This window comes from Helobdella robusta (assembly GCF_000326865.2).
Source record: "Helobdella robusta unplaced genomic scaffold HELROscaffold_2, whole genome shotgun sequence".
In the NCBI taxonomy this organism is placed as follows: domain Eukaryota; kingdom Metazoa; phylum Annelida; class Clitellata; order Rhynchobdellida; family Glossiphoniidae; genus Helobdella; species Helobdella robusta.
The window spans coordinates 9,495,948-9,560,572 of NW_008704083.1; the positions used below are offsets into that span (position 1 = coordinate 9,495,948).

The window sequence follows — 64,625 nt, forward strand, 5'->3', positions numbered from 1 at the left end:
GCTGCATTGAAAGAGGAACTCGTAGAAGCTAAGATGAATCATACGCCGGTTTGTCTTATTCTGTTTATTTCTTAATTTTTCAGTTTCGAGTCACCTTTGATTTTAATTTATTCTGGTTTACCTTTTTCTTCAGTCAAAGAAGCAGTATGAACAATTAAAAGCAAGAGTGAATGAACTGAGTCAGCGATTAACAAGCAGAGAACAACTTCTTGAAACAATTCTCAAAACGACAAACACAGCCCAACAACAGCCAACATCCAACAACTACAGCAACGCGGTAGATGCCGCTAACCTGATAAGTCAGATAGAGGAAACAAACAAATGGAAGGTGGTGGTGCTTGAAAAGTCAAGAGAAATTGATTACTTTCGTCAGCAGTTGGACGTCATATTGGAGTTTTTGAGAAGTCTGAAAATGCAGGGCATCAAACTTCCTGACAATATCGGGGGTACTTTTCCGTTACACAACTTCTCAACCAATCAATCAATCGCAAAACAATTTAGCGAACCAAACGCAAAAGTTTTCAGTCAGCTGCCTTATCAGTTTTCAATGAACCAACCAATCACATAGTAAGGTGACAGACCAACTTTTCCACTGAGCGAGTCAGAAAACTTTAATCGTGGTTATGATACCCACTTGAATGGCTGCTTCGACGCAACCTTTAGGACTAATCAAAAAAATTTTTACTATTTAGTCTGTAAACATTTTATTTCGTCGTTTGCATGGTGGGCTTCATGAATACATTATTATTAGTCTAAAAAGGTTAAATGTTGACACTCCTGAAGCTAGCACAACAAGAGAGGATGATCTTTAACCTATTTATTTAATGACCTTCAACCTATTTTTATTGTTTTTATTATTATGATTTATGCTGCTTTTAGTATTATTTTTATTATTTTCACGAATACAGTTCATAAATTATTTGTACAAAACTCAATCGACGAGATATTGCTATCAATGTCCATAATGAATGAATGAATGAATGAGTGTTTGTTCACAAAAGTTTTTTTTACGAGTAAACATGTTAAATTTTTTTCACAATCATTCGGAAAATTTAGCTGCTGCTGCTGCTGCTGCTGCTACTACAACTGCTACTACTATTGACATTTATTATCTTTTAATATTATAATAATTATGTAAATAATATATTATATATAATAGTGATTCAACAGAGATTTATTATGGATGCATGACTGATGCTTAAGATGGCAGTGTTTACAGACCAAACAATTGCGTCATCGACAATCAAATTACACAAACACACACACACACATACCTACATACACATACCTAGCACCTGCAAGCACACATATACGCATTAAATCGTAATAATAGACGGCATAAGCAAAATTCAACCATACATTAGCTTTTCTACTTAGAGGTTCATTTTAGAGCACAAATGATAAACATTAAACTAAGTTCACCTCTGTGAAAAAATTTTGCTAGTATTACACCAATACAATACATACATAAGTAATATATAATCAATAGAAGCAAAATATTCAACCTATGCTACTGCTACTTCTACTCTACTTTTACTACCACTACTGTTGCTCTGCTGCTGCTGCTGCCACAATAATTACTAAAAGTAGATCAGAGGTATGAACAAATGAATAAGCAAATGAACATAGCTTATCACCAAACCTAGAAGCATATTTACTATGGTAAATTTAAAGTAATTTTTCCTTATAAGTATGTTTAATGCGCACCTCAATAATAAGAATAATAATAAAAGAATTAATAATAAAAGAATAATAGCAATAAAAATACACGTGTAATTTTAAGTATATCTTTTGGTACTGGTATTGATAAAACTTATTAAATTTTGAATGTCTGTTGGCGACATCATTATGAAAACTTAACAAACTACATTACAGCAATAATAATAAATCATCCTTCATAAAAAAAATCAATAAGAAGCAGTCCTTTTTTTCTTAAAAGAAAATTTTTTTCAATTTCAAAAGCTATATAACAGTATCGTGCGGCTTGTAGTTTGTATTGTAAAGCGTGATGATTCATCAATTGCATTATGATACAAATTACTGACGTTTATGAATGTTTAACTTATATATTTTTTTATATGTATGTAGGTTTCAATTGTATGTGTGTCTGTGTATGTATATACATAATATATATAGTATATACTTTTCGCTCATTCTAGGACTCACCGATGACCCAATTCGTCGATGTACTCCATACATAATATATATATATATATATGTGTGTGTGTGTGTGTACTACAATTTTACAAACATTTATAACTCTTATAAATATAAGATGTAAAGACTTTTAATTCTATTAGAATTGTGGTGTACCATTCCATTAAAATTATCTAAAACGTTAGAAAATTATCCATAAATAAAATACGTGAAAAAACTGCCACCAACCACCAGGTACCTAAAACATATCCACAAATGAACAAACCTAAGTGATACAAACTAACTTGAGAAATTTGGCCTACTTTTAAAAAAATCATCACATGATTATGCACTATATAAATGTGTCTAATGTGTATGTTGTGTGCGTTTGTGTGTGTATACACATGTGCATATATATATACAAATATATATATATATATATATATATATATATATATATAAACTCAAAATGACAATTTGTATAATAACCTAATAAACAAAGTTTTTGATGAAAATATGTGAAAATATAAAATTTCAGCTAAGTGTACAGGAAGAAATTGTTCTCAAAATTGCTTATTAGTTGAAAGAAAATTGAGACTAATTAAATGATAATTACAGTGAACATATGAACATGTATATGATATGTGTGTGTATGTGTGCGTGCGTTGTGTGTGTAAGCTTGCAATAATTTTATTTTATTTTAAATTTGATGAAGAGTTTATGTGAATGAGAATTAGAACATTAAAATTCATTAGAAACTGGTACAAATGTGATGCGATAATTAGTTTATGGAAAGTTTAACTATCGATTGAACACCAATGAACAGACCAATTGTTGTTTCACACCATCAAAGTCAGACATGTTTATTATTAAAATTATTTTAATTTCATTTAATATGGAAATGAAACTATTTAATAATCCGCCATATTGAATATGAAAGTGCAGATACAGAAACTACAGCATACAAAAAACTGGGAATTCCCGATTTTCTCACAATGACAATTGGCGAAGAAGATCGTAAGTTAGACACCGGGAGACATTGTAATTTGGATTGATCTCTTTCAACTTTGTAACGACTGCATGGGTCTAACTGCCATGAAACTGCATAGACGGCCCCAGAAATGAAGCTGAAAACCCCCAGTGGTGCATAGAATATAGGCCTGTCAGGTATTACGAGACCAACTGAGAGACATGTGACCCCCGATGCTAATGATGAAAATTTTATCCAATTCCCCAATGAAATCCACGATGAGGTTTCTTTCCCTAATTTAGTCGGTTCTATTATTATTGTTTCTATATTAGAATATATGGCACAGTCTAACTGGCTTTCAAAGTTTTCCAGGGCAGACCCATTTTCGTAGACTTCTTTTATTACGTAACACTTTTGAGATCTGTGGTTTAATAAAAAATAAAATAATTATCAGAAATTTAATTGATATATCTTTGTTACGTATTTTAACATACTTGTAACAATGAATTACAACATCAATTTCACTCTTAAGAAAAAAAGCGAAATAGTAGAATAAAAATAAACCTGTTGTTGCTGCTGTTGTTGTTGGAGTTGTTAGAAGAGTTAGATGCTCGTCCATTAGCTTGGCCGTTGTTCGAATGCATGTCAAGTTCAGACATTGCAAAATTGAAAAAACCAAAAAATTATGAGATTGCTTAACAAAAAATATCAATAACAACTTTTTCAAAATTAAACATAAATTTGACTGTCATATGATTGATTGATTAATTAAATTTTCTTATTTTGTTCTTATTGTTCTTATAATAATAATAGTTAAAAAAAATTAGCGCTAGCTTGACCTAATAAAGTAACTAACGGGCAACGCTGCTTAATTTAAAAATAAATAATAAAATTATTAATTGTTTTAAACATTAATTAAAGATTAACAACCTCTCTAAAACTAAAAAACGAGCAACTTGAATTAAATACAATTTGATGGCATAAAATAATTTCGTTTCGTAAAACGTTTTTCAACTTCAAACACTAATCTGAAGTTTCCTAATCTTAATTAAATCAACTTTTAAACCAACTCTTGCATGATCTGATCAACGAACGAAGCGAAGCACCCAACCCAACTTGTTTATTTACCATCATTATGAATGGAAATTTATTTTTAAAAGAAAAAGTACAACTGCAAAATAATATTTAAAGCGCTTTATTTTATTTAAGTTAAGTAACGTATAAAATTTAAAAAAACTTTTTTACGAATTATTTGCTTAAAAAGTTTACATTGATATTTAAAAAGTAAATTTGTTTATAAAATATATTTTTAAACATGTTGTTGCATTTTTTAAAACTTTAAACAATTTTTCAAACCTTTTCTTGTTTGTGTGTGTATGTGTGTGTGTGTTTGTGTGTGTGTGTGTGTGCGTGCGTGTGTGTGTGTGTTTGTCTGTTAGTAATTTTATATTAAATATATTTATTCCACATATTTGCATAAATAATATATATCATACTACATTATAAGTAATTGCCATGCACATACAAAAGTGCACATATAAGCTTAAAAACAAATATACTAATGCAGGCTTAAGGCTTTTACCAAACGCATAACCTTTGATGTACTAAAACAAATATATTGCTATGCTTTGACTCATGTGATTATAAAAAATGTATATATATACAAACACACACAAACATATATATATTATATTATTTATATATGTGTATTCTACAATACACATATATGACATACATTCATAAATCTATCTGTAAGCACGTCTAAAAATATGCCTGCATATGCATATATACATGGCTGCCTGCACGCTTGCTCTATACACACACACACACACATGCTGTTCGTTTCCTCACTATGCGTCTGCTCATTGAAACTGCTAAATGTTAAGATCAATGTAGTGTTTAAATGTTAGAATTTGCATTTTAAAGTTAAAGTTTTGGACTTTTGCTGCTACTTTTACTAGATAAAAATATTTTCTACTTTTAGGATAAATTTTATTTCATTCGAGATGCGTGTAGCTTTTGTATTGTCTACGTATTTGTTATCTGCAGTCGTTTCAGTTGGGAACAATGAATCATCAACGTTAACAACAGCTGTGTTGAAAACAACGACAAATAGTGTTGTTAACAACGAATCAAATAGTTCAACTAAGAAACAATTTGATGCAAGTCAACGACCAAGTTGTCAACTGTCATTACATGAGCACCAACTCTCCAAACAAGTCGAATATTTGCTGAAGAAAGAAAAAGTCGTTCTCATAGAATACATCATCAGTTTTGTCAACTACACAAAATCGCCACTGAAACTGAAAAACGAATTTCAAAACGAAAAATGGTACCGAGTAACGTCGGAACACGGCCAAATTTTGTTAAATTTAGCATTCAACTACGGCGTACTTTCAATGGCTACGTTAACGTTGGGAACGACCAAACTCATCTTAGAACTAGTTGACAGTCCAGCTAACTGTATGGCTGAATCAGACCCGGACGACCAGCTGTACAGTTTGCAGTATTTTTTGATGAGAGATCTTAAACCGGACAAAAAAGTTGAACTATCTTGGAAAGAGAGCATATGCCGTAAAGTCGTTCTTAACGATAATTCCGGGTACGCAAAATTTACTCACGAATGTGTCACCGTTGATTCAGAAACATCACAGTTAGTAGTCGCGATAGGGTTGGATAGACTTTGGATTACAATTTTGGATATAATGTTGATAATAATAAGAATAGCGGCTCTAGTTTGCTTACCGTATTTCCTCGTCAGCATTTTTAAAGGAGTAATTAAAGAAAAAGTTCCTTACGTTGTTAGATTGAAAGATGACAGTCCTTTGTTGAAGACGTTGATGATTGTGGACGATGATGACATTAAAAATGATTACATCAAGCAAGGTAAAGAAGTTTTAGATTTGAATGTTGAAAAAGAATTTCCTAAACTTCGACATGTTCTTCACTACGGCACATACCCGATGAATGTACCTTTTAAGGCCAACATTAAACAATACGACATTTTAGTAGACTATCACAGAACTCAACCCGAAGATCGAGTTCATGTTGGATTTATAAAAACTCTCGCTGGTGTGATATTTAGATGCAAAATAAAAGAAGTTGGACCTTTCGAGTTATGTTGTCAGTCTGAAATGCTGAAACTGGTTGCTTCCAACAAATGTTACTTGCTCTGGATAACATTCTGGAGAAAATTTTCAGCTGTCCTTCTCGTTTTCACGATACCTGTCTTTTTTTACGTGCGCGTTCTACTGTACTACATTTACGAACACGAAGAAGTTACATTGAGAAAATCGGTTACAGAAAGTATGTCTATGAAAGAAATAGTTTCAAACAGTTTTTTGCAGTATTTAACCCCAATTCATCCAGTTTTAATAACAATTTACGTTCTGTATTTCTTGGCTGGTTTTATCGTCGCACTTGCTCCGCGGAAAAATGAAGATGCTGACAAAAATCACGTGCTCAAAAGAATCGTTAATTCATTTCGAGATCTTGATGAATTTTCATTTACGCGAGTCATAAATTTTGTTTTCACCAATTTCACATGGCCTTTTTATAAATTTGGAATATTAGGCTGCTTCATTTGGCTCGTTTATTGGATTTTCGCTCTGCCTGTTTCATTTTTCGTCATTGCAATTTACAGCGTGCCATCGCTCTATCTCATGTTCCGCATGATTTATTACTGCAAGAGAGCTGTTTACGTTCAGCTGCACAAACTGCCTCCCTTCCCGATGATGTATCAAGTTACAAAAAGAAAGAGTCAGAAAAAACTGTTAAACAAACTGAAGGCAGAGAATGTGGCAGTAAAATATGCTTTGAAAAACATCGAACAATGTCGATCTGATCAAAATTACTCTCCAACTAAAGAAATTGAAATGAAAAAAATGGAAGAGCAACAGAAATTGAATCAAATTGTCTATGATTACTACAACAAGGATGAGGAATACATCTATAAAAGAGCCGATTGCTGGCACTGCGTCACCTACATCTTCACCACAGTTTTATGCCTTTTGGCATACATCGGATGTATGTTCCTCTTGGCTGAAATAGTCGTATTTGGGGTAGAAATAATAGTTTTTACCATCATGGGTATTATAGTCAATGCCAATTATATTTTGAGGCACGTTATGGTAGTCGCTATAGTTCTTTTATATTGCTTTGATAGTTTTTTTAACATGGAGAAGAAGTATTTGAAACTGAACAAAGTAATATTTGCAGAAGTAACCAGGCGAATACGAGATCTTGAATCAGTTACGTGCCTGCCGTCATTTTTACAGGAAAATCGAGGATTCAAATCTCAGGAACTGAACGAACAGGCTGATTACGAGAATCCTGATTCGATAGTTCCCAAAAAACACTGGATGATAAACGATCTCGTTTTATTTATGGATAGTTGTGATACTCCGAGAATCCCAAGAAAATTATTCAAAGAGGTGTGCAACATTCGAGTTTCTGGAGTTCCAGGACCTGTTTACAGAGGCCAACTTGATGCTCTACAGCAATTGGCCAAAGTTATGTTTTTTGTATGGCTTGTCGTTATCGCTGTGATGGTTTTTGGCGAAGTTTACACCATATCGTCGACAAACCAACTAATCGCGACGGTCGCCGGTAGCTTTCTACCTCTAATACTTCGCAGCTGCTTCTTCCAGCAATCATCAGACATTGAAGTGAACACTGTGACATTTAAAAGTCACATGGATGAACTTATAAAATCATTCCATCAAAACTGGCCAATTTACGATTTAGTTTTAAGTTTCATATACGATGACAAACTAGAAGAAAAATTGAAAGACGAGAAGCCTCGTTTCACTGACGATGAACCCGAATTCATCATTTGTTTGCCAAAAGATGGCAGTTTTCATAAGGAAAATAGGCTTTATAGTGTAATCGCTGATTAATCAATGTAACGTGTATACAATTTTTATTAATCAAAAGCTTGACTTTTTTAATGAATTTTCATTATTTAGCGATTTTTTTATTGTGAGAGATCTCCGTTTAGCATCTGAAATTTAAAAAATCTGATTATGTGCTTATTAGGTGTATTTATTTGTTTAAAGAAACGTCTATTGTGTTAAATTTATTCAGTTATATTCGATGTGTATTTTATCTACTTTTCAAAAACATTTTGAAAGCTTGGCCCATGTTGACCAGTTGAAACTTATTTCCAATTTATATTTATATATGAAGCTCTGCTTTTTTTCAAATAATTGTATGAAATTTAACAAATTCGTTTAAAGACAATGTTAAATTGATATTAGGTGTTTATTTATAATGTAGCAATGTTTATTTATTAGGATAGTATTTTTTTGTTTAATTACCTGTTATATTTTTTGTGTTAACTTTAAAATATTTTGGTGAAATCAGGTTATTATTTGATTGTAATTATTAAAAAGTTTGATATAGATCTTTTTTAATAAATCTTTTGTTAAATTAAAATGAGTTGTCTCATATTAAGTTTAAAAAGATTGTAAAGTTTAATGAAATGTTTAAAAGGCAAGATGTTTTCGACAAGTGTGTGTCAGTTTCGTCGTACAAATTAGCGCTTGTCTGTTATTTGCTTACATGCAAGTTTGAATTTTCGTACGTGCGTTCAAGTAATTTTTTAAAAATTTGATTGTGATTTGAAAAATAAAAACCATAAAAAGTGCCCCGGGTGAGGATCGAACTCACAACCTCCGCATAACTCGCCATATCTGCTTATAAGTACGGCGCGCTAACCGATTGCGCCACCGGGGCGCAACAACTGCATTGGCTTATAATAGTTTTTGAAATAAATTCTTTTAAAAACTGATTTTTGAATTAAAATTTATAATTTACCTATGCATTGAATGTAATATATACATATATATATATATGAGAACTCGTATACCAAAAAATTTTAACTCGATCGTCTACCTATAGGTTAAAATTTTCAACTTAAAAATAAATTTAAGTTTAAATAGTGGGCAGTTTTGTAGTTTTATATAAAGGCAACACGGTAATATTATTATCGCGATAATGAGATGAATTTGAATTTTGGATTAAAAAAGTTTTCAGCTTTTGCTAAATAAAATTGTTCTGTTATAATTTAATTTATTTAAGGTTTTAAATTAAATCGATTTTCAACATGAGTGACAGCAAACTAGCAGAAGCTCGTGAACATTTGAAAGAGGCTGAAAAATGGTAAGAAAAATATTTTTTAAATTTAAAAGTAAACTTAATTAAAATTAAATTTGAGTAAATTTTAAATAATTATAAGATTATTTCCTTATGATAAAAAATGTAAAATTAAAAAATTTACTTTAAAATTTAAAAATTAGTATTAGTAGTAACGACCTGTTAGTGCTAACTGTTAATATGTTAATAAATCAGGTTTTACTTTAATTTAATATTTAATTTGATCTTTTAAAATAAAAATAAATGATTAATAATTTTTTAATACTATAATTTAAAATTTAATTATTAAGTAACCTTTCTTTTACTAACCAAATCTGTTCAAAATACTAAACTAAATAAATAAAAATTTATATTTCCTAGCCTGAAGACTGGTTTGCTGAAATGGAAGCCAGATTATGAAGGTGCTTGTATTGAATATGGCAAAGCAGGTGGTGGTGGTCTTTATTTTAAAGTTTAATTTTTCATTTAAAAATCAATCACAACAAAACTTCAAGCTTATCTTTTATGTAACATTATAATATAATGATTATATTAATTTAACTATTAATTAATTTATTTTTTGTTTTTTGATGATAATATTAAATTAAATATAAATCAAAAGATTAATTAATTGATGTAATAATCATTTTTTTTACTGTCACAAAAAGCTATTGCATTTAAAAACGCCAAGTCGTATAATGAAGCCATAGATTGCTACCTCAAGCAGTTAGAAGCTGAAAAGGCCCATGGATCATATCTTTTTTTATTTTTGTTCATCCAGTTGGATCCAACTTCATAACACACGAAATTCATTAGAAAAATTTCGCTTCCCTAGCTACATTTTTTCATATTTATATAAGCATGGGTGTGTGTGTGTGTTTGTTTGTTTATGTGTGTTTTTGTGTGTTTGGTGTGTATGTGTATACATATGTAGTATGACTAAAATAGTCATCTCATATTACACGTATGTGTGTAAACTGTACCTCTAACCAATGAGATATAATAGATAGGCCAAGAAAATGATATTTTGTCACATTATTCTACAATTCTTATAGAATGTTTAATAAATTTGCCTTCCATATTGAAATTTTCCTTGACCGCTGTTTTCAATCTAATACATTGTATCAAGCCGCAAAGTAAGAAAAACTTGATAATTTATATTAATTAATTAATTAATTAATTAATTTCAATCTATTTATTACTTTTTAATGTATTTATACATATTGTAATATTATCACATATTAATATTGTTAATATTGGTAAGACGAAGGTAATGGTGAGTGGGGAAGGTGGGGACCGAGTGATAAGTAAAATAGACCCCTGTGTGGTATGTGACAGGAAAGTGAAGGCTAATTTGGTATTGTGTATAGGAAGTCAGAAGTGGGTGCATAAGAGATGTAGTGGTGGGAGAGGGGCACTGAAAAAGGTGGAAGGCACGTTCAAATGTAGGAAATGTGTTCATGGTGTGATTAATAGGACGGACGCAAGGGCGGGGTTGAGTGGTGGTATTGAAAGAGTGGAAAGCTTTGTTTATTTAGGGGTTAAGCTGACTGCGAATGGAGGATGTTTGAGCGCTGTTACGGCAAGAGTTCGTGTGGGATGGATGAAATTTAGGGAACTGGGTGGGGTATTGTGTGGAAAGGAATGGTCAGTGAAGATGAAAGGGAGGTATATAAAGCATGTGTGAGAGCAGCGATAGTATATGGTGGTGAAACTTGGGTGTTGAGGAGAGAGGAGAAAAGTGTACTGCAGAGGGCTGAAAGAGCTATGGTGAGGATGATGTGTGGGGTTAAAGTGAAGGATAGAAGGAGTAGTACAGAGCTGATGTCAATGATGGACTGAATGAGGACGTTGTGACATTGATAAAGAGATCGAGATTGCGGTGGTATGGACATGTGTTGAGAAAGGATGAAAGGGTCGGGATTAGGCGAGCGTTGGAGTTCGAGGTTGAAGGAGTGGTAGGAAGGGGTCGTCCGCGATTGGGATGGAGAGAGCAGGTGGAGAAGGACAGAGTGAAAGCGGGGTTGCGTGATACTAGCAACTATTTAAATTAATTTGTAAATCAATTTCTGCATAAAATCCACACACACTCGCACGCACGCACACGCACGTCCAGTTTTACGGACTAATTTACATTTTGAAGTTAATGTGTTTATCTACGTTTATATGTATTACACAGATAAATACACAGACATACGTAGGCATATATAAAAATATTCGTATATATATATATATATATATATATATATATATATATGTGTGTGTGTGTGTGTGTGTGTATTATATATAGATATATTTGTGCGAGTATGTGTGCCTGTATGTGTGTGTGGTGTGTGTGTGTGGTGTGTATATGTGTGTATGTGTGACGCTTAATTTTATAAATTTTTATGACTTTTTTTAGGTTAGTTTTTCAATGTTTAATAAAATTTAGAGCGGCAGAGTCGGCAGCCATGCTCTGCAAGGAGAAGGGAGATTTCATAAGAGCAGGTGATCTCGTGGAGCAGGCGTCCGAACTCTACCTGGAACATGGAGTCGGAGACACAGCCGCCATCATGCTTTCCAGGGGTGCCAAGTAATTTCGCTGCTTTTGTTGTGTTTGTCAATTTTTTTTTTGGTTACTTTTGTTTGTTTGATTTTAATTTGCAACATATTGAAAGGTTATGTTTGAGTTTATTTTCAGTAGTTGGGAATGTTTTGCAAAGTATTTGCTTTATTTTTTTTTATCAAATTTATTGATTTATTTGTTAAAATAATAATAATTATTATTATTATTTATTAATTGTTGTTGAAATTTAAAAATTAATAAGATGAATTCGTTAGTTGAATTAATTTTAATCAGAATGCTGGAGCAAGCAACACCTGAAAAATCCATTCAGCTTTATAAGAAAGCCTGCGATGTAGCTGAGGTTGTTCCTGATGATGATGATGATGATGATAATGACGACGACGATTTTGCCTTTTCTTGATGATCCTACTCTTCTCCTTCTTGTTACTTCGTTAGTCTTATCTAGGATTGATTATTGTAACTCGCTCTACTATGGTCTTCCTGACTCTATACTCTATCCTTTAAGTAAAGCTTTTAACTCTGCTGCTCGTCTAGTTGCTCGTGCTCCTTTCTTTTCTCATATATCTCCATATCTTGTTCTCTTGCACTGGCTACCTATAAAATATAGAATAATTTTTAAAATTTGCACGTTCATGTATAAGTCTCAATCTAAATTATTTCCTAAGTATTTATCAGATATATTAATTGAACCTAAACGCCCCGGTTTACGATCGTCTTCTTCTTCTCGCTTTTTCTTAACTCGTGTTAAACACTCTTTTGCCAAATCTGTTTTAGCTTTTTCTGGTCCTTTTCTCAGGAACTCTCTACCTACTTCTCTGACTACTTCTCCATCACTTGCGAAGTTCAGAGCGGATCTCAAGACCCATCTGTTTTCAAAACTCATTGAGGAGCGCTGTTGAACATCGCGGAAATAGCGCTTTATAAGCTAATTGATTGATTGATTGATTGATGATGATGATGATGATAATGATGATGGTAGTGATAATATTGATGATGATACCGTATCCAGGCGCAAGATAGAATGAAGGAATGCACGGAGAATATAGGCAGGGCTGCAAGGGTATGCATTAAAATCAAAAAGTAAAAAAACAAGTTTACTTTTATTATTACTATTATTATTATTATTATTATTATTATTATTATTATTATTATATTTTTATTATTATTACTTTCAATTATTACTATTATTATTATTAGTATTGTTATTATTGTTATTTTATTGTTATTATTATTACTTTCAATTATTGCAGGCTTTAAATTTTCGTTAACTTACTCCATCTACCGACTCAACTACTAGTTTACCACAATTCAAAAAACAACACAACAACACACATACAACACCACACTCAACAATAACACAGCAACAACAACACCACACACAACAACGATGCAACAGATTTGACGATGCAGCCAAATACATAGGTCAAGAACTGGACTTCATGTCCCGAACGAACCACGGGGGAGTCCTCAACAAGCTGGTCATGGGGTTGGTCCTTGTCCATCTTCACAGAGAGGACTACGTGGCTGCTGATCAGTCATTCCAGAAAGCTCTCAGGTTAATATATATCTGTTTACTTTTGTGTGTACGTCGGTGTCGATGTGTGTGTCTGTGTGTGCGTGCGTGCATGTGTGTGTGTGTAGTGTGTGTGCGTGTGTGTGTGTCATTCAGGGACAGTTTTGAAGATACAAGCATGAGAAATGCGTCAATGGATACATAAAGTGACATGATTTTTACAAAAGTTGCATTTATTTTGATGCCAACAAGTTTTCTTACCGTATCTCTGAACCACCTAATGAATTTACATTTATCTATAATGCTGTATAAACAAATTACAGGTGCATGCATGAACACACATACAAACACACATACACACGCACAAACACACATACACTCGCACGCACGCTGACATACAAATCACATGCAGGCAGTACACGGGTTTCAGAGATAGTGATGAGGCAGGCCCGATAGAAACATTCCTTGAGGCGTACAATGATGGGAACGGTGAGAAGGCTGAAAGTATTGCAAGGGGTTCACTCTTTGCTTATATGGAGAATGAGGTGATTGATTGGTTGGTCGGTTGGTTGGTTGATTGATTGATTGATTGATTGATTGATTGATTGATTGATTGATTGATTGATTGATTGATTGATTGATTGATTGATTGATTGATTGATTGATTGATTGATTGATTGATTGATTGATTGATTGATTGATTGATTGATTGATTGAGTGGCTGGTTGGTTAGTTGACTGGCTGGTTGGTTGGTTGGTTGGCTGGCTGGTTGGTTGGTTGGCTGGTTGGTTGGTAGGTTGGTTGGTTGATTATTGGTTGACTTGTTAATAGGCCTAATATGTGGTAATTGATAGAAATTTTTGTATTTCCTATTTTATATTTCAACGAAATTTAAACACTCGTTGACTCAACTCCACAGAGACATGGATAAATTTATAAACACACACGCGCGCGCGCACACACACACCACGAACACACACGCACGCACCACGAACACACCCGCACACACATTAGCACAGCATAAGTACATTACAAATAACAATTGGTTTAAACTCATTAATTTACCTCCAACCAACAAAATCAAGTTCACGAAATTAGCCAGAGATCTCAAATATCCTAAATCATCAACTACACCAGCTACAACTTCTGCTAAGGATTCTAGTGCAGCAGCTGGTGGTGGAGGTGAAGAGGAAGATAAGGATGAGTATGATGGTGGATTATGCTAAGCTATTACTGAACTTTTCGTTGGTGAATAATTAATTGAATTGATTGAATTGTCATAATTTTGAAATATATATTTAATCAATTAACCTATTTACTGGCTAATTAGATTAATAATTTTTTTGTATATATTAATATGTATTATTATTATTAATATTTCTGTCAATGTTATTATATCGATCAATTGTTAATGAACGTATTGAATTGTTATTGAATATATATATATATATATATATATATATATATAGATATATATATATATATATATATATCAAATTCTTTTTATTCAATAATTTCAAATAATTTATGCAACAAATAATGACATAAATAGAATTTGTATTCGGAGCATTTTTAGGTTTTTTTATTATCTCATTTAAGATCTTCCAAGTTTCCTGGCTATTGCTTTTAGATATTAACAGCCTATCATGGTAATATTCTTATTTTAACTTTACTTTACATTTATTAAACAGTTTATTGTATATTTTAAAAGTTTCTAAATTGGCGGCAGTTGGTTTTTTTTTCAAAAATTTAATGTAGAGACGTTTTTGAAGAGTTTTTGAGTGCGGTAGTCATTCATGGTTGTTGTTTATTCACTGTGGCAAGTTTTTTCTTACTCACTATATGGCAACATGATTTAAATGCTTGATTATAATGTTAACAAATAATTCAAATGCCCGATTAGGATCATCACAGTTAAACAGGTCTGTCCAATCGGTCGTGTTCAAGTAACTATTGAGTTTATTTATTCTACTTGTTGAGTAAGATATTTTAAAATTAATCGGATAGACGATCAGATCATTCATTGTAAACTGTACCACAACGTTTAATTTTATTTGGGTTGGTAGTTATCAAGAGGTTTAAAAGAGATAATTTATCACAGGAGAGAAAATTTAATATAGTTTCGTTGAATGATATATATTGGAAAGTGGTTAGATGGTAATTGAGAACGTGTCGACCTTACATCATAAGGGATGGTTACTGAATATGTAACAATTACAACGACCATCAAAATGACCCAGACGTCTTTGTCTTACCACTTCAAACGTGTTTATTTATAAATTTATTGGGAATTTTACAGAATTTCTAATTCGTGGGTGGTTTTTACTGAAAAATGTTAACTGGGATTTGAAGCCCGCCCACGTGTAGTGGTGGTTTTACGCTTAATTTGAATTTGAATTCCAATTTGAAAGTTGTTCGTTCAATGCTAAATTGTGTGTGTTACTACTCGTGTTCGGAAACGTAAATGTCTTGAGTGTTTATGCTGTAACTGTGTGATGTGTGTACTGTACATTTGTATGTATATGTGTGTGTGTGCGTGGTGTGTGTGTGCGTGGTGTGTGTGTGTACTTGTTTAGTACTTTCTTATGAGTTTTTACCTAGTCTTATACCTTTACACCTTTAGGTTTTACACCTTAATCACTCGTCGGTTATTTTTATCTTTTCAGAAATGTTCGGTCACAAATCATCTGCTTTTACTCACTCTTACGTATATTATATCTATCTATACCTACATTGTTGCATGTCTTTCCATTATATGGTCATAATTGTTATCATCACCTTACTTCATTGAAAAGTTTGCAATTAAAATTACAATGCAATGGAATGTAAATGTAATGCATTACCATTTATCTTAGGTTGTCATCTTATTCGTTGCCATTGGTGTTAGTCTAAGTCTTAGTGGCAGTAGTAAGTCGATATTAATTTTTAATTGTTCTCCAAAATAGAATAGAACATTCTTTTAAATTTTAAAAGTTTTTTTTATATGACCTTCTTTGTGTTTCAATGTTACGACGCACCTTTATACTGCAAACAAAGCCAAAGAAGCACTTGAAATAGAGTGATAACAGCATATGAAAGTGTTTAATTATTAATTAATTAATTAATTAATTTTACTAGTAAATTTTAACGGTAGCGTTTTGTAATATTTATTTAAAATAATAAAAATTATTATTTAATGATTGAAAAAAATTTTTAATCTACATTAGAAGGGAGTCGTCTGATTTTATGTAAATGTGCGTATCAGTGTTAAATTTTTATTCTATAAATGTGCCTTTTAAGAAGTTCCTTTGCCTAATGACTTGACAAGTGGTTGATCGGATTTTTAAGGTCATTAAATCAACAAGTGTCGAATGTTTGTCTGAAAATCGTTAAAAATACTTCAAAAAATATCCAAGGGAAACTAGACGAGACGTTAGAATGTCTCAGTTTTCGTAGAAAGAAAATGTATAGAGACAGTTGGTTAATTGGACTCCTAAATAACGTGTATGTATTCAAGTTTCTAAAGCCAGTTCAAACAATAACCGAAGTCGCATATAACAAAATTTAAATCATATATCGGCAATATTGAAATTTATAAAGTTAAGCAAATTAATTTAGAAAAACGTAATTATATCCTACAGAAATAGAAATAATAGAAATAGAAATATAAGCACGCGAATAATGCAAGTTATATGCTGATGAATTAGTTTATTTTAATGCTCAAAAGCAAATTTGGAATAATTTCAGCTGTGGTAGTGGGTAAATTTCAAGTATAGGCTACTTTTGTTTAAAAATTTGGAAATGCCGAATAAGAAACAAGCTGGCAATTATTACTACACGTTTAGATCATATTTCTAGAAAACTAAAAATGAGTAAAGCCAAACGACGAATGAGAATTACATGAAGAATGCATGCTGCTACAAATGTTACTTAACTATTACAAACTCCTCCTATCTGACTATTGCCGTCGCTATTTGCAATCACGATGAATTATTGATAATATATGATTTACAAATATATTATAATATATTACCGATAAACTAATTCACATTTCCGAATCTCACAAATCTTAGTAGAAACGTTGCTTTCTAATGTATGAGTATAAAGAAAATTGTAATAACTTTGCTCACACCCACAACAAACATATGTATGTTAATAATTATACATTTACGTATTATAAATTGTATACATATATATGTATGTGCGTGTGTGTGTTTGAGAGAGTGATCACACATCCGTACACATCTATATCCAACACACACTTCACACACACTACACACACACACACACACACACTAAACACAACACACTACACAAACACACGCATACACATGTCAACTAAATCAGCGTTTCTGCACCTATCAAAATTTAAGTATTAAACATTTCAAATGTTTATCAATTCTTCAAAATTGATGATGACCGAGTTTTTATATAACGAAAATGTTAATAAATTAAGACATTTGTCTGGTGGTCCGCGAGCAAAGTGTGAAGTGCAAGTTTTTTTTAAATAAAAAAATGAATAAGATGAACTCTTTTGAGTCTTTCGAGCATTAAGCCTCGTTTGGATAAGCTCAAGGCTCTAACAAAAATTAAATTTAGCATTATTTCTAATGCTAAATTTGAAACTTGGCACGTTTAAAAACCACCCGTTTATTATTATTGTTAGCAGTTGACATTTGTTCATTGTAAAAAAAGATGCATTTACAATTTGTTTCATATTTGACATAAAAATTGATGATACACCACTAGGCCACTGAACTACTAGGCCCACAAAAGAACTTTAGTCTGAAATTGCATATATACACAGCACGTATTTGTGGAAAATGTCTTAGTATTTTAGTATTAGTAGTAGTAGTAGTAGTAGTAGTAGTAGTAGTAGTAGTAGTAGTAGTAGTAGTAGTAGTTGTTGTTGTTGTTGTTGTTGTAGTATTGTTTTTATTGATGTATTCTTTTGTAATTAATGTCAAAATTATGATTAGTATTATGATTATTATTATTATTATTCTGTTTTGTTGTAATTATTGTTGTAATTATAGTTGTTATTATTATGTTTTGTTATTATTACTAATATCAATGTTTATTTACGCTCCTATTGTTGAGAAGATTAAGAACGTTCTATTAAAGTCTAACTTGAAAATTTGTGAACTCGTTAAAACGTGAAGGATGTTTTAAGATTAGTGAAGAACCAGTCTGCGTAGTAAAGAACCAGTCTGAGTAGCTAGTTATACACAGCATGTGTGGATATTTGTCGAAATGTGGAAAGTATCATTTGATTGAGGGAAACTTCTTATTATTTAATCGTCTTTGTATGTTCTTGAAAGGATTTTGTTAACGAAATCGTGACCCTTATAACTTCTTAATGTAAAAACACTTTTCACGGTTTAGGTAATTTGAATTGTTGAATAGTCCCAAAATATACGTATGTGTGTTTGTTAGGTTTGTGTGGGTTTATTTAGTTGTCTGTGTGTTTATCTCTTTGTTTGTGTATTTGTGGCTATAATTTATCATATGATTTATTATGATTGTTATTATTATTATAGCTAATTATAATTATTATTAATACTATTATTTGCTTTGTTACTATTTATATACATGTCCTAATGAAATATGAGAGAGTTGAAAGAACGAATGAAATAACTGAGTCCTCCAAACTAAACACTAACAGGAACAAGCTATAACACCTTGCCATTCAAAACACTACTTACATTCATTTCTCTCATTCTCTTTCTCTTTTTCTCTTCTCTCTTTCTCTCTCTCTCTCTCTCTCTTTGTTTATTTATATATACATACACACGTGGATCTGTATTTTAACGTTTACAAACATGTAAATCAAAGGAAAGTTTAGGGAAATAAATATATGTTGGTAGAAATCGTAACAATGAAGCGTTATTTTTAACTGTAATTTTCAGCCTTCCTGTAGTGTGTGTGTGTGTGGTTGTGTGTGTGTGTATATATATATATATATGTGTGTGTGTGTGTGTGTGTGTCTGTGTGTGTGTGTGTCTAGGGATGTTGATATGTACATGTCCATGTTTGAATGTGTGTATATAATACACGTATGGTAGAATAAAATATCTTCTTAATCTTAATCGTATTATATGTATTGGTTAAAACATTGGTTAAAACACACACCCACACACACACACACCCACACACATACATACACACACACACACATATATACATATATATATATATATAATTATCATATGATTTTATTATTATGAGAAAAAACATGGGCGAAGACAAAATGTCCCTATGCCCGCGACAAAAAATTAATTATAAAATTTTAACACATAAACAATGTACATGAATATATGTTTGGGCGGCGCGATGGTGTAATGGCTAAGGTGCCTGGCATTGGTGATGCAGTGTCCGGGTTCGAATACAAAAAGATCCTCGCCTATCACATGCAAAAGTAGATTCACGTGCATTTATGCACCGTGTGTTTGTTGCATTAATGATAATAATGCGCCTCAGTCGATTTCCATGGCGCTATATAATATGACATTATTATTATTATTATTATTATTATTATTATTATTATTATTATTATTATATGTTCTGTTCGTACATAAAGATCAAACAAAAAAAATATACAAACAAAAATATATAACTTTTATTATTAATTCAACCATTTGTAAAAATTTCAACCATTCATAGATATCGTCCTCTCTTAAAGATAATCATGTCAAAACAAACATTTATACCGTCATCCAAAATCTATATACAGCATTCACGAATAGTCATCCTTCAACTCCGCTCTCCAATCGTATTTAAATTTAGCATTCAGAAGAAAACCATCCATTAATCCAAATTATAATGATTATTATTATAGCTAATTATAATTATTATTTACTATTATTTGCTTTGTTACTATTTATATACATGTTCTTATGAAATATGAGAGAATGAAAGAACGAAGGAAATAACTGAGTCCTCAAAATAATCGCATTGTTCAACTTTTCGAGTCGTTTTCTAATGTTTATGCGGTCTGGTAATCTGATAACTATTCTCACATCAATTTCTAATTTTAAATTATAATTATATTATTATATAATAATAATAATAGTAATAGTAATATATATATACAATTATTTATAGTAATAATATATATATATATATAATCAGTGCATCATCAATTAATAATTATAAGTAATTGTATTTATGATAGTCTAAACCCAATATATATATAACACACTTTTTCATGAGATTTTAAGTGGTCCTTGAATCTCAAAAGGCTCTTATACGTGTGTGTGGTGTGTGTGTGTCTGTGTGTGGGTGGTTTTTCACAACAGAATCCTTGGTTAATACTTAGCTTTTTCCTAGCTTTTTAAAATGTTTAAAACAAAAAACGAGCAAATAAAAACCCAAGAAATTTACACGTACGAACTGTAAATACATCAAGGAATAAATGACTGAACTGTAAAAATTAAATAAAAAATATGAAGATTGAATGAAGGAAAGAATGAAAAGATAAATGACTGAATGAATGACTGAATGACTGAATGAATGAATGAATGAATGAATGAATGAATGAATGAATGAATGAATGAATGAATGAATGAATGAATGAATGAATAAATGAATGAATGAATGAATGAATGAATGAATGAATGAATGAATGAATGAATGAATGAATGAATGAATGAATGAATGAATGAATGAATGAATGAATGACTGAATGAATGAATGAATACACCATACACCACACACAAATGTACACACACATATTAAACTGGCGTGTTTTTACTTAGTGAGTTAGATTTTAGACAGTAGTTAGGTGTCATGTTCCGCTTAGAAGTAATTGCACGTACGCATAAACACATACAAACTAGACGATCATAGATGATCATAGGCGATCATACACCACAGCCGCACACACCTCTATGATGTGGCTTACAAAACGTGTATGTACGTCGTGTGTATGCTACAGTATTTACGTCACAATAAAATTTCAACTGTATGTAACTAAGTAGGTACTGATTGATTTGTAATCTGTTCCGGTTTTGTAATGAATCTGGATAAAAGAAATTTTGCTTTCTTGGATAATGTATCCCTTATGATGTGAAGAATCTTTGTATATGTGTATGTTTGTATGCGCGCGCGCGTGTGTGTGTGTGTGTGTATGTGTACGTCTCTCTCTGTCTTCTCTCTCTCTCTCTCTCTCTCTTTCTCTCTCTGAGTGTGTGTGTGTGGTGTATGTGTGGTGTATGTGTGTGTGTGTGTAACTCAATGAATGATTCCTAAGAATGCACACATAGCCATGCCATAAAACTAAATAATAAGTTCGTTGTGTTATGTATGTGTGTATATATGTATTTATAATACACACAAACAAACACACACACACAAACACACACATACACACACACTCGTTTTTCACCTTGATGACTTGATAAGACCACGAAACAAAAAAAGCAGCTTAATTTACCTTTTTTTTCTTTACTCTGATTTGCGCTAGCTAGCATTTGTTAAATATTTAATTACAAACTTATAATTATTAATTAAATAGTTATTAATTAGTAAATAAGTAAATTAGTAAATTATAAATAATAATAAAGTTTCAGTGAAATTTTAATGAATCATTCATGTATGTATGTATATATGTATGTATACTCTACACAAACATACACAGACACACACCACACACACACACACACACACACACACACAACAAACACAAACACACACATATACATATTATTTATTTATTTATTCAATTAGCCATCTTTTTATGATTAGATGTGTGTGTTATTGAAACAGAAAGAGATTGAATGATTAACAATGAATGATTTGTGATGAAATGATCATTGTCATCATCATCTTTTTTCTCTACTTCTTCTTCTTCTTCGTCATCATCATTCTGATCACTACTACTACTACTACTATCGCCATTCACGTGATTATCATTATGAGTAACGTACTTAGAAAACTGTATTTTACTACCGTATATTCTAACTGTATATTAATTTGGGACTGTAGTTCGATTGTTTTGTTACAGTAAGGGGAACTTCTTTTTTTTGACCGAAAAGATAAAATCCAAATGAAATCAATCAATCTTCTATTTATACTCTATACTTCTGAACTACCTTGTATTATTATTAACTTTTCTTTCTCTAGTCAACTATATGCTGATGATTCTTACATTTATACTTCTTTTCCTCCATCTAATCTCAATAGTGTTCCTCATAATTTATCTCTATGTCTTTCTTCAATTATCGCTTGGTCTGACTCTATGTGTCTTAAACATAATCCTTCTAAGTTTGAATTAATTTGTTTTAATAAATCTAAACACTCTATTACTATTCCTCCTATTATCTTACCTGATTCTAAAACTCTTGATGTCTCTCATAAGTTTCGTAGTCTAGGTTTTATCTTTGATTCTACTATGTCTCTCTCTTCTCAGATTAATAGTGTTGCTAGAAGCTCTTACTTTCATCTACGTAGAATAAAAAAACTTTTGCCTTTTCATGATGATCCTACTCTTCTCCTTCTTGTTTCTTCGTTAGTCTTATCTAGGATTGATTATTGTAACTCGCTCTACTATGGTCTTCCTGACTCTATACTCTATCCTTTAAGTAAAGCTTTTAACTCTGCTGCTCGTCTAGTTGCTCGTGCCCCTTTCTTTTCTCATATATCTCCATATCTTGTTCTCTTGCACTGGCTACCTATAAAATATAGAATAATTTTTAAAATTTGCACGTTCATGTATAAGTCTCAATCTAAATTATTTCCTAAGTATTTATCAGATATATTAATTGAACCTAAACGCCCCGGTTTACGATCGTCTTCTTCTTCTCGCTTTTTCTTAACTCGTGTTAAACACTCTTTTGCCAAATCTGCTTTTGCTTTTTCTGGTCCTTTTCTCTGGAACTCTCTACCTACTTCTCTGACTACTTCTCCATCACTTGCGAAGTTCAGAGCGGATCTCAAGACCCATCTGTTTTCAAAATTCATTGAGGAGCGCTGTTGAACATCGCGGAAATAGCGCTTTATAAGCTAATTGATTGATTGATTGAATCTAAAATTATTAATTATATATCAGAGTGTAAATAAGTTAGATGTAAAATATAATGAACGATCCTCTCATGCCCTTTGATCAACAAATGTTTGAGAGTAAAAAAAAACAATAAAAATAATGATGATGATGATAGTAGGCGTTTTCACTTTCTTGGTATGTGACACAGTTGATCAATCCTCGTTTTTAGTCTCCATACGTTATGGGTCTGACTTTTTTATTCTATTCATCAGTTTCTGTCTCCAAGCCGATCTCTCCATTGTGTCTGTCTTCTTGAGACCAAGTGCCTTCAAGTCCTCCTGTATAGTCTGCGTCCTGGACTATTTGGGCAACTTCTTGTTTGAAAGCTGCTTTCTTATTTCGCACCGTCTTGTTCCACCGCCAAATTTCGCGGTTGTGCTGGCGTTTTGGTCCAGATTTTCCACATACATTTCGTTGCAACGTTTACTAGGGTGTCCTGAAAAGATTTACAGGTTATGTCTGCCTTCTCCAGGCGATCCAGCTGTGCCGATACCCTAATTTCTCCCTGAACAACAATCTCACAGTTGATGATAATGAAAACTCATGCTACAATTACTATTTTTCACTATTCTTATTATTAATTTATTTAATTAGTTTGATATATATCATTTTTATGTTGAATTCTGAGTTAATTTCGACAATTTTACCTTCGTTTTTGTGTGTGTGTGTTGTGTGTGTGTTGTGTGTATGTGCGTTAAATGAGTGTTTTTTGTGTGTAGTTGTTTTTAGGCGTCGTTGTAATTAATTAGTAATAAAACAATTCAAGAGCATCAAAGCGTTAAACGTCACTCAATTTTCAAGTGAATGATAAAGACTATGTAAACCTGATAAAAAAAAGATTAAAAGGTTCAAGGTTCAAAAATCCAAGATTAAAAGATTTGGTTTGGATGGTAACAAATAATTATAATTGATATTGAAAACTATAAAAATAAATTATATAATAATAACAATAAATTTATAATAGTAATAATAATGGTAATAATAATAATAATAATAAAGAAATGAACTCTTAAACAAATATTTATAAAACTAAACAACGAAAAAGGCAAGTTAGCATAATGCAAGTTAAGTTAGTATATATCTATCAATATGATGCAATTTTTCAAAATTTTAAACCAGTGATGCGTTTTCAGCGGTTCAAATTACTAATAACAGCGACAACAACTGAGATTATTTTTTCTAAATTTAGATGATAGAATTATAAAGGAAAAAAACACATTGAAATGATATGAAATACACGCAGGAACTGTGTACCAAGATTCAAATACGCTTTTAATATGAAATATAAGTATTAAATAAATCTCAATATATAAATTAATTTATTCTTGAAAAAGTGAATAAACACACACACACATACAAACACACACACACACACGCCACACAAAAACACACAAACATATACACACACACACGCCACACACAGCAAATACACACACAAACACGCACATACATACTCGTACACAAACATACAAATGCCTACACTACACATACTCACGCACATATAAATCTTTAAATTCATTCATTCATACGCACACACGTTTTTCAAAGGAACGCCTTCACGAAATCTCATCGAAATTCCCGCTCATGCTAAATTTATAAACTGAAAAGTTTTTGATATCCTTACCAAAGGTTTTTATGACGAAACAATTGAAAAGATTTTTATTTAAACCATGGTTTTTTTAAGTTTGAAAGTTGAGTGGGCGTTAGTATAAACTGATACATATTGAATTTAAGATTTTGTTTCATTACACTGGTAATGAATGAATGAGTGAGTGAGTGAAGGAATGAATGAATGAATGAATGAATGAATGAATGAATGAATGAATGAATGAATGAATGAATGAATGAATGAATGAATGAATGAATGAATGAATGAATGAATGAATGAATGAATGAATGAATGAATGAATGAATGAATGAATGAATGAATGAATGAATGAATGAATGAATGAATGAATGAATGAATGAATGAATGAATGAATGAATGAATGAATGAATGAATGAATGAATGAATGAATGAATGAATGAATGAATGAATGACTGAATGAATGAATGAATGACTGAATGAATGAATGAATGAATGAATGAATGAATGAATGAATGAATGAATGAATGAATGAATGAATGAATGAATGAATGAATGAATGAATGAATGAATGAATGAATGAATGAATGAATGAATGAATGAATGAATGAATGAATGAATGAATGAATGAATGAATGAATGAATGAATGAATGAATGAATGAACAAACGAACGAATGTATATATCAATAAGTGAATGAATGAAGAGATAACTATTATATTGATTAGATGTAGAGATAACTATTATATATGTGTGTTATATATATTTGACATTTGACATTTTTTATTTCATCAAATCAAAACAAAGAAATCAAAGAAATGATATCAATGAAAAGAAATGATCTGGAAATCGAAAAGAAAATATGGTTTTCTTGTAATGATTACCAGTGACAATTGTAAAAATGAGAGTACATTTTAAATGTTTTGGTGCATGTTAACTCACATTCATATTACAAATTCTAAAAAAATGGAATCATAATTATTAAGTAATCAACTCTTTTACATTTTTATCAGAATGTCGTTTGTAATTATTGAAACACACACACACACACACACACACACACACACACACACACACACACACACATATATATATATATATAGACCCACGTAAAACATACTTATTCACACACACACACATATATATATATAAGCACACACATACACACGTACACACACACACACGTGCATATATATATACGTATATATATATATATATATATACATGTATGTATGTATAAGAATTTGTGTATGTATATATGTTTATGTGTGTATAATTCATGTATGTATATATGTATATGTGTGTATAATCTTGAAGAATTGTGTTAACGTATTAGTAATCCCGATTTAGAAATAACAGAATAAAGCCCCTCTAGTCTAAACACTACGCATGCACAGGCACACGTATTGCATTGTTCATACTGCTCATTTGTATTTGTGTGGAATTTTTAATATGTTTGTATGATGTTTGTATATATGTATGTATGTGCGTATAGGGCGTTCATAAGTGTATGTACGTGCGTATACTGCTTATGCACGGGAGTCAGCGTTATTACTCATTCGACTTTCCAATGGAAGAATAGTATAAAAGGAACGGCTTTAGTCAAAATTTATCAAACACTCTGAAGAAAAGTAATATAGATAGAAAATTAATTTGAAAGAAATTGTATTTGAAAATAATTTAGTATTAAATAATATTAGTAGTTTTATATAAAAAAATTATATTCATTTATATTTTTGTTAATTTAAACGTTGAGATGAAATTTTCAAATTGTCTTCTCAGTGCCATCGTCGGGGTCATCGTGGTGGCTTCCTGTGGTCAGTGCAGTGTCCTGCCTTTCAAGAAAAACTTGATAGCAAGGTATTTATTATTCGTTCGCTATGGTATATTAGATTTTCTAATAATTTATTTTATTTATAATAAATTCGTTTAGTATTAACTAATTATTAAAAATAATATGTATGATCAAAATACGTTATTATTGAAATGCATGGAGCCTATCTATATTTTAATTGGCAACGTATATCTAACCATGTCGCTAAGTTGAACGCTCATTGTTAAGTTTCTTCTATTGACGATAAGGTTGTTGTTAATATGGGATTTATTAAATATTTTGCTGGATATTTGTTTAATTTTAATATTAAAATGAATTAATACACGACAATGATTACATAATAATGTTGAAATGTTAAATTTTAGTGGAATTTAAATTAATCGTTTCAAATTGTACTAATAAATTGAATTTAGAAAGTGTTTAACGTAAAATTGAAAGCGATAAAAGTTATTGTTATTGAACTTTCAAGAAGTGTAGGTACTTTGAAGATATTAATTTTAAAGTAATTAGAAAAATAATTTAAAAATTACAATTTAATAATCTTTTAATTTTATAAGTTCAAATTCATTTTTGATCAAATTATTAGACGGTTGAATTTTAAACCATTTTTGAATCAAAGTAGAAATATTAGTTTTGAAAAAATATAGCAGTAAGCGTAATTTGTCGTTTCAACAATTAATTTGTATTTTCATTCATTCTTATTTTTTTAACTTTCCTCCATTAATAAATTGAATATATCAACAAAACTAATAAATAATTGATCCAATTAATTAGCGTCACAACTAACCAACCATCTACAGACATTTTTTCAACCTGTTCAATGATGATTCATCATCATCAGCAGCAGAACCAACCACAGTAGGCCTACCAGCTGTATCTTTCTCTCCCTCATCACCATCAGCAGCGGAAGCAACGTCGTTATCTTTCGACGACATGAATGATGTCATGCAGACAGCAGTTGACGTTAGTAAGATGAACGAACAAATTTCAATGTTCGGTAAGCACGAGAGAAACAAAAGAGCTGACAGCGACTTCAGTGGCCACAGCCAGGACAACGACGATGTTACGAGCAATGACAACACCAATCATGTTATCGCTTCAAATATAAACTCAAAAGCACTTTCGTCGTCTCCACTCAATCCATCTCCCAGCGGCCAAACGAGAAGACAGAAACGTTTGGACAACACTTTGAACAAACGGAGCTTGTGCCCATGGACCATCATTCAAGACTTCCAGGCCAACAGAAATCCTCAGACAATCTACAAAGCTCAGTGTGACATCAGCGTGAAAGGTGCCTACTCCTGCGAGCACGTGTACATGAAGGTTCTAACGATGGTCTACACCAATGGGGGCTGGGTCTCTAACATGGTTGACGTTCCGGTCGGCTGCATAACTGCAGTTCCGGTCACTGCATCGGCCAGCTATGTTTCCGGTACTCTTTCGTGATGGGGCCTCTTTCGTTTAGGGTTGATTTTGATTGAGGAATGAGTTTTTTAGTAGTTTGTTTAATTTTTTTGATGTAACGTTTTTTTTATGAAACTTGTAGTTTTAAGATGTAATAAGAAAATATATTATAGCCTTCATATAAACTTCACGACAGCAGCTGAAATGCTACTTAATTAACGTAATTACGTACATGTTTGGTGAGAGTAGCGATGGTTCAATTTGGACAGTAATGTGTCACTGAAAATTATGGTTGTCGGTTATAAATTTTTTTGTGTTTGTTCACCCTTTAGTAACTTTTTCAAACATTCATTTCGTTAAATTTTGTCGGTAAGTAGGTACAATGTTAATTTTCTAAACAATTTTATATTTAGGAAATAATATTGTTTGTAACACTGCATCTAAACAGTGCTGAAATGTGCAAACCAATTCAGTATAGAAGAGAGCATTATGACGCTGCATTATAACATCATATCATTATATTACGTTCTCTACACGCATAACTTATCGATAAATAGATTGATTGATTGATTGATTGATTGATTGATTGATTGATTGACTGATTGATTGATTGATTGATTGATTGATTGATTGATTGATTGATTGATTGATTGATTGATTGATTGATTGATTGATTGATTGATTGATTGATTGATTGATTGATTGATTGATTGATTGATTGATTGATTGATTGATTGATTGATTGATTGATTGATTGATTGATTGATTGATTGATGATTGATTAGTAATTTATTTATTCATTTATCTTTTGTTTCCTTTCACATTCCACTGAGACATTCCTATATATATTTATATATATATATATATATATATATATATATATATATATATATGTATATATATATATATTGGTTATATTATATATATATATTGGTTTTGTATATATATATAAATATATATAACCTATTTTTTACATGGTCTGTTTTTCATGTAGAGCCAGGTTATATATATATAGATCAAGCAAGTCTTGATCAATATTTATTTTATACCAAACTTATTTAATTTTTTAATTTTTAAATTATTTTATGTAATTCTTTGCAAATATTTTATATAATCTTATTCACTTTATATTATTAGTTGATTCATCATCTAACTATATTTTCTAATTCATTTTTCCATTCATTCGTTTATTCGCTCATTCATTCATTCGTTCATTTATTCATTCATTACCACGTTCATTTATTCTTCTTTTCAAATATATAAAAAGAACCTTTTTAAATATTAGGAGATGCTTTTAGTAAATGACAACAACATCAACAACAACATCAACAACAACAACATCAACAACAACATCAACAACAACAACACCACCACCAACAACAACACGCGAACAATAAAATAACATAAAAAAACCCTATTTTCCTAAAGATGTAGAATATTTTTTCACGTTATTGCCTTATTTTTTCCTCCATCCATCCAAAATTTTTACAAATTTTTTGTAATATTCTATTTCAGTTTTCTATCTAGTTATTTATTGCTCTTAACTGTCCTTTTTTATGTTTTTAAATGTATCCATCTTTTCGTTTTTATTAAAAGTAGAATTCATTCCATTCAAAATTAAAAATGAAGGGGCTGAATTTCTTTCTGTGCGAGCTTTCACGCTTCACCATTTGGTTTTCCTTTGAAATGTCATGGATTTTTTATTCATTTTGAAAAATAAATCATTTAAATAATAAAAAGTTTTGTATTTTCAATATCATAATCATTATTATTATTATTGTTGTTATTTCGTAAATTCCTATTTATAATTTAATTAAAATTCACGAATATTCCCAACTCATTTTTACGCGCGCGGTGGATTATTATTATTATTATTATTATTATTGTTATTGTTATTATTGTTATTGTTATTATAATTGTTAATGTCATTCTTATTTATGCTCGCAATTACTGTGCTAAGAAACAACGGTGCTTTCGTGACTTATGCACTGATATTTATGAATGCATATCATATTTGTCATTAGTCATGAATATACATGGTACTTGCATGTCTGATTAATATGCACATGAATTTGCATAAATTATCATACATTTCCATACATGTTCATGGTTTAGCTCAACTTCAAGATTTTTTCTCAAAGCTTTTTATTTTATTTTCTATGTTTCTCTATAGAGAATATTAAAAATAAATTTATAAAAAAAATCAGTGTATTCCAACTCAATGTGTCTTTGTGCGTGTGTGTGAGTCTGCCTATGTTTGTGTGTATGTCTACGCTTTGTGTATATTTCCCAAAAACGCACGACGTTTATGTGTTGTATGTGTTTCTTTCTATGTGTGTGTGTTTGTTTGTTTGTATGTATGTATGTATGTATTTTTTTTTTGACATTTGACATTTTATTTCATCAAATCAAACAATGAAATCAGAAAAATGAAATCAATGAAAGGAAATGATCTGGAAATCGAAAAAGAAATCTGGACTTCTTGTACTGATCACCAGTGTCAATTTGTAATAATGATAAATGAGTAGCTTTAAACAAATAAAAGAATTCAAGGTACCCAAACATATTATAAAGAGTAATTCTAATATTTCAAAACTGTTCCGAAATATTAAACATAATTTAAAAAAAAAAAAAGTTCAATATACCTAAACACAATATAATGTAGGTTATAGATATTTCAATACTTCAAAATTGTTTCGAAGTTTAAAATTTAATAACACTTTGACTAACTTTTGAATCTTATCTTATAGAAATTTCACGCCAGAAGCACATACACTCACTCACGCGCACAAAAACACTCACGTAAACACACACCTGTTCATCCACACACACTCACACAAGCACAGCACTCATTCACACACACTCACACAAGCACAGCACTCATTAACACACACTCACACAAGCACAGCACTCATTCACACACACTCACATAAGCACAGCACTCATTCACACAAACTCACACAAGCACAGCACTCATTCACACACACTCACACAAGCAACCACATTCGCACACACTTAGACACACACAATGCTTACATAAACATGCTTTCCCAGATAACTAGATGGTGGTGTCGGGATCTAAGTTTGTTAAAAAGTTACGTAGCTTCCTTTTAAAGAGTTGTATACTTTTGATTTCATGTAACTGAGGAGGAAGCAGTTCAGCCCAAATTTTTGGTCCAGTAAGTTTAATACTTGATGAAAATAATTTAATACGGGTTCTTTGTGTGTAAAAGAATTGGGTGTGTCTTGTATGAGCAGATAGAATAGAATTGCTTGTCGTGTAAAGGTGGTCTAGAGGAGTAGGAAGAAGTTTATTAATAAATTTGAAAACAAGTATGGCTGTGAAATAGTAATATATAAACCTTAATGGTCGAATATTGTTATTTGCAAAAAAGGGTTTAATATGGGCAAAAGGATTAGTATTAAAGATAAGACGTATTGAACGTTTTTGAGAGAGCGTAATGTTTTATAAGTGACTTTTAGGACTGTATGTATGTATGTATGTATGTATGTATGTATGTATGTATGTATGTATGTATGTATGTATGTATGTATGTATGTATGTATGTATGTATGTATGTATGTATGTATGTATGTATGTATGTATGTATGTATGTATGTATGTATGTATGTATGTATGTATGTATGTATGTATGTATGTATGTATGTATGTATGTATGTATGTATGTATGTATGTATGTATGTATGTATGTATGTATGTATGTATGTATGTATGTATGTATGTATGTATGTATGTATGTATGTATGTATGTATGTATGTATGTATGTATGTATGTATGTATGTATGTATGTATGTATGTATGTATGTATGTATGTATGTATGTATGTATGTATGTATGTATGTATGTATGTATGTATGTATGTATGTATGTATGTATGTATGTATGTATGCCGTTGTTAAATCATTTTATGAACCAACAGCCAAACGACCGCTCGTACGTTAAACTAGTGCCAATCACATATGAGATGTGTTAACACGATATGAATAACATTCATCGTAACAACATTAACAACAACAATGTAATGGTAACAATAACAATAATAATAACAACAACCGTAATTGATATTGCCTAAAAATCAGGTGTCCTGTGTAAATTTTGTATCTTTTTTCCCCTTTTTGATACGTAGGTATGTATGTGAAGGTGTGTGTGTGTGTGTGTTTGCGTGCGTGTTTGTGTGAGTGTTTATGTATTAGTGTGTGTGTGTGTGACTGCTTGCGCATATGTAGGAATGTGAATCCAAGTTTATGTATGTGTGTATACGTATGCTTCTGTATTAATTTAATATGTGTGTGTTCACGTGTGTACCTGTGAGTAACCTAGCCACTTATAACGCTTATGAATATTTATCTTTATCGTTTGAATTTAGTTTGCCATACACGTGTATTTTTACGTGGGTATGCAATGTGCATGTGTGTGTGTGTGTGTGTGTAAGACTGGGGTGTGAGACTGAGGTGTGTGTGTGAGGTGTGTGTGTGAGGTGTGCATGTTAACTAGCTGAGATAACCACAGCCAGACGTTAATGACGTAACGTTTTTACGAGCTGAATTTTCCTGAGTCACTGTTACCTTTACGCCATTGTCACTAGTCTTAGTGTAAGACTTCATACACACAAAACCATAAACATATAGATAGATATAGAAATTTCAAAATCTATGTTTAGAATCTTTACAACCGGCCAAATTACGTTTGCATTTAGATTGATTGATTGATTCGTCACAATCTAACTGATGTGTTCATCAGTTGCACTAATTTAATGTTGTGACATGACGTAAAAAGCTATTTATGTCGTTACATGTGCACGATTCGCCGTAATGAAAAGTGAATTTAGAAATTATTTTTTCAAAACGCGCCTCTAACGAGTGGCGTTTAGTGGAAAGCTCTCTCACCGAGTCAAGGTAGCTACTCGTTAAGGGGGGTATGTCGGCAGATGACGACAGGGCTATCACCCTCACACCCATCAAAGAATGAATGATTGAGTGAGCGAGCGAATCAAGGATTGTGGGTGAGCGAACGATTGGACATATAATAAATAAATAAGATTGTTAACCGCGCAAATTAAAAATAAATAACTTAACTAACGAAAATCTAGTGATAAAAATGTAGGAAAATGCATATTGGCCCGCGTGCATGTATGTATGCATGTTTGAATTTGGTTGCATTTGTTTGCGTATGTTTGAATTTGATTGTATTTGTTTGTGTATGTTTGTATCACGTTTGATTTTTGTTTAGTACGTTAAAAATTGATTTTAATTGTCGAATTTTGCCCTTGCAATAAATTTATAAGCAAAGAAGCGGCCAAACAAATCAATTATTTTTTTGCTCGTGGCACAATTTAATTAAAGGTGTTGTTAAAGAATTAACTACATCGTAACGAAGATATTATATTTTTTTGCGATCAAAATCATAATTTTAACGTTATTTCTACAATAAAAACATTGTTGTATAATTTATTGAACTATTATTTAAATGATATTTTATTATAAATACACCCAAAGCATTGTAAAATCTTAAAAATGAAATCTCCCAAAAATCTTTAATTTGAGGTCTATGTTTACAACCCACGGCTTACCATATAAATAAAATAAATTATTTATGTTTGATGTAATATTTATTTTTGGCTACTTCCGTCGGTGATTAGCGTAGAAAAGAATTGTTGGTCGTGAAGTCTCGTGGAAATTTTTATTTTTGAAACAATTTGAAACAAATTCGGCAAAATTTTTACAAACTATAGAATAAAATGTCCTCCTACTACAACAACAACGACAGAACTTACGACTCGAGCAGTCGCTATCAAGGTTTCAGGCAGGAAAGCAGCAATAGCAGTACCAGTGGCAACTACCAGCATAGAGATAGAGACAGGAGGTTTGTTTTTAATTTATTTTATTTTTTTAACAATTTTTAAAATGATATTTAACGAATTATCAAAATTTTCCATTTTGTTTTAGTTATGGTTCTTCGCGTGGCGGAGGCGGCTTCAGTGCTGGCAGTATCGGTGGTGGCTTCAATAGGCCAAATTTTGACCGTTCTGGCAGGTCAGATAAGAGGGATTACAGCTTCTCAACGTTGGAACCTGTCGTCCAGTGGGACTTGTCTAAGCTGCCCAAGTTTGAGAAGCACTTTTACCAAGAGAATCCAATCACAGCTCACAGATCAATTGTAATTTTTTAATTCAAACTTTTATTAATTATTTTAAATTTAATTAAAATCTTAACTTTTTATTATACTATAAATATAGAAGTTTATTTATATATCAAGTTATTTATATATTTTGTTGAAGTTCAAGTTGCTTTTTATCAATTTTTTTAGTTTATGTTTCACGTTTATTTTTGAAAGTATTTTATAATAGGTGTAATATCTGAGAAATATAATTTTTTTTATAGATTTTTATATAAAACTAGGATAATAATGTTTTCAAAATTTACACTCAGACCAATGTCATATTAGTTTTATTTTTATCTCTTAAAATGGCTTTTTCGTAGGACGATGTGCAGTTCTTTTACAACGAGAATCAAATAACTATCTCCGGTACACAGTGTTCAAAGCCTATATTGACGTTTCAGGAGGCCATGTTTCCAGGTTGGTTTTAATAAATTTTTCAGAGGGCACTTGTTAATATTTTATTTGTAGTTGCTTCTAATATTAGATTTATCAATTAATTGATTTATTGTAATTGTTCATCGAAGATTACGTAATGAGGGTACTGATGCAACAGAACTGGACCAAACCGACACCAATCCAATCACAGGGTTGGCCTTTAGCTCTTAGTGGCAGGGATTTGGTGGGCATCGCTCAAACAGGATCTGGGAAGACATTATCAGTTAGTATTTTATAATACAATTCACATAGCTTTCAATTTTGTGGGTGTACGAAGTGTTATTCGAACAAATGTTGTACATGAAACAAAATTATGTAAAATTATTTTTTTAATTTAGAAACCTTTTAAATTTTTTATGAAATGTGGCATTAAAAATTGATAACATTACTTACTCATGTAATATATTCTCCTACTCACAGTACATATTGCCAGCAGTTGTGCACATCAATCATCAACCACATCTGGCCAGAGGGGATGGACCAATTGTTAGCTAACTTCTTTGCTATATTAAAAATTTATTTACCATTGTTAAAGTTCTAGCTTCTACTTTGTCTTTATGATGATTCATTTAGGATCTATCAGTAAACCAACATTAACACAAACATTCAATACATTTACTTGTACATATTTGGGATTCCTTGCTACTTGCTTGTTCCGTACTTATATATAAGATATTTATTACTCCCTGTCGTACAGTGCTTGGTCCTGGTGCCAACAAGAGAACTGGCGCAGCAAGTAGCCCAGGTTGCTCAGATGTTCGGATCATCATCCAGAGTTAGAAATGCTTGCATCTATGGGGGCGCTCCAAAGGGCCCACAGATTAGAGATATTGAAAATGGTTTGTATCCATTCAAATTGTGAAATCAATCATTTTAATAAATCTAGTTATCTGTTAATCTGATGATATTTTGTTGATAATATTTATTAATTTCTAAACAAAAGGTGCTGAGATCTGTATAGCAACACCTGGTCGCTTGATCGACATTCTCGAGATGAGAAAGGTGAATTTGAAGAGGTGCACCTACCTGGTCCTCGATGAAGCGGATCGTATGCTTGACATGGGCTTTGAACCTCAGATCAAAAAAATCATCTCCCAAGTTCGAGTAAGTTAGAAGTTTCAAACAAATTTTTTTTCATTTTTATTTTTTATTATGTTACAAAAATAATTAAAATTTAACACTTGAATATGACAACCTTTTATAAGTAAACATATCTCTAACATTTTATTAATTTATGCCTTGCTTGACAAACGTTACAGCCGGACAGACAGACTCTGATGTGGAGTGCCACCTGGCCAAAAGAAGTCGAGAGGCTTGCAGAAAGTTTCTTGAACAAGTATGTGCAGATCAACATAGGGGCCACTCAACTGCATGCAAATCATAATATTCTTCAAATTGTTCAAGTCTGTCAGGAGGATGAGAAAGATAGGAAGTTAGTTTATTTACAGATTGATACTTTTTTAGCAGTCTTTTTTATACATTTTATCATCACTGTTGTTGTTCTTTGGTGTTAACATTTAAAACTGTTGACTCTATTTAGATTGGATCGACTGTTGAATGAGATAATGAGGGAGAAAGAAAATAAGACTATCATATTTGTTGAGACCAAGAAAAGAGCCGACGAACTAACAAGGAAAATGAAGCGTGTCGGGTGAGTTAGAAAATAAAGTTTACTCAATTTTACCACCCATCAAATAATTACAATAATGTTCTCTATTTTTTTATATCCTTTGATTTCAATAGGTGGATTTCTGCTTGTATCCACGGTGACAAATCACAGCCAGAGAGAGATTGGGTGCTGAAAGGTATGTGCATTGCATTCATTATGCGATGGATGGTTGTAATACTTTGCGGGATTATATTAAAAATATTAATTTATTTTTTTAGAGTTCAGAGAGAACAAAAACCCAATTCTTGTTGCTACGGACGTTGCTGCTCGTGGACTAGGTTTGTGTTTAAATCTTTTCTACCAATATCCATTTTCTGTTTGGAATTAGTGATAGTTAGTTGACTGCATTCCATTTTTCGTTTTTGAAATATGCATCAATTGATTAACAGAATTATTTTAATGTAAATAAATTCTAATTTCTTACTGATTTAGTCGGGTGATTAATAATATCAATTTTTCATCTCGATTAAGCAGGTTTGAAATAGAAAGAAAAAGTTGACAGGCGCATGTGAGCTTTTAAAAAACATGCACACATCATTTGAATAAATTCACATGGTGCATATGTACAAATATCTAAACAAATACACGGTGTACAAGCACACACACACACACAAACTTAAATTGGCGCCTGTCAAACTAGTCCTGGACCGTCTGTCTAACAATATTCATTCGGTCCTCGGTGAGCAATGTTGGTCAGTTGTAAGCGGCCAGTTTGTCAGCATGCTTCAAAAGTTGTTTCGGACGTCATTGGAAGGAAAGGAAAATAAATTAAGAGTTGGTTTAAATACCAATAAATTTATAGCACGTGACGTCCGTACATCAATTGATGCTGAAACTGGCTGTGCACTAGGTCATTGGTTCGTACCACATTGTCTCATCGTTGTTTCACATTAGCGATATGTGTCATTTATTTGTCTCTGCAGTTTATCCTTTTTAAATAAATTCAAAGTTTTTGCCACATCGTGTGGTTAATTTATGTTTTTTATGCTTTTCCTTATGTTTATACGCAAAATTTTTCTTGCCAAATTTAGATGTTGACGATATAAAGTACGTGATCAACTACGACTTTCCCAACTCATCTGAGGACTACGTGCATAGGATTGGCAGAACTGGTCGGGCTTCAAAGGTCGGAACGGCTTTCACATTTTTCACCGCCAAAAATGCTCCTAAAGCTAAAGGATTAATCTCAGTACTGCAAGAAGCCAATCAGCAGGTTGATCCAGCACTGTTTGCCATGCAGGCTGTTGGAAGAGCTAGAGACGGTAAGTTATTTGCTCATCTTTATTTTATTTTTCAACTGTTTGGTGATTATTTAACTAAAGGCTAACTTCAAATCAAAAATTAACCTTCCAGATCGTAAGAATTTTTTCAAGTCCAGTTACGGTGGACCAACCAAGAGAGGTGGACCGCCAAGCAGAAGAGGTGGACCACCTATCAAAAGAGGAAGACCGTTTTAATGTTTTGTGTGCGCGCATGTACTTATAATGTAATTTCTTCTATATCGTTCTTATGTATATACATTGTTTATAGATATGTTTAGTGAAACTTAATGTTATTTCAATTGTTGTTGACATTCTTATTGTTGTTTCCTATTAGGTTTAATTATTAACTATGGTAACAAACGTGATTCATTTAAAAATAAAATTCTTATCAACTTTCGCGTCACTGTAAACAATAACACTCGCGAACAAAATTAAAATTTCGCGTAAGAAGTATTTTGTCGAATTTTTGGTGTCGGAAAAGATTGTGGTGGATTAGGCGAACTGAATCGCCGATTATGTGGTCAAATGTCTATTAACTTGGATAATATGAAACACAACAAAAAGGACTTGAAGTCTGCATCTGATCTCAGCGATGAGCGAGTTAAACTGGTAATATTATTTAATGTTATCCATCTGCGTTGTTTCAGAGTCGCTCACTTATATAAATAGTAGTGGCGAAGAGTGAATGCGTTGCTGTTAGGTTTCATGTCCATGGAAAAAGTGCTGCCAAAGATTGCATGCCTGAATATAGTTAAATAAAATATGGTTGAATGCCACGATTCGCGTGGAACGTACATTGCAATGCAATAGAGATTAGATGGTTTTTGTGTATTGGTTGCATTAAAATGAAGTGGTTGGTGTTAATTTATTGATTAAAATATTGAAAAGATTAAATTAGAGTTCCAAGACCAAATAATAAAGATAAGAAGGGCAACGGAGGATCTTAAAATTATGATGAACGATTTGCAGCATAAATTTGAGGATATAGTTGAAATGCATCAACTGGAAATGAACGAACTTAAAAAAGTGGGAAAAATTATAACTGGTCGTATGTGTTGTTTAATACAGGTTTTTTTTAAATATTTCCGCTTAACTAGGAATTTATATACTTAGAAGAAAGAATTTCATACTTCGTAACTAACAAATTGCAAGATATGGATGAAAAAATGCAACAGATGAATACAAATGTTTGTATAATTTGTGTATGCATACCTAATTTTTCTATACAAATCTAACGGTTTTGAAATATTTACTTTATAACAAAGAAGAAACTTTTGATTTTAATTAACCATTTTCGTTAATTTTTTAGATTGCTGCTTTAGACAGACAAGTATTCATCTGGTCCAACATCGAGCAATACGACAGTCACAGGATAGCCACAAGGCTGGTCAATTTTCTGCTTGCCTTTGCGTCAATAATCATGGTCTTTATAGCAACGGCTCTTACAATTTTAAATCCTGTGTTTTTAATGAAGTTGGTTTATATTCCTCAAGTAAAATAACGCATATGCATTTACATACAAAGGCGCTGACTCGAGATAAGAAATTCAAATAATTTTAAAAGGGTACAAACACAAAACAATTTTAATAGGGTATAACATACCGGTTGGACGGTCACTAACGTTTCAAAGATTTTACAAATCCGCAATTTTCACCTCGTGTTTCAATCTAATGTTGAGTTTAAAGGAGCAAAGCATGATCTTGCGCTTTTTACATTTTGAAGATTTGGTTACTTCTGTCGCAAACTGAAACCCATAATCATATTTTATCGAACAGTGATTCTTTTACGTTTTCTTCACTCTGCGGAATATTGTGCCAAGCTTGAGTCGGCACCTTTACTATATTATACACGTACATGTTGACACGTTTATAAATATGAACCGAATAAATATGGAAATTTTATAACGTTACAGACGCCGCTACAAAATAACAATCGCCCTAGCAGCACTGATTTACCTGGTTTATTACCTGTGGTTCACGCCACCACAGACAACGATAAGCAAGCTTAAATAAAAGGATCTTGTATCTAGTCGGATTAACTTGACTCGAGATCACTCGATCTTTTAATTAATATCGTGAAAATTCGCTAAAACTACATAGTAAATTTGTAATACCTAAAAATTTATTTGGGAGTCTAATGCATAATCTGATTAAAAACCTAACAAGTAGCGTAGCAATGGATAGGATATTATTGCAGATTAAGTTGAAAATTTTAATAAAAACACGAAAAAACGAAATTATTTATCACATATAATAAAAAAAACTAGCACAATAATAATAATACAACTATGAATTATTTATTTATAATTGTACTTAGTGACAAAGAAACAGTAAATGAAAGTAACAAATGTAAACAGAACAAGCTTCAAAAAATTATTTTATCATCGAGATTACACTAATGAACAAATTTTCACCTAAACAAACAAATATATTATAAAATTGAAGCAAAATAATGAAACAATAAGGTAAAAAATCTTCAAATTACTCATTAAACATCGTAACCACATTTAACAAAAAAGATTAACTCTATCATCTTCATTGACACATCTCTTGATGTAATTAATCAATTAAAAACAAACCCTAAAAATATTTTAGCATTTAATCAATTAATTTACGTTACAAAAATGTAGTTTTGTTATCTTATCTAAATGTTTCGTAGCTAGCTAGAATAAGTATTCAGTGATACTCATAAGCCATTTTTAGTTTAATAACTTAAATAGAAAAACAAAATAATAAAGTATCATGGAAAACCTTCAACAGAACTGAAGAGAAAAAAATTTAAAATTATAAAACAACACGCACAACAAATGATCCGTAGCTGTTATTAATATTTTCCTTCTCCTCGTATAATATTGTATCTACCTATATCTTTGTATGTATAAATTTATAATTAGTTTACCAGTATCCTAACTGAAGAAAACCAACCTACTTATATGAATTAATTACTTGATTGATCAATTAACAATCAATTAATTAATTGAATGATTGTTTAGTAGGAACGGATTTTCGGCGGTATGGTCTGAACTTTGCTGCTGTCGAGGACTTTATCATTGACAGCACGATAATCAATCGACACCTGTAACCAAAAAAAATCAACAATAATAATAACAACTTATATTATCAACCATGAAACAAATCAATTAACTTAACTGTAAGATTATGCCTACAGTTATGTCTCAGCAAATTAAAAATTGTTGTTGTTAAAATATAATTTCTGAAGCAGAAACAAACAAATTTATGGAGGGTAATAAAAAAATAATGAACGATGATGAAGAAAGAAGAATGAACGAATGGTGCATGATCAACCTACCTTCCCAGTAGCAACATCCACATGAGCAAGCGAGTGCTTGCGCCAGTGCTCAGCAAATGTTTTCTTCTTTTGACCTTCCAGCGGTTTTGAATAATCAAGCTCGTCGATTCTTGTCTGTTTGGCAAAAGATAAATAATTAGTACATTATAATTACAGCCAGGAGTGTTTGTTGCCCGGACGATACTTCCCATGTCGTTCCGAGAACAATGTATCCAGGTCATGAACGTCAACAAAAATGCTTAACAATAATAGTTTTACTAAAAGTAAAAAAAATAAACACTTGATAAGAAATTTTAAAATTATTGAAAAATTAAGACTACATAGAAACAAACAGACTAGCAAATAAATAATTATATAAATGAAGTAAGTAAAGGGAATCAAATCAAAACATTGGAAAAAAGCAAAACAGCAACGACAAACAACAACAACGAAAAAGACATCAGCATATAAAACGCATCACAAAAACTACAAAATGTAGTCCAACAAACAGGGAAGTCTTCTCTGGCATGTGCCCCTCTGCTCTCTTTACGATTCTCTGCAGTGAATGCAGACAGCATGGAGTTGATCATGAGATTCTGAAGTTCCAGGCTTTCTACCAGATCAGAGTTCCAGATCATTCCACGATCTGTTGTCTGTGTTTATGTGCATGTGTAGAGGATTTTATGCTGTGTGCATATGCATGGTTGTATGTAATAGTTTGGCAAAATGATTGGTTTAAGGATTCAAAGCATGATGATACTATTTATTATCAATTATACAATTGTGTGCTGTTGTTTGTTGTACATGTGTAATTTGCATATATATATATATATATATATATATATATATATATATATATATATATATATATATATATAAGAATGCTTGTGTGTGCACACGAGTGCACGTATGTATATGTGTATGCATGAATGTACTAGAGAACGAACCTTGAGATTAGGTAGCTCCTTGTAGAGTGCAGACAACTTCTCACATCCAGTCTTCAGTGTTGGCCCATCACGGAAAACTGCTGCATACTCTTGCATCACCTGTGAATGCAAGGTTCTTAAAATAATTATAATTATCGTTGTAAGTAAATATCAAATCACCAAAAAAAACATTGATTAATAATTTGATAAACACATGGCAAAAATAGTATAATAAACTAGAGAAAACGAAAAAAAACTATATGATAAAAAAATAAACTTCTAAACATAATAACAATGTTAAATAGTGAGAAAGAGCACATTTGAAAAAAAATTAAGACAGGTGTACCTTCTGCATTTTCAGCCTGAGATCTGCAGTTGATATTGTTCCCTTTGCATGTCTGATGGCATCCAGGTTGGCAACTGTCGCCTCACCAGCATTCTGTCGGATAATCATTGTAAGATTAACCAAAGTTTATACAAAATTATCAATCATCTAAAACATAGTCATAGTAGAGCTCTCCTCCGGTTTATCCTACCGAAGCTAGTTATAAATTTAACTAAATAATATAATTCTGACAATCACTGTAATGATAACTTAGCTGGATTATTGTATACAATGAGCAGTATAACTCAGATTCACAATTGCAATGACCTAAAGTATGATACAAACTGTTAAAAACAAACAAACAAATGTTTGAGATTAACCTGGTCAATACGTGGAGCAGGATCTCCTGGCTTATTGAGTGTCTCAATAGTATTAGCACATGCACGACCAAAGACAACGAGATCCAATAAGGAGTTGGCTCCCAACCTGTTAGCACCGTGAACGGATGTACTGGCTGCCTCACCACATGCAAACAATCCAGGAACAATATAATCCTGTCCATTCTTAGACTGGACGACTTGTCCAAGATAGTTGGTAGGGACGCCACCCATGTTGTAGTGAACAGTAGGTAGGACAGGGACTGGTTCACGAGTTACATCAACCCCAGCAAAGATCATTGCAGTTTCAGAAATTCCAGGCAAACGAGCATGAAGTTGCTCAGGGGGCAGATGGAAAAGTTGCAGGTAGATGTGGTCTTTGTCCTTGCCTACACCTCTGATTCAAGTTTAAATGAATTAATTGTAAATCAAGTGTTAATAATTCTATAAAAACATGTTTACAATTCCTTTGTTAAATTCATTACTCGTAACTTTAAAAAAGGGTAAAAATCATCAATTTCAAAACTTCAATATACAAGCCTAGCATCCATTAATCAGCCCTCAACCACCAAATGTACTAACCAATCATCAACCACCAAATGTACTAAATAACCAGTCAACTGACCTTCCTTCTCTGATCTCAATAGTCATAGACCTGGATACAACGTCCCTGGAAGCCAGATCCTTAGCATTGGGAGCATATCTCTCCATGAATCGTTCACCCTTGCTGTTCACAAGGAAACCACCCTCACCTCTGCAACCTTCTGTAATCAAGCATCCTGCTCCATAAATACCTGTGTGTAAAGGTGTGTACAGGTGGTCAAATTGTTAGCTAGGCATTAAGACATTTAAACATTGTTAATTAACTGATAATTAAACAGCCACTTTTCAAATAGAATCAAACAATTAACTGATCATTTAATAAATTAAACAACAAACCAACTTATCAATCCAGTTAAGTAACCAATCCCTCAGTCAGCCAACCAACCATACAACAAACAAAAAATCTACCAAATCATTCAGTCAACAACAACCAAACCAATCAGTTGGTCAACCGTCTTCTAACCAGTGGGATGAAATTGGATAAACTCCATATCCTGGTTGTAGATGCCAGCTCTGTTTGCCATGGCATTCCCATCGCCAGTGCAGGTGTGAGCTCCAGTGCACGAGAAGTAACATCTACCATATCCACTGTTGGCAGGAATTTAAAATTCAATCATCATTCTCATATTTTAAAACGAAAATGTTAAAAACATTCAAATATATTTCAGATTTATTACTAACAATAATAAAATAAGAAACAAAAACATTAACTGCAATGATATTGACAGCAACAGTGAAAATGACATGGAGAAATATCACTGACCCAGTAGCTAGGACAGTATTGTTGCATCTGAAACGATGAATGTTACCATCTTCGAGAGAGAGGGCCAGGACACCTTTACACTGTCCATTCTCCATGATGAGATCCAGGGCGAAGTACTCGATGAAGTAGTCAGCATCATATTTCAGTGACTGTTATGTGTGTGTGAATGATTGTTGCAGTATTTGTTGCAATTGTTGAAATGTTTGTCAATGACAAGATTCTTAAGAGAGTTGTTGTTCATCATTTAACATTGTTTAAAATGTGTTTGTTCAATTCACAAGACGACAGTGAAGCTTAATTATTTTTAATTAAAAAAAATAACTGTGTCTTGGTTTTGTGCCTTCCAGAGATCATTGTCACATTGATAATGTTATTATGTGAGATGCTGCTACCTTAATCAGAATGAGATTTGACAGCAGCATTCATTAAAATAAGTTTAATAAAAGATATAAGATAACTTTAAATGCATTTGATGCAAATGTAATAGAACAAAGACTTAGTGTACTAATTTATAACAACTCAAGTGTCATAACATTTGAGTTGTTCATCTTATGAAATATTACTTCTCTTTGAAAGTTAATTAACAAAAGCCAAACAAAAGAGAGAAAAAATTTATAAAATAAACATAATGTACACAAGGACACCCACAAAAACATACATAGTTCACAGATCAACAACTGCATGCATGTGAATGTATATGCACATTCAGTCATACTTAAAAACCACACCTAAGTACATACCCAAAAATATGCACAAACATATACATACACAAATACTCATACATGAAAAATGCACATATCAGCATACATAAGAACATATACATTAGAAACATATAAAAACACAACAAGACACAAACATATAATAAAACAGGTAGGCACCCATACGGACACATAAACACAGACAGATACATACACGCACGCAAACAGACACTTACACACACACAACAGACACAAAATCGCACACAAACAGACACATACCCTCCCATAGAGTGTATGAAGCATGGAATGTCCTGTCCTATCTGCCACACAGCAAGCTCTGTGCGCTTGTCCCCCCTTTCCAAAATCCAAACTCTGCCCACCAAATGCTCTCTGGTAAATCTTGCCATTCTCCAATCGACTGAAGGGCATGCCAAAGTTCTCTAGCTATGGTGGGTTGAAATTTTTATTTCAACATTCAATTTTTCAAAGTAAATATTGCCATCCTGCAATGCTAGAAAACATTTAAATTCAACTGGCTCTAGTGTAGTCAGTTACATGCTATTATAACTAAACAGCTTTTATTAAATGATTGAATTCTTAGTTGATTTATTAGAAGATAGCATAATCATCAACATAAATGTAACTTGCAAACCTCAGTAACAGCTTTTGGGGCTTCTTCACACATGTATTGGATGGCATCTTGATCGCCTAACCAATCAGATCCTTTCACGGTATCATAAAAGTGATATTCCCATCTATCTGATTCCATGTTAGACAGAGCTGCATTTACACCTCCCTTTGATATTTCATATTTTTAAATTTGATCATTTAATTTGAAGTAAAACAAAATAAAAACCTACAAAATTAAATAACAATTATTACAAATCAGTGAAATCAAACCTGAGCAGCCACAGTATGAGAACGTGTTGGGAAAAGTTTAGTGATACAAGCAGTTTTGAATCCCTTATTTGCAAGACCGAATGCTGCTCTTAAACCTGCACCACCAGCTCCAACCACCACTGCATCATACTCATGATCCACTACAGGGTAATCTCTTGAAAGCTGCAAAAAATCATTGCAAAAAATTGTGTAATCCACATTACATTTCCTGTAGAAATTGACATTTTCAATATAAAAAAACAAGCTGAAACAAGTGATAATAATAAATAAAAAATGTTAACTTGTTGTCCAGTACTGTGTTTTGCATTTTCGTTTCTTCCATGGACTCGAAAGCTAAATGGCCTTGAGGAAAGCACTGATCCAGGCAATTTCTAACAAAATTTACAAAATGAAGCAACAAGATTTAAAAAACAATGACAATGAAGCAACAAATGTTATATAATATACATTATAAAACGTAAAATAAATTTTTAATCCACGTCCACGCATTTTTTTAAATTTTTAAAGTCTATTTGTCTGTTTTAATTTTTAATAAAAGCTAGCTAGTTACACCTCTGCTCATCAAAATAAATGTCAGCCATCTAGGAAAGGCGAACCTTATTCTAGAAAAATCTGTTTCCATTAATGATTAATAAGTAAACTAATTTTTAAAACGATTGATAAATTTTTAGTAAATTTAATAAATGACGTGTTATTATTTGAACGCCAACCTTTCCGAGATTAAGAGAATTTTGACAAGTGAAAATTCGCTGAAAAACAGACGCCATTTTGACGACTTACACTAGCGGTCAACCAAGTTCTCATTCACGTCCGTGCTGCACACTAGGCTAATAATAGAAAAGATTCATGGAAAGCCGCAAATACTAATATATACTAAAATAAGAATTGTACTTTTATGATTTTTATGTTGATAATGTAAATTTGACATTTATATTTGACTACTAAGTTATTTTATATTGCCAACGCCACGCTGAAAAATCTGAACTACAGTGCGAGTTCAGAATTACATAATGATAACTAATTCTATTCGGTCGATTCCAGTTACCATAGATCAAATACTTCTGAATTTCAATTTCCAAATTATACATTTTCAGACTCTAGAAATTGATTACTACATAAATTTAGTAAAAACAAACTATAAACTTTTTGCTATATAAACGCCACATTCAAAAAATGGAACAAAAGTAATATATACGTATTGATAGCTCTTCAGTTTATTCATGTTACTATATATCAAAAACGAACGGATTTCGATTACCAAATTATACACTTTCATATTCAAGGAGATTGAGTACTACATGATTCTAGTAAAAAACTACCGACTCAAATTACTATATCAGCGCCACACAAAAATTCAAACAAAAAGGCATGTTCAGCAATGCATATTGATAACTACTCGGTCGATTCAAGTTACTATATATAAAAAATGTCGATAGAGTGCTACGGGAATTCAGCAAGATTTATATAATTACACATTTCGTTCCGAACGTTTCAACACCAAAACAATTCATCGAAATTAATTATTTTAAGATACATTTTGAGAAATTTTAAAACATAATTTTAATGTTATGCTATGGTTCTTTTTTTTATATAAAAGTTCAAGCAACTGTACAGGAGACATGCATATGTACATATACATACACAGAGCGATCAAATCTTAACGAAATGTCCATTTGAAATACATGAAAATAAATTTTACAACGAAAAAATGTTATTTTCAATTAACCCAATAACAGTCTCTTAAAATATTCAAACTAATTTACTTAAAAGAAATAATTAATATTAGTAAGCGGTTCGTCCAGAACGTCCAGAATAATCAGAATGTTTGTTAGTCCTATCACGATCACGTTCTCTATCGCGAGTTCGATCGTCATCGTAGCGTCTCATTTTCGAAATTTTGTTGTCTTCATGTTCGTCGTATTTTCGCTTTCTGTTTCTTTCTGATTGATCATTGAACTGGCCACTTTGAGGAGATTTTCGTCTTGGTACAAGATCATTGGCCGGTCTGTTTCTTCCTTCGTGGTGTCTAGGACTGCGACTTCCGTGGTCATTGCCCTGTCTACTTCTGCCATCGTTGTGTCTTGGACTACGGCTTCTATTTCTTCCATTACAGTTTTCATAGTTTCTCATTCTTTTCTCATCATGGTGGCGCTGATGTGACTCTGGTGAACTATTGGTAGCTTTCTTGACTTTCTCTCTAGAATGTGAGCGACTGTGTCTTTGCTTCCCATTGGATTTGTTGTTGCTAGTGTGATTATTCGTGTTGAGCTTTTTGAGACGTTGTTCTGTCTCTATCTTGGTTTCTCGGTTTTCTTCTTTAACATTAGAAGATGTTGCTGATGATCTGTGGTTGGTTAGTTTGTGGTCTACCTCAGTTTCATTTCGCTTAGATGATGCATTTTTTTCACCGAGACTTTGGTTGATTGCTTGAACTTTTTCTAATTGTGTTTTCACATTGATCAATTCTTGTTGTAATAAATCAACATGGTTTACTGATAGTCGTAATTCATTGGTTAAATTTGTAATTACCAATTCTAATCCACAAATGATTTCCTCATCTTCTTCAAGTTCTGATTTCATTCCTTCCAATATAATGTTAGAGGAGTCGATAACACTTTGTTTGAGAGATAATTCACTTTCTAACTTGGCAATACTGCCTGTTTTTATCATTTGTCCTAATTCTTCATTTTCTTTTTGCAAAACTCTTATTTTTTCTACTAATCTTTTGCCTAACTGGCTGTCTGGAGTGAATTTAGAAGCCTCTAAATTTTCTTGAGCTAATTTCAGTGCATCTTTACAGGTTTCCAAATCTTTTGTTAAATTTTGAATAACAACATTGACAGCTGGGTCCAAAGTACACGATTGGAGTTGAACAGAGCTGGGCATTTGCAGTTGTTTAATGTCATGTAGTTGTGCCAGAAGATCATTGATTTCTTGATCTTTTCTTTCTAATTTGCCAGCCAGCATAGCTTCTTTCAAATTCTGCTCATTAATTTTGTTCTTGAACTTGACATTGACATCTTTCAGTTCGATAATTTCCTTATTCAGTTTTTTGAGTTGGTCGTTCAAATATTCAACATCAACTTGACTTTGTTGATTCAGGAAACGATTAACAAGATCTTCACGTCCCATGTGCATTAAATCATATTTGGAATATTTTGACTTTTTTGGTTCAGAAATTTCCGCCATTTTCAATGAATTTGCAAACGAATTGATTGCAGTCCAAATGGTTGTGATATTTGTGTGATATAAGTTTTATATTCACTTTGATTCACAAATCTAATTATCGTCCAAAAAATTTCAGTTAAACTAAATTCCCAACTGTAAGAACAAACGAGTTTTTTCTCCTTCTTAATATTGAAAAGGAGAACCTAAGGTAAGCTGAAAAAATGGTAGATGATAAAATAAAATAATTCTTAATGTACTAGTACTACACTACAACGCTAAACATCCGAAACGAAAATTTGAATTCTCTAACAGTCGTCAGTTGAACAAAAATTTTTATGATGGAGATAGGCTAAAACCCATCCTATAAATACATGAAACGGCCGAGAAACTTCAACAAAGTTAGAAAACAGAATAACTTTTACGACAACGAGGGTCTAATCAGTAACAAAGTTAATGTGAAACGCTTTGTTTACATAGACATCTTAACAAAGACGTCTGAACCATAGGCATAATAATCTGATCTAATAAAGTGAATTATATGTGCATTAAAACATAGTGAATTTAGCGAATACTTGTTAAAACTTGTCTGATCTATAATACATTACAACAAAGCGAATTATTACAATAAAGTGAATTATTACAATAAAGTGAATTATTGTGTCAATAAAGTGAATTTAATGAATTCTCTACTGGTTAGAATTTATTCATGTTGTTTAATTACTTTACTTAAAGTCGTTTTGTGCCTATGTTAGAAAAATGAAAATTTTAACATTTCACGTTACAGAGATTACGCAATTGACAGCGAGATGAATTCTTGGCGTGACAATTAAAATACATTGTTCAAATGCAAATACCAACACAAACACACACACACGCACACATACACACACACATACACACGCACACCGACAAATTATTGATTTAGATAATAAATGTGATGCATATCAATATGACAAATGCACACAGAAACATACATATTGACACTTACACACACTGACAAACTCTGACACAAATACACACACTGACAAACTCTGACACAAATACACACACAAACACACACGCACACAAATATATTCATAATATTCAAATGGACCCATAAATTTTTCAATATTAAACAATAAAAAATGGTACTAGCATGGCATTGTAAAAATAAAAAAGAATACTTTCACAACATCAAATCTATTAATAATTACTTATTTTCTAGTATTACGTAATCACTTTGATTTAACACAACACCAACAACTACTACTGCTGTTGCTACTGCTACTGCTACTACTACTACTACTATTACTACTACTACTACTACTGTAACTACTACTACTACTACTATACTACAGCTACTACTACTGCTACTACTATTACTACAATTAACTACAGCTACAACAACGACGGCAACAACTACTGCTGCTGCTAAAGCTGCTGCTAATACTACTACAAATGAACAAAAACAAACGCAACGAGTAGATGGAACTTTATCAAAACTTAACAGATCATTAATTCGCTAAGTACAAGCGCTATCAACATTTTATTATTTTTATTCTTGCTCTTCTTCTTCTCCTTCTTCTTCTTATTATTATTATATTATCACAATTTTTATTACATCTGTTGATTTCGTCGTTGTTATCTAGACAATTTTTATTATTTGCGTACGATAATGTTTGACAGCCATCTTCATCATTAATTCATTTGATCTGGTTTATATGTCCGCAAAAAACAAAGTAACGGCCTAAAAACATGTTTTTTGTTTACGATAATGGCCTATATTACTGTAAGTGAATTAGTTGATGAACTGAAAAATGTTGCTAAACACAAAAAACAATTGCAAAAAGATTTGCTGGTTGCCACTTTTTGATGAATAAAGACAAGCAAACAAAAATTTTAAAATTTAAAAATACACACACTTACATACGTACATTCATACATACAACGGAAACACATACATACAAACAAACAAACAAACAAACATACATACATACATACATACAAAAACACGATACAAACATGCAGTGCATTTCGTTTGTGTGTGTTTGTCGTCTTCCAAAAATCTATACAACGCAATGAGCTGTAACTTTGTTTCTTACTAATACAAACACACCAAAACACTCGTACAGTGGCGGATTAACCTTTTTGCCGCCTAGAGGCACTCGTGGTTTGCCGCCCCAATTTTAAATTTTATAATAAATTTAGAAATTAAATTCATATAAACGCAATATTTTTAAAACATTTTTATTAAGTACATTCTTTAATAATATTCATGTAATGTAATATTGTCAATTTTTAAAAATAAATTTTCTTTCATTGCAATTTATAAAAGTTATTTAAAAACTTTACGACTTGCCTTCCTGCGCGCAAATTCGTCAATAACGAATTTAATGTCTAAATCTTGCAAAATTGTTTTTTCGATGCATAGAATTGCAAGATAATTTAACCTTTCTTCGGACATTGTCGAACGCAAATAGATTTTGACGCGCTTCAAACAAGAAAAAGATCGCTCGGCCGAACAGTTTGTAGCAGGAGTACAAATGTACATCCGAAGTGCAATGTCTACATTTGGATATACACACTGCAAGTCATTCAATCTTATCCATTTACACAAATCAATTGGAGTGTGTGGAACTGCATTTTGGTCTAAGGTAGCCAAATGAGACTTTAAATGCAACAGCTCAGTATTTAAGGTGTCGTCTAGATCGTTTGGAAATAAAGATCTTAATCCATCCGCTTCAATCTCTAACTCACCCATTGACAATGTTTTGAACTGTACAATTGCTTTGAAATTTTCATTAATTTCTACATAAGCGTTTCGTTTCTTGTTCATTTCAGAATTTAAGTTATCCACAATTACCAAAAATATGTTTACACGAAAATTTTCTCGAGTGGTAAATTCTGTTCCATTGTCAACTGATTCGTCGTAATGCCGCACCCGTTTCTTAATGGCGGTACCTTGTAGTCATCAACTAAAGACAGGACTTTTCCTTTTTTTCATAATCCTCAAATCTTTCTCTGAGTGATTGGAATAACGTTAAAAGTGAGTCGTAAATTTCGATTACAGTCGATAGATCAATGTCTACTTTTTGAAGTTTGACGTTAGAATTGTTCAGACATTCTAAAACAAAACCCCACAATTTTACCATAATTCCGGTTTCAAGAAAACTCAAATTAGAAATAAATCCTCTAGCCTCAGCACGAGTTTCTGGTTTGAATCCTTTTAAAGTATCAATTTCAATAATTATTTTTATTCAACTTGAATATTTTTAAATAACTAGTTTTCAAAATTTGCCGCCCCAGGCCGGTGCCTGTTGTGCCTGTGCGTTAATCCGCCACTGTACTCGTACAAATATATACACGCATACACACATCCGAACATACATAAACATACTCACATATATCCATTGAGGTCGTCTAGAATTAATGGTACATGCACAAGATGTTGATATTCTGTATATATTTATATATATTTAAAAATCTTTATATATATATATATATTTATATATACACATATATATATGCATACATACATAAATACATAAATACATACATACATACATACGAAACGAAACGAAACGAAATTTTATTTGCTCCTCAAAATTACAGATAATAAATAAGAGACAGGATGAATGTGATCGAGCCCCTAATGGGCTCATCTAGCACAGCCTCCTAGACAAATATGTTCAGAGTTTTGTGGTTAATATCAAATATTGTTAGTTGTTAGTATGTTAATAACAGATAATAAAACAAAAGGTAGTTAACTAAAAAATAATGTTTCATAGATAATTATAATCACATTAAAAATATCAACAGAAATTGTTTATAGATAGAGAACATAAATTTCATGATGTAAATACATTTCTTATATAATTTATTAAATTATTAATCATAGAATTAAATTAAATTAAATTAAACCATTCTTAATAATGTCATTCCAGGTCCTAGGACATTAAATGTTTAGTGATTTTATAAACATCTCTACATTATTAATAAGGATAATAATTTTAATAATTGTTAATTATTAAAAACGATATAACTTTTTTTTAAAAATCAGTAACCGATTTCGCCTTATATTGAAAACCATTCTTAATAATGTTATTCCAGGTCCTAGGACCCTTACAGATTACATGCGAATGTAAAATGTAGTTTTTGATTTATTCGATTGCAAATAATTAGACATCCTATGACTGTTAGCATGTTTAAAATAATTAGCAAACGTATTAGGCAATTGATTATTAAGCTGCTTATACACAAAAATCAAAGTACGATAAATATTCAATTGATTAAAATTAAGATTATTGGTTGTCGTAAATAACTCCTTGGTATGAGACCTCATCGTTTACATGGTGATGGTTCTGACGGCCCTTTTCATCATAAGTTTAACCGGATCCGTGACTGAAGGATACGTGCCAGCCCAGACAATGTTGCAATAAATCAGGTGTGGCATGAAAAGTGGGTGATACAACAAATTCAGACACTTTTTTGTGAGGTAGAATTTCACCTTGTTCATCAGACCAGTTGATTTGGCAAGTTTGTTTGCAACACTATTAACGTGATCACGGAACGTTAACTTTTGATCTAGATGAACGCCCAGAAATTTAACATACATACATACATACATACATACATACATACATACATACATACATACATACATACATACATACATACATACATACATACATACATACATACATACATACATACATACATACATACATACATACATACATACATACATACATACATACATACATACATACATACATACATACATACATACATACATACATACATACATACATACATACATACATACATACATACATACATACATACATACATACATACATACATACATACATACATACATACATACATACATACATACATACATACATACATACATACATACATACATACATACATACATACATACATACATACATACATACATACATACATACATACATACATTCATTCAAGAGTTGGTATGCTTCGCTGGATACACTAGGCTAGCTGCTCAAAGCAGATGCATTAGACTATCTATATCGATTTATTTCCTTAGCCTGGAACATTTTTCACATATATATATATATAAATAAATATATATATATATATATATGTATATATGTATATATATATATGTGTGTGTATAGGTATGCAAATTAAGGTATTTGTGTATGGCTATGTGATTGGGCAAGGCATACTGATGATTTGAATCGTGTAAACTGCATTTGATTTGGTCATTACGATGCTAGCGAGGATGTTAGCATTGAACAATATTGGTTGTTAAGGTTAAATCTATTAAAACAAAATTCACAATTAGTAATAAGGACATTTAAACTACAACAACAACAACAATAATAATAAAAATTATTATTATTATTATTATAATAATAATAATAATTAATGAAAATAATAATAATGAAAACAAATCCGGCTGTGCATTGGCGAAGTGCATTATTAGTACACGCAAGTACGTGTTAAAATTTGTCTCCGTATCCCCATCTTTCTCTTTTCATCTCCTTCTCTCTCTCTCTTTCTCTCTATTTTTCTCTCTTTGCAGGCTTGTGTGCATGCGTGTGTATGTGTGTATTATTTCTATTGCGTTACTGTCTCGTCTTTGTATGGTGTTTATCAGCAGTGCAACTTGTATTGATATTTGTTCTCTAAAATCACGATTACGCTTGTCTGCATGCAAGCACTGAAATATGACGAACGTAATGTTGGATATTATACAAAATGGAAAAGAGAAAGAGAAAGAAAGAGAGAGAGAAAAGAGAAGATGAGAGAGAGAAAAAGGTGGAGGTGGAGACATATTAAAAAAGAGAGAATGCTCCAAATGGAAAGAGAATTCATGATGAAAGATTTGAATAAAAAGATGGACGAAATGGAATGTAGGTGTAGAATTTTTTTTCAAAAAAATTAAACAGAATGCAATGTAGAGAAAAAAAACATTGAAATTGAAGAAAAACAAAAATAAACTTGAAGACATTTTAAAAAAATGTGATAAAGATAAAAATATATCGAACGAGAAAAAAGGGTTTTGCTTCGTTCCTTTTTGAGTTATTTACTTGTGTGTAGGTAGGCACGTGAGTCGAATCTCTTTCTACGGATGTGTGTGCGTGTATACGTGCGTATGTAAATACAGTCGTGTAGGTGTGCGTGTGTGCATTAGATGTCTGCTTGCATGCCTGTGCAGATGTTTATATGCGTATAAGAACGCGTGTATGCTGTATTTATACATTGAAACCTTGCAGTGAGCTGAAAATTTCCTCATTCTACTCCATGCACTATTTGGTGGATTTGAAAAAGATTTAAATAAAATTTAGATTCTAATCACAAATAACGTTTGAACATTTTTTTTCCGAACAAATCTCTTATCATTACACGTGAACACTTATCACCAACACATCACGTCATCATGGATTTCAAAAAACTGGCTTCAGAAGCTGGAACGCTCTTCAATAGGGCAAAACAGGTGGTGGTATAATTTAGTTACCCTATCATCGGCATTACGACTGTTTTAAATCATATCAATAACTTGAAAGTTATTTTTTTGTATATTATAATTATCAACAATATTATTTCCTCAACGCTATATTTTCATATTGCAATTGTTTTAAAATTCGATAGACAGAAACTCTCATGATATCTGAGCGGTTGTCTAAGATATTATAAGATATTGGTTGCATCTTCCAACTTCATTTCAATTTTTACGCAACGGCTTATAAATCCTCCCAACCTGATGTAGGATTGTCTCGATAATAATCTGCCAATTTAATAATTTGTGGTAAATTTGTTAATAAATTTCGAAAAAGTTCACGGAGGAGATATTAGGCCAGGCCGAGAAGACCGAACTTGACCCCCAATTGGACGCCCTCCTGGCCAAGGCCGACAAGACGAAACAATGGACCGAGAAAATTCTCAGACAGACCGAGTCAGTCCTTCAGCCGAACCCCAGTTTGTGAAATGAAATTTTATAAAAATAATTAAAATTTATTCAGATGTGTTTTTTTTGTTTTGTTGTTTTAAATTTTTGTTTCTGTATATAAAACATTTCCTCGAACTATCACTTTTCGTTTTCACAAAATTTTTACTTTAATTGAAAAACCATTGAAAAAAAATTTATTCAAAACTAACGACACCATCTAGATTATATACGATTTGCAACCAACATTTCAAAATTATCTCATACATCTTAAAATTCTCATCCAACGTCTTAATATTTGCTCAACTCGAAACCATCGCCTGTAATAAAAAGATGTAAGGTTGGAAGAGTTTTTGTACGAGAAGGTGCAAGGTAGGAAGCCAACCAGATTAGTGGAGAATGATGTATTGGGCCAGTCTATGATTGATGCCGGCAATGAATTTGGATCTGGAACTGCTTACGGTAAGATGATGCTCGTATGTTTATTTTACATCCATCCATCTATTCAATCAATCATTCATAATCTCGCCTATTAGTTTATTTTTCCATTTATTCATTCATTCATTTATTTATCCACCCATCAATCATATTTTCACCCATCTCTTCATCTATCTGTTCATCCATCCATTCGTTCATTCATTCATCTATAACTTCATTCATTCATTCAATCATTCATTCATTCATTCAATCATTCATTCATTCATTCATCCATCTATTAATCAAATTATTAATTCATCGTTTGTTACTTGTAATGATCATATGAAATGTGAAATCTCAATTATAGCACAAGGAAATATCTGGCTGCTTGTTTTACAAGATAAACATTTCCATCGTCAGAAAATAATAATATTAATAAATAATAATAATAATAATAAAATAATAATAATAGTGATAACAAAATCAACAAACTATTAGCAGTAAATAAAATGATAAGTGATGAAACATACAACGAAACATTAGGCAGCACGTTGATAAGGTGCGGACAGACCCAGCAGAAACTCGGCCAGGCACAGCGAGACTTCATCCAATCAACTGCCAACAACTTTCTGCACCCATTCAACTCCTTCCTAGAAGGCGATATGAAAACCATTCAAGTCTGTATTATTCTATTTATAATTATTATATTTTAATTATATAATATTATTTATATTTATTATATTATATATATATATTATATTCTGTATTATATTATTTTGTATTGTTTTGTTTATGAAACACAATAATATCTGTTATGTTGATATGTAATATAAACGTAGCGTGGCGTGTTTTATGTTTAATTAATTTGTAGCAAAGAAGTTGAAAAACAGTGTTAGTTGGGAAGGATATGCAATTAGCTCTGCGTCTGTCTTAACTGACTTAATTTTAAAAAAGTGACTGATTAGAATTAGTTTTAAATTCTAATTCTGGTCATGTTTTAAATGGGTATATGAAATTTAAAAAAAAATCAAATCAAAACCACAGAAAGAACGAAAGATATTAGACATGAAACGTCTTGATTTAGACGCCGCCAAAACTAAACTTAAAAAAGTTAAATCAATGCCCTCGAAGGATACGGTTAGTTTAGTTACAATTACTTAAACTACTAATTAATTAATCAATCAACAAATTAACTAATTGATTAATCGTCTGATTAATAACTTTTTCATTTTGAATAGTTAAAATTTAATTAAGTTTTCTGTTTTCTATTAATCAAGAGTTTATGTTCTTATTTAAATTTTAAAATTGATTCAGTTGGGCTTTAATTTCGTCAATTAAATTAGATTGTTTTTCTTAATTAAATTTTTAATTGACTTAATCAATTGATTAATTAGGAAGCCGGAGACTTAGTTGCTAAAGTAAGTAGAAGTTTGTAATATACTTAGTAATAGTTAACAGTAGTATTTGTAATGCGCAGTAAACGATTTGTAATACGTAGTAAAGCAACGATTTAGTAATTAAATTAAATTTTATAATTGTAATAACAAAAACATTGTAGTAACAGCGGTGGTATTAGTATCATTATAGACGTCATCATATTTTTTTAGAATTTTTCATCATCTTTGCATGGTATTTTCTCGTTTTGAAAATGTCTTTTAACGTTCAATTCATATTTTTACTGTTTTACTATTTTTTAGCTATTACACTCAAAGAACAATAGTAACAGTAGTAATATAAAATATACTCTGATCATGTTTTTGGCCAACCAGGCTGAGATAGAGCTAAGAATGGCCCAATCAGAATTCGACAAACAGTCCGAAGTTACCAAACTTCTGCTTGAAGGACTCAATAGTGCACATGTATGTGTATGTATGTATGTAATGTTTACTTATGTGTGGGTTTATGTGTGTTTATGTGTATGTGTGTGTGTGTGCATATGTGTGTTTGTACGTAAGCATGTATATTTATTGCGGAGTTTTTAAGTAGGAAGGCGCAATTCAGAGTTACTAATGCGTAGATTTATTCATTTTGTTCTATGCCATTTAGAGGTATAACTTCTTGTTTTTTTTTACGTGAAGTTTATTGATTTCGTATCGATTCAAAACAACGTTGCATTGTTTATTGTCTCGTCTCGTTTTGTTTGTTTGTTTGTTCATATGTATATACACTATTTAAAAGGCATATTCAGCTAATTTAAACACGAGAATATAGAATTATCTCTAGCTTCATTGGAACAAATGATTTTCCACCCATTTTCCACCTCATTCGTTCTCTACATTCGCTTGTACGTAATTTTTTCTTCTGTTAATAATTTTTTGTTGTCCGTGTGTTTACATGTACCAAGATCATTTATTGGTCCATGTACACAATTGTTCCGTGTTATTACTGCTTCTTCTTCTTCTGCTACTCTTAGGCTACTACTACTACTACTACACCTACTACTACAACTACTACTAAAACAACTACTACGACAACAAAAATAACTACTTCTATACTAATACCACTACTACAAAAACAACTATTGCTACTTCTACTTCTGCTGTTAATAATAGTAATGATAATCGAATATTAATAATATAAATAAAAATAATAATAATAAACTGTTTTTATTTTTATTATTATGTTATTATTATTACGTTATTACTCTCAGGCGCATCATTTGCGATGCCTGCACGATTTCATTGAATCGGAGATGACCTACTATGCTCAGTGCAATCTTTATATGGGCGATCTCCAAAGACAACTTGGAAGGTTGGCTGATTGAATGATTGATTGAATAAATGAATGAATGAATGATTGATTGATTGATTGATTGAATGAATGAATGATTGATTGATTGATTGATTGATTGATTGATTGATTGATTAGCTGATTGATTGATTAGCTGATTGATGAATAAGCGATCGGTCGGTCGGTTGATTGATTTGATGGTTGGTTAAGTGATTGGTAGGTTGTATGGCTGGTTGAAAGATTGGTTTGATCGATTGGCTTCTTGATTGATTGATCAATTGGTTAGTTGGTTGGTTAATTGATTGATTAATTGGTAGACCGATTAATTAGTAAATTAATTGGTTGTAGTTAACTAATGATTTTATGATTAATCGGGAATTTTTTTTTAGATCAATTAAACTGCATTCAATTAAAAATTCAAACAACTGAATGGCGACAGCTACGGGTCATCGACAGCGCAAACAAACAGCAGCAGCAACATGAACAACAGTAGCATGGGCAACAACGTCATCGGTGGTAGTGGTAGTGGCGGCAGCTTCGATTTAAACAGACAAACATCTCATCAAGATTCTTCAGCCTACGACTACGGCATGTCTGAAATGTCGTTTAGAAACGTTAGTGACGTCGTAGTTGTTGTTGTTGCTGTTGTTGTTGTCATGGTGACGTCATTATCTTTTTGTTTTTGTTGCGGTGGTTACGTCGTTATGTTGTTGTTGTTGTTGTTTGTTAAGGGTGATTTTCTCGTCAATTTTTTGACGAGAAAATGTGTGCTGCCTATTATAATGTTCTTGGTGGTTTTGTTGTTACTAATTCATTCATCTACCCAACTATTCATCCATTAATTTATTCATCCATCTATCCCTTCATTCATCCATTAATTCATTCATCTATCTATCTCTTCATTCTTTCATTCATTCATCCATCCATCTACTACTCATCTATCTATCCATCCATTCATTTATTCGTACTCTAGTTTATTCATTTTCATTCCCAGTAAACGGACCGTGAAGTAATCTCGCCTGTCAGCCAATCATCTTTGTCCTGAATAATATTAATAATAATAAATAATAATAATAATAATTACGATAATAATAACAATAACAACAACAACATAATATTATTAACCAGTCTAAATCTACAAAAGCAATAACAATAATACAATAGAATAACAATTGGATCAACTTAATGAAATTATAAAGCAAAAATGAAAAAATTAGCATGGCTAAAATTAAGAAAGAATGACAATAAATAATGGCGGATTCAGAGGGAATGTTGAAATGGGATGCCGCATTCGAATGCCGGAATACTCCCTCTTTCTTCGGACAATGGAGACTACAATAGATAATGAGTGTGTGCGTGCGTGTGTGTGCGTGTGTGTGCGTGTGTAAAATAGACTAATATTGTAATGAAGTGATCGTATTTTGGCAAAAAAGGTTCGTAAAATTAAAACTTGTGAAATCATCTCCTACCATCGCAAAATAATAATTATAATAAATAAATAAATAATAATAAAAATAATAATATTAGTATTACTACCAATAATAATAATTACAGGAATAATAATAATAATAAAAATAATACTCGTAAAACAATAAATTCAATCGCCTCAAATGCTATATTCTGCGCATTTTGGACTCGGAGAAAGATGCTAATTATTATTATTATTGTTGTTATTTTGGTTAATGTTTTGTGTGTGTGTGCTTTTCTATTGACTTCCCAGCAATAACTTTTTTCCCTCTCTTCTGTTGATTTTTAATTTTGAGTCTGGCTATTTTTATTTTTATGTTGTTTTTTTTTTATTATCTTTGTTTCATTAATATTCTGTTTATTGATTTCTTATTTTAGAATGGTGTTATGTAAATCATTTGATTCGCATTAAAAACATCGGCCATGTTACACTTTTTTACAACTTGAACTGGCTCAATTAGCAACAAAATAGCAACAGCAATGTAACATCAACGACAACAAAACAACAACAAACAACAACAAAAACATCCCCAAAGGTGCCACCCTACTGAAAACATCATCACAGACGACATTGACAAGACACGCACAATCAACATTTTCAACATTCCTTCAATCTTTTTTCATTTTTTTTTGCATAGAGGTAATTAGTGTAGTATCTAGACGTACTCAAACATTCATACTCATACACAAACATATGCAAACATGCACACACAAGTACACAAGCATTCGTACAAACATGTATAAATGCTGACACACAAAAACATACATATTTTTAATGCATTGTACTAACATTTTATACCGCTATTTGTATCTCTTCTAAATAATCAATATCGTCATCGAAATGTACTTTTAACAATCTCATGTGTACTTTTGAGTGTACTTAATAATATACTTTAAAATTCGGTTAATAGGGCCACATCGGCGCTTGGTCCGGTAGTCCAAATAACTAGTGGTTCGAAAAACCGATTTTTATTGTACTGATACTTATATACATGTTCCGCGCAAGTTAGCTTTCTGTTTAATTTTTCAATTTTTCTAACGGTAAATCGTGAATCACTGTCAAGTTTGTGCAAGCATCGTGAGTCTTCTCGATAGCTTGGTCGTCCTCCTACAAATATATTCAAGAATTATTCTGGCTCTATCAGGCTTAAAATAAAAAAATTTCCGTTTACAACTCAAGAAACTTGACAACGATTTAAGATCTACTGTTAGAAAGATCGAAAAATGAAACAGAAAGCTAACTAACGCGGAACATGCTGTGATTTTCATCAATAATTGCATAAATATAAATATACATATTTATTTAAATATGATTATATTACAGTACAGAAAAACTACATATGTTTTTGCATTATCATTGTTCTAAATGTACATTTTTCGTAATTTTATTGAAATTTTTTCTACTTAAGCTATTCTCTGTCGGTAGATGATAGAAAAATAATTGTTTTTTTTTATCTATTTACATTTCTTAATACTGTTGAATATTGTTGTTGATGTTGTTGATGCTGTTTTTGACGATTTTTTACATTAATAATAATGTATGTGGTAATGTGATGAATGTTTTGTTTCATTGTTGTTCTGCCGTTGTTGTTGTTGTTTTTACTATCTCTGGATTTAATGATGACGGTTAGTATCATGATGAGAATAACAATGCTATTGATTATTAATGTTATTGTTGTTATTATAATTCTTATTGTCACTGTTGTTATTATTATTATTATTAAATTCGGCAAAATCCTAGGACAGTGCCTACAATGCAATTGAAAACACATTATAAATGCGGGAGATATGTATGAAAAAGAGAAGGCACATAAACAACGACCAATGAGATAACTGAAAAAGGGAATGCAACACAGCTGTAAGTTAATGAATGAACGAAAATACGGAGCCATCGAAGTGTCAATTTAAAATTTAAATAGACTTTAAAAATATATAGAGCCATCGAAATGTTAATGTCACGAATATAAATATCAATTAATCGATTGCAGGGGGCAATATAAATTAGTATTTATATAAATTAAATTTTTGGACAAAAAGATTGTATACATTTTATTCTCTTTTACCATCTCAAAATCTGTATTTTTTTTTACATTAAATAATATAAAAAAATGTACTAATAAAGATTATTATAAAAAAAATTGCATAAATAAAACGCACACCACTCATCAGAGACTATTGTTGTCCCAGGAGCAATCCATTTTTGAATTAGAGGGATCAGAGTTTGTGAGTCTCGTGCCTGTACCTCCTCTGCAAAACATATTCTTGTCCCTCGTTGTTTCCTACAAACACCCATCTATCTGTTGTTTCTTCCTCTATAATATTTTGCCTTCAGAATTTTAGTTTCATCTATTTCTACAATTGTTCCGGGACCCTCAATCTGTGCAAAATTATCAATACAACGGTCTATGCAAACGTCCCGGCAAAAATTGTACCAGTCCACGACAGTATTTTTATTTATGCCAACCTCCCTTGTTGTCAAATATACAGGCATTTTCCATGCCCAACAATAAAGAATTTGTATCGTTTTTGACATCTCTAATTTACTATTTTAAAAAAATGAATCCTTTCGAATACTTGTCCTCATTTGACAATTTTTTTTGGACATCGCCAAATGACTTGGTCAACTTTATTAACTAAATGAATAATAACCTCGTACATTTCTTCCCCGCAGTTTTCGCAAAACATTTCCAGATGCAACAGATCATTAAACCTTAACTACTGCCTAGTTATTCTACGATTTCTAGTGAGACAATATAGCTTGTTAAAATTTAAACGATTTAATATTATTGCCTGATTCATTTTACAATAAATCGTCTTTTTCAAAAAAGGAACTACGTCGCGCGAAAATAGATGTTTCATTTTGGACATATTCGAACAGCTAAAGCACGCGTAAATCATAACCACTTCTAAATATTAAAAATTGTTTCTGCGGCATTTTTACTAGATTAATGAAAAAAATTGCATTTGTTAATTATTTGGTATTTTCATTATTTCATTTCAACGTTTAATTATTTGATGATATAAATGGCCAATAAGATTTTTTTTCCATTTTTATTGTTTTAATAAAAATTATTTATTTTATTTTATTATTTTAATATAAATAATTTAAAATAATAAAATTTTACAGTTCCGTATTTTTTAAAATTTCTTACATTATGTTTTGACATTGTGCTCACAATCTCATTGGTCGTTGCTTATGTGCACTCTTTTTCATACATATCTCCCGCATTTATAATGTGTTTTCAATTGCATTGTAGGCACTGTCCTAGGGTTTTGCCTTAAGGCTTAAATTCATCATAGTCAATTGGTATAATGAGAATTAACCGTAACCTTACCTTACTTATTTTATGTGTTAGTTAGTTAGTTAGTCGTTTATTTACATTGAAAATAATCGTAATGTGATACACACACACAAACGCCACACACACACACACACACACACACACACACACACACACACACACACACACACACACACACACACACACACACACACAAACACACACACACACACCGTTACACAAAAACGCTTTGAAAAACGCAAACGAAGTTCTGGTATGCGTATTTTATTTTTATACAAAATGATATCGCAAATACAAGAATATTGATACACGTATATGTATCATATATAAACATTTATATAAACATATATATATATATATATATATATCGCGAAAAATTAATAAAACATCATTTTCTTCGTGAAATTTTCTTCGATCTTTCTTCACTCAATCATTTTTTTGATCCTACAGAATGTTCTAGATCTATATTTTAGAATTTTTCAAAATATTATACGTATTTGAATTTATATATATATATATATATATATATATATATATATATATATATGTTGGTAATAGACCATAATTTTAATAATAAACTAAACGTTCACCAATAATTTTAATAATAAACTAAACGTTCACCAAAAAACTTCAATGAGAAAAATCGAAAAAACGAACTACAAACATATTAACGCCAATCATTCGGTAGAATATTGTAAATATATATATATGTGTATATATATATATATATATATATATATAAATGTAACTAGACTGATATATAGACCATTTATGATGTTTAAACTCATTAATTGTTGTTATTGAACATTTTATCTAACTAAACTATGTATTTTACTTTACAAATAAACAACCATACAACCATAATCTCTGTGACAAATGTTTTTCTTTTAATGGTTGATATTATTCGATTTTGCAAACAAAAATTTTTTCAAATTTTTGAAATGAGTTGTTTGTGTTTTTGTATTTATATACACGCACATACGTAGAAATACAAACACACACCCAATCACTCTTCACTATAGGGTAACTTT

General features: G+C 31.5%; 10 protein-coding genes across 10 annotated transcripts in view; 6 read left to right on the forward strand and 4 right to left on the reverse strand.

Moving 5' to 3' along the window:
• HELRODRAFT_188452 (hypothetical protein) overlaps window positions 1-984 on the forward strand; it is a gene marked incomplete at its 5' end in the record, with an annotated part of 6,494 nt that extends 5,510 nt beyond the window's left edge. Inside the window, 2 exons of the mRNA XM_009017810.1 lie at window positions 1-48; window positions 137-984. The exon at window positions 1-48 is cut by the window's left edge and continues 102 nt beyond it. Of these exons, the coding sequence (XP_009016058.1) occupies window positions 1-48; window positions 137-568 (480 nt within the window). The 3' untranslated portion in view covers window positions 569-984. The remainder of the gene's footprint in view (window positions 49-136) is intronic.
• A 2,059-nt stretch (window positions 985-3,043) lies between these two features.
• HELRODRAFT_160886 (hypothetical protein) lies at window positions 3,044-3,765 on the reverse strand (the record flags this gene model as incomplete). Its single annotated transcript, XM_009017811.1, has 2 exons — window positions 3,044-3,527; window positions 3,671-3,765. 2 exons carry the CDS (start codon window positions 3,763-3,765, stop codon window positions 3,044-3,046), a joined length of 579 nt encoding a protein of 192 aa, XP_009016059.1.
• Window positions 3,766-5,112: 1,347 nt separating this feature from the next.
• HELRODRAFT_188453 (hypothetical protein) lies at window positions 5,113-8,542 on the forward strand (the record flags this gene model as incomplete). The annotated part of the gene is made up of 1 exon (XM_009017812.1): window positions 5,113-8,542. The coding sequence occupies one exon, from the start codon at window positions 5,113-5,115 to the stop codon at window positions 8,002-8,004; it is 2,892 nt and encodes a 963-aa protein (XP_009016060.1). The 3' UTR covers window positions 8,005-8,542.
• A 529-nt stretch (window positions 8,543-9,071) lies between these two features.
• On the forward strand, window positions 9,072-15,086 carry HELRODRAFT_184947 (hypothetical protein). The gene is made up of 10 exons (XM_009017813.1): window positions 9,072-9,268; window positions 9,623-9,690; window positions 9,910-9,994; window positions 10,360-10,377; window positions 11,673-11,813; window positions 12,081-12,147; window positions 12,817-12,887; window positions 13,204-13,362; window positions 13,733-13,865; window positions 14,406-15,086. Exons 1-10 carry the CDS (start codon window positions 9,213-9,215, stop codon window positions 14,544-14,546), a joined length of 939 nt encoding a protein of 312 aa, XP_009016061.1. The 5' UTR covers window positions 9,072-9,212; the 3' UTR covers window positions 14,547-15,086.
• An 11,595-nt stretch (window positions 15,087-26,681) lies between these two features.
• On the forward strand, window positions 26,682-28,205 carry HELRODRAFT_160889 (hypothetical protein; the record flags this gene model as incomplete). Its single annotated transcript, XM_009017814.1, has 2 exons — window positions 26,682-26,785; window positions 27,560-28,205. The coding sequence occupies 2 exons, from the start codon at window positions 26,682-26,684 to the stop codon at window positions 28,203-28,205; spliced, it is 750 nt and encodes a 249-aa protein (XP_009016062.1).
• Window positions 28,206-33,824: 5,619 nt separating this feature from the next.
• On the forward strand, window positions 33,825-38,107 carry HELRODRAFT_106284 (hypothetical protein). The gene is made up of 13 exons (XM_009017815.1): window positions 33,825-34,048; window positions 34,132-34,342; window positions 34,666-34,762; window positions 34,870-35,003; window positions 35,201-35,266; window positions 35,478-35,619; window positions 35,724-35,884; window positions 36,040-36,212; window positions 36,321-36,431; window positions 36,524-36,585; window positions 36,668-36,727; window positions 37,481-37,711; window positions 37,803-38,107. The coding sequence occupies exons 1-13, from the start codon at window positions 33,924-33,926 to the stop codon at window positions 37,904-37,906; spliced, it is 1,677 nt and encodes a 558-aa protein (XP_009016063.1). The 5' UTR covers window positions 33,825-33,923; the 3' UTR covers window positions 37,907-38,107.
• A 1,774-nt stretch (window positions 38,108-39,881) lies between these two features.
• On the reverse strand, window positions 39,882-46,376 carry HELRODRAFT_94219 (hypothetical protein). The gene is made up of 14 exons (XM_009017816.1): window positions 46,302-46,376; window positions 45,873-45,962; window positions 45,592-45,753; window positions 45,344-45,487; window positions 44,971-45,135; window positions 43,994-44,142; window positions 43,694-43,818; window positions 43,253-43,421; window positions 42,631-43,024; window positions 42,272-42,364; window positions 41,947-42,045; window positions 41,509-41,652; window positions 41,021-41,134; window positions 39,882-40,786 (listed from the first exon to the last, which is right to left on the reverse strand). The coding sequence occupies exons 1-14, from the start codon at window positions 46,356-46,358 to the stop codon at window positions 40,700-40,702; spliced, it is 1,992 nt and encodes a 663-aa protein (XP_009016064.1). The 5' UTR covers window positions 46,359-46,376; the 3' UTR covers window positions 39,882-40,699.
• Window positions 46,377-48,051: 1,675 nt separating this feature from the next.
• Window positions 48,052-48,780, reverse strand: HELRODRAFT_64451 (hypothetical protein; the record flags this gene model as incomplete). Its single annotated transcript, XM_009017817.1, has 1 exon — window positions 48,052-48,780. A coding segment is annotated over one exon (729 nt), but the record flags the coding sequence as incomplete, so codon positions are not given.
• Window positions 48,781-51,079: 2,299 nt separating this feature from the next.
• HELRODRAFT_153267 (hypothetical protein) lies at window positions 51,080-51,361 on the reverse strand (the record flags this gene model as incomplete). The annotated part of the gene is made up of 1 exon (XM_009017818.1): window positions 51,080-51,361. A coding segment is annotated over one exon (282 nt), but the record flags the coding sequence as incomplete, so codon positions are not given.
• Window positions 51,362-55,171: 3,810 nt separating this feature from the next.
• HELRODRAFT_64432 (hypothetical protein) lies at window positions 55,172-58,859 on the forward strand (the record flags this gene model as incomplete). The annotated part of the gene is made up of 7 exons (XM_009017819.1): window positions 55,172-55,228; window positions 55,569-55,710; window positions 56,012-56,140; window positions 56,639-56,772; window positions 57,140-57,232; window positions 57,865-57,954; window positions 58,746-58,859. The coding sequence occupies 7 exons, from the start codon at window positions 55,172-55,174 to the stop codon at window positions 58,857-58,859; spliced, it is 759 nt and encodes a 252-aa protein (XP_009016067.1).
• Window positions 58,860-64,625: the final 5,766 nt, after the last annotated feature.

Bases quoted from the DNA above. Each gene is read 5' to 3' on its own strand.
- HELRODRAFT_184947 (XM_009017813.1), top strand. From the start codon at position 9,213: ATGAGTGACAGCAAACTAGCAGAAGCTCGTGAACATTTGAAAGAGGCT. The intron at 12,148-12,816 runs GTTGTTCCTGAT...TACCGTATCCAG, and splicing joins AAGCCTGCGATGTAGCTGAG to GCGCAAGATAGAATGAAGGA. The intron at 13,866-14,405 runs GTGATTGATTGG...AACAAAATCAAG, and splicing joins TTGCTTATATGGAGAATGAG to TTCACGAAATTAGCCAGAGA.
- HELRODRAFT_106284 (XM_009017815.1), top strand. From the start codon at position 33,924: ATGTCCTCCTACTACAACAACAACGACAGAACTTACGACTCGAGCAGT. The intron at 34,343-34,665 runs GTAATTTTTTAA...GCTTTTTCGTAG, and splicing joins TCACAGCTCACAGATCAATT to GACGATGTGCAGTTCTTTTA. The intron at 36,432-36,523 runs GTGAGTTAGAAA...TGATTTCAATAG, and splicing joins AGGAAAATGAAGCGTGTCGG to GTGGATTTCTGCTTGTATCC.
- HELRODRAFT_94219 (XM_009017816.1), bottom strand. From the start codon at position 46,358: ATGGCGTCTGTTTTTCAGCGAATTTTCACTTGTCAAAATTCTCTTAAT. The intron at 45,136-45,343 runs GTTTGCAAGTTA...AACCCACCATAG, and splicing joins CCCCAAAAGCTGTTACTGAG to CTAGAGAACTTTGGCATGCC. The intron at 43,819-43,993 runs GTCAGTGATATT...TCCTGCCAACAG, and splicing joins AATACTGTCCTAGCTACTGG to TGGATATGGTAGATGTTACT.